The sequence below is a fragment of the Miscanthus floridulus genome, chromosome 15 (assembly GCF_019320115.1).
Source record: "Miscanthus floridulus cultivar M001 chromosome 15, ASM1932011v1, whole genome shotgun sequence".
Taxonomy (NCBI): Eukaryota; Viridiplantae; Streptophyta; class Magnoliopsida; order Poales; family Poaceae; genus Miscanthus; species Miscanthus floridulus.
In genome coordinates this window covers 51,059,380-51,131,468 of record NC_089594.1, presented here as the reverse complement: position 1 = coordinate 51,131,468, position 72,089 = coordinate 51,059,380, and the positions used below count along the sequence as shown (strand labels likewise).

At 43.4% G+C, this 72,089-nt stretch overlaps 1 protein-coding gene across 1 annotated transcript; it reads right to left on the bottom strand.

The window, feature by feature from the left end:
* Positions 1–37,150: 37,150 nt before the first annotated feature.
* On the bottom strand, positions 37,151–53,501 carry LOC136509534 (E3 ubiquitin-protein ligase UPL1-like). Its single transcript, XM_066504301.1, is given in 18 exon segments — positions 37,151–37,648; positions 37,758–37,864; positions 38,005–38,144; positions 38,230–38,455; positions 38,533–38,613; positions 38,714–38,860; positions 38,945–40,055; positions 40,357–40,628; positions 40,706–40,962; positions 41,081–41,288; positions 41,379–41,672; positions 41,750–42,825; positions 42,996–47,127; positions 47,130–49,499; positions 49,612–49,815; positions 49,901–49,996; positions 53,010–53,160; positions 53,339–53,501. Coding segments are annotated over 17 exon segments (10,944 nt in total). The 5' UTR covers positions 53,130–53,160; positions 53,339–53,501; the 3' UTR covers positions 37,151–37,545.
* Positions 53,502–72,089: the final 18,588 nt, after the last annotated feature.

The following is a 72,089-nucleotide window of genomic DNA, read 5'->3' as shown; positions in this document are numbered from 1 at the left end:
CCTCTAACCTCATCGGAGCACGAGCCCTACTGGTGTGTTTCCGCTGCCACGCGAACATGCACGTGGCCATGCTTCGCTAGCGCCCCCACTAACCCTAGATCACCCTTGGTAGTTCCACCTGAGCACCATCAGGCCGTGGCCGCCATCGCCTGGCCCAGCTATGGCTAGGAATAGCCAGTGCATCACCGCACAGTGCCACCATGCTGCCATTATCTCCGTTGAGCCTGCCCTGGTGCTCCACTGACCCAACCCCCTCCACCAATCGATGCGGCTCGGCGAGGGTTTTCCAACGGCGAAGAATCTACCGTCGGTGACCTCACCGACGGCGAAGCTAATGCTGGTCAAACCACTCCCCTGCCACTATGTGTCTATCGCGTGGGGCCCGTTGACCTCTGGGTCCCTCGTGTCAGCGGCTTAGGTTTAGGTTTTAATTGTAATTCTTTTCAAGAATGTTGTTTGAACTTTGGGAAAAAATCATATCAATTCATTGAAAAATCAAAAATGTAAATGAGGACATTTTGGAATCCTTGTGAGCAGATCTACCTGATAGTGTAATAATATGATTGTGTCAAGTGGAAAGTTTCATTGTTTTTATTATCTCTTTTATTTACAGTTTTCAAAGGGAAATTCATAACCCAAGCTATAGTGCTCCTTTCGATCTAAAAATTTTATGGGAGGCTATTCAGAAGCTATGAGTATTGGTGTAGAAATCTCATGATTTTTTTAGTGCTATATGTTGATTTAGTGATTTCTTTTGATTAAATGCTATCTTTTTAGGGAATTTATTGTGGTCAAAGTATGTAAGATATAATTGTGAAACTTTTTACACAATGTTCTTGTGTTATGATGAAGCTAAGAAAAATATGAAATCTGTTGCTTGACACTTTTCACTGAGATTTCTTATTTATGTTATTATTAACCCTGCTAGATTGTCATTTTTGCATAGGATGTTCTACTTGTTCAAATGTTATGAAATTTATACAGTAGACTACTGGGGGCGTGTAGAAGCTGTTGTAATTTTTGTAGAATAAACTATGCAATTTTGGTATATGTTTATTATTTTATCTAATTATCTAAATAAATTAATAAAGACGTGAAAACAATTTATTTAGGAATGGCCACTATGTTTTCTAGTACTCATTTGATGTATGTTAACTGTTGGTAATATTGGTGGGGCTCAAAGTACCATTCTTGTATGTAGTGAAATATTATTTTTCCTAAAATTCACTTATAGTGACTTTTCTGGACAGATTCTTGAGTTAAGCAAATTATATGGTGAATGTGATGTTTGCTAGGAATCTTGTCTATAACAAAGTTGTAGATAACTCACTTATCTAGCCTGTGTTAAATTTTCATGGCATTTGGCCAAATAGTTTGTGAGTTATGACTGTTCAAAGTTGGTCTTCAGAACTAGTTGTTCTCTGAAATTTCTGGACAAGATTTGAGAAATGTGACTGTTTGACCCTATCAACTTGGGAATTATGCAGAGATGATTAAAGTTGAATTGTAGCTAACTTCATAAGCTGTCCAGATTGTCTTGTTGCATGTCTTTTGGGTCGGCATAACTTCAGTTATGAATTAAACTAGCACCTACTTTCTGCAGCCCTAAATCTATTGGATGCAGTGAATGACTTGATTGCTTTATATGAGTTGATGTGATGATTTAGATGCTTAGGCTGATTAAGATAAATTGTTAGTTGTAGGTGCTAGACCTTTTACTGAAGATGAACAACTTTATCTTAAGTTGTTAAAGCTTGGTGAGTATGTAGTTCTTGTTTTCAAGAAGAGATATGCACCTACTCAGTAAAATAAATGTTAATCTTGTATCATCATGTCATTCATGTGTCCATCTATACATGGTTGTACATGTCATCATCACCTTCCATCTCTTTTGCATTCAAGACTCTCATGTTGTGCATATGCATGCAATAGGTGTTCCAGGGGAGTCACTCTTCTGGAATTCGAACAAGGACTTCCGGAGGAGCAGCTGCAAGTTCAGGAGCAAGAGGTGCAGGCCCTAGAAGGAGAGTCAACGAAGAAGAACTGCTTGAGTGCCCAGATCACCAACCTTCCTCTTTTATGAAAGGCAAGCCCCAGAGCATTCTTAGTCTCCTATTTTTTTAAAAAAATGTCACTTTGAGTATCTTTATATGTTTGATGCATTAAGTTATAGGAGTTGGATGCAAATACTTGTTGCATATCTATCTTTTCCTTGTCCAGTAAATGTACCCTGAATCCTATTTAGGTCTAGGAGTGAATCAATGCTTAGCCATGCTTAGACCAGTAAAGTCGGGTGATTTCCTATCACCTGCAAGATAGGATGATATCTGGTCATGGTTGGGTATATTTGCTATCGTGGAAATAACCATGTGTTAATAATGAATGGAGACCGGGCGGGAGGTCGATAGAGAAGCAACAAGCCATGGAGGTCTTGGGTGTGGATCTATCCCCATCTGTGTTAGTTAAGGACCGATTCACTGTACGTCCTCATGTCATATTGAACACATGCCTATCACTTAGTTGGCTAGATAACTCATTCTGACCGCAAAGCCAAGTAGCTCAACTCAGGACAGAAGCGATGAAGTGAAAGTGCGCACTCTGGTGGAAGTAAGGATGTGCGGGGAGCCATTAGCGTAAGTCCAAGGGCAAATTGACGTCCTGGTAGAGTGGATTCCCTAAGAGTGCAGCACTGCTCGGGCCCACGAATTTTGTTCCGAAGCTATACCAAAGGTGACCCGAGGTAATACTTGATTAGGTTGCTTGGGTGTGTGTTAGGAATAATTTCCTAGCTGGGTAGGAATCGATTCGAGTCACCATCTCTCCCAGATAGTGAGAACTTGGCTGAGTAGCGGCAATGTATAAAAACTTAATTGAACTTGATGGTTATAATGATGATGATGATGTTACAATGTTACACTAGATATGGTTACTAATATGTGGATCCTAATCAAGTGCTTGCTTTAGTACAGGTGCTAATCTAGTTGACAGGTTCAATATTGGTAACTTGCTATTTAACTCAAAACTTAAATTATGCTCTTGTATCATTAAAGCTTTTATGCAAAATGGTTGTCAAGCGAGATCCACCGATAAGGACTTGCATACTCCTTGGTGTCATTTATTTTTGGTTTATGATGGGTAAGTCCCGCTGAGTACATTCTCATACTCAGGGTTTATTCCCTCTCGTTGCAGATGACGTGCTTTATAATGGTTACTACAAGTATTGTCTCTACCCTGCTGGTGATGAAGACTAGATCATGGGCATGATCTCATATGTTATCTTATCATGATGCTTTTGCTAGATATGACTATGGAACTGGCTTGTATTTGAACTAAATGTGTGTGAGGGCTTCCAACTACTTTGCTTCCGCTATTTGTGAACTCGTGTTGTAATAACTATGTGAGCTCTGATGTACATGAGATACTTGTGAAATGGATGTAACATGTGGCTCGTTATGTTGAATCATGTACGATCTTGGTTGTATGCGAGTTACTTTGAAATCCTTTGTGGTTTCAACGGACTATAGGGTTTATATGGGTTCAAGTTTGATGGTTTGATCACTATAGTGATTGCTTTTGTACATGTGCTCTTATAAATTGGTCGGTTATGTTACATGAACCAAGTGGTCCGACCTATTGATCGGTGGAGAAAGCAGCGGTGGAGCTTGCTAGAGACATCGACCTTAGGTGAAGTGTACACACTTAGGCTTGTTGGTGAAGTTAGATGATCATCATCTGGTGTCAGGATCAAAGAATTACAACAATCACCAAATCAGGATAATCAACTCCTAGCATAGCTGAGCACACAGCTATCCCCAGCTTAGATGAAAACCAGTAAGAAGGAATAACAGTACATTCACCACAAGGTGAAGTGTACACACTTAGTCCCTGAGGCTGATGTAAGATAGAGAAATATCTTGTAGCAGGATCAAGAATTAAGTGTGAAGGACGAAGTCCCCGTGCTTAGCACTGGTAGTAAAATTCGATAACACTGAGAAGTAAAACATGGAGAACACAGAAAGTACTTAGCACCAGGGTTGTTGCAATAGATGTACTTATCAAGGCTCCTAACATGCCACCTAGGATTAGCACCCTGATCTGGATAGCATGGAGCACCTTGATAGCCCATATGACTTGCAGCGTCAACAAAATGTAGTGATCCAAAAGATGAATCAACAGTCGAGACGTAGCAAAATCCGATCGCCTGGGGAGTCTCTAGCTCAGCTGGCGATGCTTGCATGAAGAATCCAAACACCAAAGGGTCCCTAGCCTAGCATGCAGGCCCCTAGTATCATAGATAATGAAGGGATGGACAATCCAACCAGTTGGATGGTGAAGAATTCAGCGCCGAGCAGCCCAAACAACTGGTTGGCGGCGAAGTGACGTCGAGTAGATGTGAACACCAAATAGTTTGACCAACTGGTTGGCGATGAAGACATGAACCTATGGTCCGACTAGTTGATCGATGGAGAAATCTGAAGGCCAGGTGGTGCGACCATCTACACGATAATCCTACAATACAATTGTGTAGGATGGATAACATAATATATGAATGCAGTGATGAAGAAAGCAGAGCCGAGTTTATCATGAGTGATATATCGGTGAACTTTATATCCTCCAGAGCAAATTATGTTTATTTGGAGTTTGTTCATATTTGTAAAAAGAATGAAATCCCCATGCTTAGCACTGGACATTGGAGTAAAATTTGGAGAGTGCTTAGCACTATACTATGGTGAACATTGGAGAACATGGAGAACATTGGAGAACAGTGACGAAATATGGAGAACAGTGGCGAAATATGGAGACCATGGTGAAATTTGGAGACCATGGCGAAATTTGGAGATCATGGTGAAATATGGAGACCGTGGCGATATATGGAGACCATGGCGAATATTGGAGACTATGGCAAAATTTGGAGACCGTGGCAAGTTTTGGAGATCGTGGCGAAATTGGAGAACATGGAGAGATTTGGAGAACATGGAGAGTGCTTCGCACTATACCGACGAGACGTGTGGGGCACTCTATCCCAAGATTCTTATGCACTGCCTAGGAATATGGGCATCACCGAGGAGCCACTACCACCTGCTCATGACGTCTACTACTCATGCATGTCTAGAATAACATGAATGAAAACATGACTAGTCGACACAGCGTGGCTTGCTTATGACTCAAGCGGCTCACTTAGCAGCTCGCTTGGTGACTCAGTGGCACGGTCGCACGGCGGCTCTAGCGGCTTGGCGGCATAGTGGCTCAAGCGGCTTGGTGGCTCAGAGGCATGGTGGCTCGGTGGCACGGCAGCACGGTGGCTCAGCGACACAGCGGCTCGAGTAGCATGGCGGCACAACGGCTCAAGTGTCTCGGTGGTTTAGCGGCATGGTGGCTTCACAGAGTCGTAGGCAAACGAGCATAATTGGAGCTCTGCGGAGTTCACATAGAGAGCCAAAGCCCTTAAGCGTGTCTGACTAAGGCGAGGGCGTAGTCCGATTTGAATGGTGATAGTATGCGTCATCTTAAAGATGTTTAGCATGGAGAAAAACAAAAGATAATTGGAGGAAAAGTATGGAGAAAACATCATGGAGAAAATCATTATTGAAATGCATAAATACATAACGGGTACATATCTTAGTAAGACATCTCAAGGATAGAAATGCCTGAGGTGTTCGATGTGCTAGTAGTTAGGGATGTCTACGCCATCTTGATCGTAGAGTCTATAGGATCCTAGTCGGGATCGCCTGCTACTCTGCTAGGACCTTTGGTGATGCAAGCTTCCATTCTGGCAGAGAGATCCATTGCATCAGCGATGGTGAGTCCTTCTCTTTTGTAGTTGTAGGCGGTGGAGATATTGGCACATAGGGTGAGAAAGCTCTATTCCGACGGGATCTTCAACACTAGGTAGACTTAATGAGGCACGGCCATGAACTTGGCGAGAGCAGGTCAGCCAAGGATGGTGTGGTAGGTGGTGTCAAAATCTACCACGAAGAAGTTCACATACTCAGTACGGATGTGGTCAGCGGTGCCAAACTGGACTAGCAAGGTGATCTGCCCCAAAGGTTGGGGCGCTCTGCTAGGTACAATCCCCTAGAATGGAGAATCAATAGGGACAAGATTGTCCTTTGTGAGGCCTAACTCAGTTAGGGCTCTAGTGAAGAGGAGATTGAGGGCACTCCCACCATCGATGAGGACCTTCTTGAACTGCATGTTGAGGATGGTGGGATCCAGCACGAGTGGGAAATGCCCTAGGTATGGGATATCCATCCACTAGTTTTCCCTACTGAAGGTGATAGGGTACTCCGACTAGTCCAGATATTTAGGATTAGTGACTATGCCGTATTGGGTGATTGACATGACCTGCCGAGCGGTGAGCTTCTACTAGCGTTTGCTCTTGGAGGCGGTGTACCCTCCGAAGATTAGGGTGATGGTATTGTTGGCCTCTTGGGCAGTGGGTCATGCGTCTATAGGACACTCCTCCCCTTTGTCGTCGTCTGACTTGTCGTCCTTGTGCATTCATTGTTTCTACTCCTCATCATGGAAAGCTTTGGCCATGCCATGGCAATGCCGCATGGTGTGCTTATTGTTCTTGTGAATTAAGCATGGACCGTATAGGAATTCTTCGAAGGTAGCATTGAAATTTCACTTAGCGCATGGCTGCTCTACATTATCGATGGAGTTTTCCAGTCGGTGATGACATGGCTATGTAGCCCTTGATCCCTCTAGCCGATCATTATGATGGCATTCGCGATCATTGTAGCACCTATCGTGATCTTCATAACACCATTCTTTGTGGTGATCATCATCATGACATGGGTGGCAGTCCAAGCGGGAAGCACGAGCAACGTCATCCTTTAACTGCCAACTAGCTTCTTCAGAATCTGCATTTGAGTTTGCAATCTTGAGGAGTTTGCTGATTGTTTATGGCCTCTTGCGGTAGAGTTTGGAGCGTAGTTCCTGATGGTGATGGAGTCCTCGTGTGAAAGCGGAGATGGCCACACTATCTAGCCAATTCGTGGGTGGCCACATCCAATTCTGGATGTTGTTGACCTAGGCTAGAGCTACTTTGAGCAGTGCTTAAATCTTGAGTATCTCTGGTGTTTGTGGGAGTCTAGCCAACTCATGGGTGGCCACATCTAGATTGGCACTCGGTGTCTGCTCCACTCGATAATTGTCCACCATGAGGAACTCTTCTTGGAGATTATGGGCACAAGGTGGCAGGCCACCTCTAGCGGCTTGGGCAGCATGTTATGCTTCTTCATTATGATGTCATTAGTAATCAGTGTTCCTACCTTCGCGCTCATGGCACCAAACATTGGTCTCTCCATCGACAGCAACACTATCATGGCTAACCATGAAAAGCTCTCTCCCAAAACCTAGAGGGAAAGATGGGTAGCTATTGGTAGAGCCCTCAGAGTACGGCTCAGGACTTTCCTCTAGGATGGTGTGGAGCATTTCATCCAAAAGATCTATTCAGATTTGCACCGTGTTTACCATTGGCACAGGCTGGTCGGCCTCAGGGAGGTCAATCTGGTAGAGGTCATTGACGTAGTTGTGCTTGGTGTGGTCGGTGAAAAGATGGTGCATGACATCCTAATAGATCGGACCTACACCCACCATCCCAAAAGGATAGGGCCTCGACATGCTCTCCGTTGGGGCGGGGAGCGGTCGGTGTTGAACCGTATGCCCTTCTGGAGTTGTCGTGATCACCAAATCTTCATCTTGCCACCTTGGATGATGTGCACGAGCAAGGCACTCGGCATTAGTGGCATGGTGAACTTGGAGTGTAGGAAATTCGTCGCTCATTCTATATTGATGTAAGACCAAATCTGTGAGGAGCTGACATTCCTCTAAGCAGTCTGTGATCCGATCGATAGATGTGATCAGATTATCATTGTTGATGGATCTCCTAACCCAGCGGTGAGGCACCAGGATCAGAGATGTCATTGTAGATGTTGGCATGATTAGTGTAGGGTGATACTGCACCACTTCCATAATCTCCCCATTGCCGTCGGGGTCGATGACCCAAGTCACGGATCCGACCGTGAAGATCTGGCCAGGCTTGGGAAAAAACCATGGAATTTAGGAAGTTGACCATCTGGTTGGCCATCAAATCAGCACACACACCCCCTACCTGGCATGCCACTATCAATGAAATCTAGTCGGCAGTCTACCGAGGGGTATACCCACAGTAGTAGATGATCGGTGGAGGTGCGCGTAATAGGAACCGGATGGTGACACAAGGCACAGAGATAGTGATTTAGACAGGTTCAGGCCGTCTGATCGACATAATACCCTACATCCTATATCTTTGTTGGATTGTATTGAATATGAGATGAATTCGAGGGGGGTCCCTACCTACCTTATATAGTCTAGGGGATGGGTTACAAGTCGGTTAGATCTCGATCTATTCAGGTATATGGTAAGTATTTACAAGGAATACTATATCTATCATATCTAAACAGATATTTCTCTATCTTCAAGATTCCTTCCTAAAACCGTTTGATGCATGTCGATCAGTGTCTTGCATCACACGCCTTCTTCTTATGGGTTTGACCACCCCTAGTGCTACGGCCCATGTCCGTTGTTGTGGGTATCTAGGGTTATACCCCCCACATGCACTCACCAGGCGAGTTTGACCTCAACAGCACTGTCATGACTTTGATGCCTGCTTCATCGTCATCACCACATCCTTTGGATGCGTAGTCACCTTGATTCCCTACCGAGGAAGGGACGTACAAGAGATTGGTGATAGTTCGACAGTCGAAGGGAGGGATGCGGTAGAAGGTGAGGGAACGGAGGCGTCGAAATTTGGATTTAGAACGATTCTTGATGTAATAATTGAAGTCTTGCTTATGACACAATGTCTATTTTATGGTTCTATAATAAGTTGTACATGTTGAACCCTTTTTATCACTATGTTGCCACGTAGGCATCGAAATTTGGATTTAAAATTATTCTTGATGAAATAATTGAAGTCTTTCTTATGACACAATGTTTATTTTATGGTTCTATAATAAGTTGTACATGTTTAACCATTTTTATCACTATGTTGCCACTATAAATTAAACCTAACATCTAAGTGCGATATGAGCGACATCTATCTAGTCTGATTACCTCATTGCAACTCAAGTTGTTCCTCTTAAGAGAGAACTATAGGGTCGAACAACCCCATTGAAAGTCAAGGAGTCATCCAAACATGAAATCCAAACATGAACTTTTTTTGTGCGCAATCAAATCTTGCATGCGCATTTAGAAAAGAGTAATAGATATTGTTCGGCCCATTACAATCGCATAGCATCAAACTTTCTTGTGTGTGCATTCAGAAAAGAGTAATACACATTGTGTTGACGATTAACATTTACAATTCCTAAATCAGGTGGAAGCATTCAGAACAGAAATATGCGAAGTTACTAAGTTACCTATGGTGTTTCATAACAGGGAAGGAAGCTTCCCTAAAACCAAACTCCCTTTTGAGAGGGAAGGTAGGATCTGGCCCATCACCTCCTAATAACCTCATCCGAGCATGTTGGCCGCACAAGCCAATTGCATCGAAGCACAAGAAGCAAACACCATGAAAGACAAAGAGAAGCACATAAGTTGCTCTTTGAATTAAAGTAACAAACTAGCCTTTCATTAAGATTGGAATGACCCTAGATACAATATACGACTCAAAAAAAGCAACGAGGATGATGTCTCCCGCATGTGTGGCTACCACAATGGCCTCCGCGATAGTGGTAAAATCACCAGTGAGCTCCTCCTCCTCATCGGTGCCAACTAGAAAGCTAGGTTCAAGTAGGCGGAGATCATGGCCAGAACAAAGCTACATCATGGCTAGGGCTAAGGCAGCCCTATGGCACACTCCACTAATGCCCATCATCCTAACCCTGAGCTGGCATGGCCCACAGATAGTCCTCAAGCAGGACACCCCCTATGTTCACCTTGTTGACGGCGATGAGGGCCACTTCTCAAAGAGCAGCCAACTCCTCCTCTAGGGCTGACAACACTAAAACAATCAAAACAAGGCCATGGACATTTGGTAGTGTTTCTCGATGAAGGAAACCTTACCGATTGTCCTGGCTTGAGCATCTACAGCTGCCGCCTGGGCCTTAGTAGTCTCCTGCTCTGAGGCGGCAAGGGTAGTCTAGACGGCATCGAGGCAGAGCGAGAGCTGACTAACCTTGCTCCTAGGGTCAGAGCATGGGTCGTGAGCCACATCCCGATTAAGGAGGGGCTCGTGGACTTCTCGATAGCTGAGGGAGAAGACCCCTTTGGTTCCACATGGCGTGTGTCTAGAGAGCAGGCGGCACCGGATAACCGCCTGACCTCTAGCGTCATGGTGTGATAAATGGCCCTAAAAAGATTAAGGAGATCATAATAGAATGACTCTGGCAACTAAGAACAAGATCGCCTTACCCAAGGCACCGCAAATGGGAGTGGAGACATGGCAGAGGCCTACTCCCCTCTAGAGGGTTCTCCACTAGGCACTTCCCATGGTCCATCACCCCTGCTTGAAGATGTGATTCGCTCGAGGCAGGAGAGAAGGCAAAAGAGTACCATTGGAAGATATAGAAGAGTGGTTACCTCACTCTTACTACTCTTGTAGATTTATGGCTAAACTAGGCACACTGGGCTCTCCGAGTTTCATGCAAATTTAATATAGATTTAATTACGGTGGATTTACAAGCAACAGGTTGCAGGTGCAATCAGAAAAAGAGTAATAGATATTGTTCAACACATTACAATCACATTGTATCTGACTTTCTCACATGTGCATTCAGAAAAGAGTAGTACACATTGTGCCAATGATTAACATTTATACAATGCCTAATGCAGGTGAAAGCATTCAATAATTGTCTGGCATGTTACAATCACATAGATTCAGACTTTTTCGTGTGTGCATTTAGAAAAGATTAATACACATTGTGCCAACGATTAACATTTACAATGCCTGACACAGGTGCAATCATTTACAATAGAAATACACTAATAAGTTACTAAGTTACCTATGGTATTTTATATGTTTCATGGATCAGTTGGAGGCCATTGTGCATTTCATTATCGATGGCAAGCAGATCCAGCGTCAGGAGCCACATCCACTCCTGGCACTAGGCCACGGCCTCCTCCTTTGTTGGTTACGCATTGAACAACCAGCGGCATAGCCTGTTGGTCCATTTCTCCATGAAGCGCTTTAGGGCCTTCTTATCATTGACTCTAGCGACACGACACTAATGGCAATGAACTGGGACACCAAGCGCGGTACAATGAGCTTGTTGACGAATGACGTCCACCGATCGGTCCCACCGAAAGCGAGCTCACACTACAGTACCATCTTGTCATCGCAGTCTGCCATGAAGAACCACCTGCATAGAGCACCTTGCTAATCTTTTCTAGGGAACTCACCCTGTAGGATGTCAAGCATTTGCTGGGGCAAAATCTCGGATGCCCAACTCATCAGGTGGTCAACCTGCATGTCCATAGGTACCATTCCTCCTAGCGGTGGCTTGTTGCAGACATTTCAAGTCCACGCTTTAGGTAAGGAATGGTGACACCATCAACAAACCCATTCCAAATGTTAGGCCAAGCCGCTTGCTTCCATGGCAGCACAATGTTGTATTTTTTGCACGTTTTCACCAGTACACTTCAATAGGAACTTCTGGACCGCAGTTAGCACCTTGGTGAGCATCGGCTATAGCAAGTCCTAGTCGATGGTCGACATCCATGGTTACAGAAATATGTTAACTGGAACAATCTCCCAAGAAGTGTTGTACATATCGGTAGCGCCGAATAGTCACGACAACACTACATCATGCAGGAATTTACTATCATGTGGGAACTCTGGCAGTAGGTTGTGCAAGAACTGTACCAATTGTTCCTTCTATGAGAACCTAATGGGTGTCCACGTCTCCTTCAACCATTTCATAATGGGGTCGACCACCTGTCCAATGAGTAGCTCAACATACGATGAGGAGGCAGACCCATCATCCAAGAGTATGTACTTGAGCTTGTTCACCGCCTCCATCTTCCTATTTAGCTGCTCCTACAGATCATACCACGTCAACTGCTTGAATGTCTCATGCACGATAGGGACCAACATCTTGCACGTTGTGTCCGGTAGGGACATCTCCTTGTAATAGGAGGGATACTCAGTTAGCAACTTCATGAACACTAATAACCGTATCCAAGATGACCTCGGTGTGGCTCTCCTGTGGGCTTGGAGGTTGCATGACCTCGTCATCATGAGGACTCAAATCGCTTGCACCCTCATCATCATATGAGGTTGAGTCATTGGAGGGATTCTTGGCTACAGGGATGATGTAGGAGGCATTGGCGTGATTGGTGCCGAGACCCAAGTACCTATGGCTTAGTCGCACCTAGATGAGGTTGGCGTCCCCTTGGTGGTGTAGTTCGAGGCTATGGCTAGCACTATAGCCCATGCATTCCATTATCCTGGGGAACTGCTAAGTTCTTCACAGCGATTGTCGTCGGCACCGTCAGACATGGTGACGCTCAATACATGTCTAGTGGAGCGGAATGGCCAGACCACGATGCTAGGCCCTCAAAGACAAATGGCACGGGTCACCTATAATTAACTACAGTAATGGGCATGGCATCCTCATCGGCAACCGTGGTGCCATCAGCATCGACAACCATGGTACCACCAGCATCGGCAACTGCTACGCCATTAGCATCAACAACCGTGATGCTAGGGACAGTGCTAGTGTTGTGCTCTTCTAGCGCCGTATGCTGGATGTTGCCACCGGTGAGCTCATTAGAGGCCATGGGAAGCGGCGATAGTCATGTGGATGGATGTCACAACAAAGTGGGCAACGAAAGAAGTTGTGCACTACTAACTTTTTTCACTTAAGTACGATAATGTGTTGCGGAAGTTCCAAACACTAGATGGAGGATGATCAATAACTGTTGCATCAATGCGGTTGAATTGAGATTAGGCCATGTCCGTTGCATCGCCAAGGGCATGGTAACCATCAAAGTTCACCCTAAGACAGTTCGACCCTATGAAGTATAGATGCTCTGGATCACTATGATCGATGAACAATGAAATACTATGCTGGCAACTATCAGGGGCTATCCATCTAGTCCATAGAACCCAACTATCAGGGGCTAACAACTAGTTCTAGTCTATAAAATCCAACAATTAGTTCACTTTTTTTAGCCATGGCTAACTAGTCATAGTCCATCCAAACAAGTCCTAAGATAGTCCAATACTAGGAAATCTTGACAGGCCTAGATAATAGTTTTGATGAAATAATAAAATACAGATCGTGTCAACTCTTGCACCGAGTTCACCGCAACCATCTATCATTCGTCTTGCGCACCTCCACCTTGAGCTTAGCTTCATCGTACTCCTGCTCCTCCTCCCATTCCTCATCCTCCTCATTGCTATAGGTGGCCTCGCGGAATCATGTAGAAGAAGCAGGTGTCACCGACATTGAGGTGGTTGCTTGCATAGAACTCGTCCCACCCATACTTGAACGACATGCGCACTTTGTTGTTCATGTGGGTCCTCTCCAAGGGCACGAACTAGGACTGACCAGCCATCTATAGCTCAATGGCTTGCTCCTACTAGTAGCCATGAGCTACCTCGAAGTCCACTGGCACATTCTTTGCCTTGCACAAAATAAGATTGATGAGAAAGATGACACTGGTAACTTGCAACATCAGTACGTTCTATGTCTCGCGCGAGTGCTCACCAGATACTTTGCTTTGAGGTGGTACTTCTTCAGGATCATTGCAAAACTCCTCAGCTCCGTGATATGTAGGGAGAGCTGACTACTGTCGGCCTTGAAGTTGTGTGGGTACTGCTTGCGGCAGGTGGTAAGGTTGAAGACATTGATGTTAATATGTGACCGGCCATCATACCGCAATACAAGAGAGAACCTATCTTAGAGGTCGAGGGTGTGGGCGAAGTGCTTCTATCCCTAGTGGAGGTACAAGTGACCGCCATCGAGGAACACCTCCACCTTCCATCAGGCCAGGCTCTGCTCATCGTCTAGACAAAGTTTGAGTTTTTGGTGACCTCTGATGGCCTGAGCCATTGCAGCCGGTAGTTTCTGTGTGCACAATGATCAACATAGCCCGATAGAGGGACAAGTTCATTCCCAAAAGCAAACCCCAGCAGATCGGATTCAGCACACACAAAACAGACACTTACTAATGTTTCTGCATACAATCCAGGAAGAAGGATCTTCATGCACTCCAGGTCACTCTGGCTCGGTCCTGCCATGTCTTCTTGTAGCCCCGCCATGCCAACTAGGGAACTTGATAGTCTTGAGGAATCCTTGCTGGTATGTCTCTGTTCTCGTTCTTCTCTCATGGGGAGGGGCTTTCTTTTTCTATGTTTTTGGTGTTGTCACAAACACAAGGAGTGCACATAGTGTTGGGGCATTAGTGGAGGAGCTAACATGTAGTAAAAACCAACGCCGAGACTGATGCCGTCCCATTGGCGTAAATGGAGGAGACATGCTCTATTTTCATCAGTGCACGCTTGGGAACATCAGTACTCCTGCATTTCCGATCGAACATGCCTTTTGCGGTACGACTAGTTGAGGTTCCCGAGGGAGTGCTATAGCATCCGAGGGGTGAAAAGACCTATCACCACTGCACTAGGCTTTCAAGTCTCAACCGTGCCATGGTGGTCAATTCACTCTTGTCTAGCTTTCATCCTGTATCCACTTCGCTCTCGGCAACCGCGCAAAGTTTCTTTGAGAGGAGCAAGTCTCAGCAAGCAAAAAGTCCTGCCACCGTATTTGAATGTGTCGGATAGTATTCTTGTGGTACGCATTTGTGCAAACATTTCCGTTCACAAAGGAACATTTACCTATCATTGAACACGTGATAGTCCGAACATTGTAAATCTGACTAGGCCGGACACATCTCACTCTTGCCAACAGAGCAATGGTTGCTTTGTGCTTCGGTTTGGTGAACCAAATGCGTATCAGTATTGGTAGTAGTTGTCATGAGTCGCTCTGATCATGCTCAAAATGAGTGTCTTTGATCCATCGTGAACCCAACGTCTTATTTGCATGTGTCTGATAAAAATTATTGAACTTGCAATAGCCATGCAGCGAGGAGTTCATCTGAACAAGTCTTGGCTCGATCTAATGCACAACAGAGGAGGCATAGATGTTGCATTTTTACTGCACACGCCAGAAAGTTCGTCGTTGTCCATTTGAACTTTCATCGGATAGTAAGTGTACCCATCTCTAACTAGCCGCTGCATGTCTCTGCAAAACCAACCAAGAGAAATTTCTTACGAAAATAACTCCTCTTCACTCTTCTGTCTGCCCCTCAACTGTTGTGACTACTTGGATAGGACTGAAAAGACCTATCACAACCGCACTAGGCTTTCAAGTCTCAACCGTGTCATGGTAGGTCAAAATCTCTTAAATTTTCACTCCTATCCAACTTTCATCCTGCATTCACTTTGCTCTCAGCAACCGAGCAAGGTTTCTTTGATAGGAGCAAGCCTGGCCTAATGTAGAACAGATGAGCCATAGGTGTTGAAAATTCTACTACACACACACAAGAAAGTCCTGCCGCCTGTATATTTGAACGCATCAGATAGTATACGTGTCCATGTCATACATTATGAAAAACGAGTGAATGTAGTCGATCACAAACTATGAAATTTGAGCAAATGTACTCCCGGCCCCATGTCATACATTATGAAAAACGTTACTTTCTTTTAGGAATTAAATTAAAAGCCAAGCAGAACATGGTACATGTGTCACACTTGATTTTCATAAACAAAACCATGTGCACTCACATGTATGCCAGGATCTGTTTCATCTTACATGTGACGACAAAATAGTAATATATAGCAGTGTTTATTACAAAAATATACATATTACAAAATGATCAAACGGTCTAAAACAAAAATTACATCAGAGTTCGAGCGAAGCATGGTCTCCATCCCCGCAGGCAGCCGTCTGGGGGTACACCAGCCTAGCAACGACATGTCTTTAGGAAAACATCGTCTTCTAAGACTCTGTCTTCTAGTCTCAACAGCTGGGTGGGGTAGCAGGGGGGACAAAGAGAAGGGTGAGTACATCGAAATGTACTCCGCAAGTGTAGGAAAATATGACATGAGGCTTAAAGACAAGGTTAGGCTTATACTGGTTGACACAAGCACTTAAGCAACAACTCCTATAACCTTAAACCTTAAGCACCTATTTATCTAGGTGAAACCTTCATCTCCTCAGAGAACTGAACCAACACTTGGATTCCATCCAAGTGCCCAATTAAACCACCCATTCCCTTACCAAGGGAGTCCAACCATCCACAAAGAGCCACTAATCACCAAGAAGTCCAGGCCGCTCTTGACCGTGAGCACGACTGATATATCAGTTTTACACTCTGCAGAAGTTGCATACTTTCACCACAAGTCGTGATTCCCATATGCCATGGACCCGTCGATCCATTGACCCACTTCCAAGGTGAGTCGGCTGGGTCTCACTACAAGGCCTTTACAAAGCTCCTCCAAGCTCAGTTTAGCACCTTCACTAAAGATTCTCCCTCGTACATAAGTCAACGACCCCAGGGGACCCCTCTTGTGCCACTGAAACCACCCCGATGCCAACAAAACTTGGAGAAAACTAATTATTTGGCCAGGTCCAGCCCATCCAGACCTCATGGTTGCACTGTTAAGCCAGGTTACATGTTTCGAGAACCGGTCCTTAAGATCCAGGTAGGATACTAGCACAAACCCAATCCTCCAACATCAGGTGCCATACCATGGCATAAACCCACCTCAACCAAACGGTCCATCCTGCCAGATTTTTCTACTCACCATGTTACTAAAAACATTACCATCCCACATGTTGCATAGCTCATTAGTCAAAATTAATATTAACCCAAACCAACCGAGACTGCAAGCTAAGCATGACTCTACCCATCAAAAACCCTGGTTTCAAGGATGATATATCACAAAGTCTAGTAAACCCTAACATGGAATTCAATTTAAGACTCTGCATGCAACTAAAGATCTATCTACACTAACTCAAAATAAAATAAATATAGGTGCAAGATGGTCAAGGACACTTGCCTTCGAACTGGGCTTGTTCAGAGATATCGTACTCCTCGTCTTGAAGGTTCTCAAACTCGGCACTTTCTGTAGGCAAACAACAAACATGGCCCATGAAACAATTAAGAACAGTACACCATACTTAAAAGAAAAACTAGACTTTGCACTCACTTCTACAAACTCGTCATCGTTTGAATTTTTAATGAAATAAAAAGCAAGTAGACTTTTTCTTCTCAAGTCAGAAAGAATTAGAAATGGCATGACGAACAGTGGGTGAATTTTAGAAGGGTCAAGGGCTGGATGGCTTTTGTGTAGCAGAACGTGAACTTTGCATCAGTGATATGTTATTGAAAGGAGATATATCGAATAACAGGACTGGGATTTCTTTATGAAGACAAAAGACAAGCTGTATATATAAGATGTTAGTATGCTGTAAGCGGACATAATCAAGGTGCTAAACCATGCAACACAGATTATGCAGATGTGCGTACAGGTTTATATATGCTTGCATGTGAGTTCCGTCAGCATGCATGAATTTGGTCTGAGAAAAATTAATAAACTAATTGGTGATTGGAGGTATGAAGCGGGCTGGAAAACTAAAAGGTTGAGATGGAGATAAGCTTCTCACCTTGCGTCGCTAAACAGCAGAGAAGCGAGGCAAACAAAATGATTGTAACACGACGATCTTGTTGCCGACGGAAACGGGTGTTCAGATGTACTGCTGATGATCCATATATAGTGCACGACGCAGAATGATCACGCCGATCATGAATAAATTCAAAAGGAAAAAGGATCAGTATGCTGCTGCGGTAGGAGATGATGGGGATATATTAAGAGGAAATCCTCACCGGACTAGCAGCTAGAAGACCGATAAAACGGCAACTCAAGGGGCTCTGATGAACGCCAACGGCGGCGTCTGCACTGGAACTCAGAGAATGACGACGCATATGCCAGCAGAGAGAAGGGCTCTCGGAAGCAGCTAGCAGCGTGAGATGGAGGAGGGACAGGGCACTTTATAGGCTCCGCAACGCAGCTGAGAGGACGTTCAGGCGGTGGAATTGAAGGCCACTGCTAGAAGGGCGTCAGATTCATGACCACAAAAGAAACGCCATTTGCGTTACTGCCAAGAGCTGATGGAATAATTGAACGAAGGAAGAAAGTGGACAATCAATTTTGTTCTTCTGGTGGAAGTCGGTGCTTCTTGCATGCTTGGAGATATCACGTGCAATGAATAAGGCCAAAAGTAAAGAAAGAAAGGAGATTATGTTGGAATTATTATTGGCAAGATAGGACCAAAGTCTCAACGTGGTGAGATGGATAAAGATTAGAATAAGGACATATTTGACTTGAGATTAAAAAAAGATTTAAATTTTTATTTAAACAAAACTTATATTTTATTTTGGAAATAGTAATAAATCTTTTCATAACCTAATCGGGATTCTTAATAAATCATTTTCCACACATTAAAAATCAATGCACTCAGCATGTAATGCAACAAAATTTTATAACCTATGTCAGGATTAGTTTAATTTATAAAATATTATTTTCCTCCACTATAAGTTTGGTCTTAACTTAAGATTAATTCTAGCAAATTTTAGAGAATTTGGAAAATTCAAAATTAGGGTGTTACAACACGTGACCACGCCCCTACTACTAGTAATAATAATATTGGATGAAATGACGAGTGAGTATAGTCGATCACAAACTATGAAATTTTGCTATGCATGCCAGAAAGTCTGTCGGCCACACAATTGATGTCGTCTGACCAAGATTAACGCTGCCTCATCAGCGTAAATGGAGGAGACGTGCTCTATTTTTGTAGCCGCCGGTGTAATACGGTTGTGATTCCCGAGGGAGCACGACGTCACCCACCTCCGGGAAAGATAAATATTCATGGAGTATCTTGCCTTAGAAGCCTTAGTGTCCCTGTGTATAAATAAATCTTTACGGAGTATCTTGCCTTAGAAGCCCGAGCGTCCCTGTGTATACATAAAGCCTTGGCCTCGCTCCAATTCATATTATTTACCATTCCACCATCCATTGCGGAAAAGCCCTCTCCTCGCCACCCACCTCCGCCACCCCATCGGTTGCATGAAGGCCGTCGGTGGCCCAGCTGCACTCCCCGCTTCCTCTAGTGGTTTGGCGGAAGCGGGGCCGATGGCTCACCCTGGGTTGGTGTCAGCGGAGGCGGCGTCGACATCCAACCCATGTAGATCGGCATTCCCGCCGCTGAGACTCACGCCATCTCCTAGGCTGCTGCTCTCCCCATCACCCTCGATGACAACGCTGACGCCACCGGCACCGGTGGTTCGCTTGCCTGTAGGGCCCGGTGCGGTCCCGCTCGTCGTCGCCGGTTCTGCTAGCCATCGCCGGATCCCCTCCCTGCGTGGGCGGGTCACATGCACAATCGCGGCCCCCCTCGCCATCCGTTGAGGTCGAGGCCGACGATCAGGATGAGCCTAAGGTCAACGATGAGGCTGACATCTTGGTCGAGGCCGAGGCCATGGCTGACATCTTGGCTGAGGCCAAGTCTGATGGCTCTCTAGGCTATGTCACGACGGCCTCGGAGGATGATCATCTGCACGGCTACTCAACGCCTATTCTCTGAGGCCTGAATATGTTCTTGCACGTCATCCCGTATGGTGTTCTGGTGTGCCCCGTCTGCACCAACCGTAAGGCCCGTGATTGGAGCAGGGCCGACGCTAGGGTGCATGTGCTGGCGAGGGCACACGCCCCCCTAGACGGTACCTACACCAAAGACAAGAATGTTGCCTGCCATCACTAGCTTGGCAAGGAGCCAGGGCTAGATGGCCTGAAGGGATCGTCCGACCACGCCGATTTGCCGTGGCGGGGAGGTTTGCTGGCTTCAACCAAGGCTGGTTTACCTTGCAGGTATTGGATTTTGTTCGCACCTATTGGCACACTTATTGCATGACTTGCGTAGAGGTGTAGGATGGCACTCCTCATTAGTAGTATCAAGTCATGTCAACATATGTAGTTAGGACTAGTTTGTTGCCAGGTGCCGTTAGAATTAGTATGAAGTCATGTTAATCATCTGTAGTTAGAAATAGTATGTCTAGGTAGTAGTTGGATGATTTTGAGTAGTGGGATGGCACTACTCTCCTCTTATTATTATAGCAGATAAAGGCATGGTTATGTAGGCTGAACTCGCATCGTTGCTATAATCCACATATATGAAGTCTGGTTTGTCGCTATCTTTCTATCTAGTGGCACTGATATCATCTTATTATGCATGTAATGTGCTCATTTGTGCAAACATTTTGGTTCACAAAGTATCGCTTACCATTATCTTTGTGCACACGTGATGGTCCGAGCATTGTAAACCTAAACGGGTCAGAAATATCTCAATCCAACCATGCAAGGGTTGCTTTGTGCCTTGGTTTGGTGAACCAAACATGTATCAGTAGTGGTAGTAGTAGTCATCAGTGGCTTTGATCTATGTTGAACCCAACTCATCACTTCAATTTCGGCAATCGCGCAAGGTTTCTTTGAGAGGAGCAAGCCTAGCCTAAATGCAGAACAGAGTAGTCGTAGGTGTTGAAATTCTACTGCGCACGTATCTGTGGTGAACCCAACTCGTCTTGTTTGGATGTATCTGATAAAATTTGTTAAACTTGCAACAACCATGCCACAAGGAGTTCATCTAAACAAATCTCGCCTAGACAGAATGTCCGACGGACATACATTTGGTATCGTCGTGCCATCTCATTGGTTGGGTACGCCATTACTCCTGTATCTCTAGTCGCACATGCCTTCCCCAGTGTAATACGGTTGTGATTCCTGAGATAGTGTGATGGCACCCGAGGTGATGCGTAGTGGTTTGGAAAAAAGAAATCTTTATCTCGCTCCAATTCCCATTGTTACACTCCACCTTGCATTGTGCAAAAGCCCTTGCCTCGCCTCACAAAGTCCCCACCTCCGCCTCCCTGTCGGTTTCCATGAAGGCCGTCCCCAAGAATCGCTATAGGTCCACATCGAGGAAGGGTGGACCGGCTCTAGTCCTTACTTCCTCTAGTGGTTCAGCAGAGTTGGGGCCGATGGCGCACCCCGGGTTGCTGTCAGTGGAGGTTGCGCCGACGTCTAGTCATGGGAGATTAGTGTTCCCATCATGCTACCGAAGGTCGTCTCCTAGGCTACCATTGCTCGCCCCGTCGCCCTCGACAACGATGTTGATGCCACCGGCACCGGTGGTTCGCTCACCACCACCGGCCTCAGTGCGGTCCCGCTCACCTAGTGGTGTTGTTGGCAGTTCTTATCGACAATATCCTACCACCAACTTAATTCCAAAAAGGAGAAAACTAACATGTTTTACACGCATATGCCTTTGCTATTGACATAGTTCCACTTATATTGCAAGACTCCTATTTTGCACCACTTATACTTGGATACAATGGAATTATAGTCAAAATGCGCCTTCAGATAAAGCATAAAATAGAATCCGCGCAAAGGAATAAGGAGAAGCCCACCTTCACGACAAAACCTGGGCTGAGCATCAACGTGGGAGGGGCCCAGGCCTAGCCCCCAGCCCACCTGGCAAAGGTGGTGGCCAGGCGAGCTAGCCAGGGTGTGGTGGAATGGCCCATCCTTTGCAGGCGGTTGCATGGCAGCATGCTGAGGCGGTATAGGGTAGTTTCCTAATTTACTAGGGCTGAACTGACCTCCATGCTTGTATAAAAAGAGGGGTGGAGCTCTCTTCAAACACACCACACAAGAGCCTCTCTCCCTCCACACTTGTATTCTTTTTACTCTTTTTAGTAGTTTAGTTGGAGTTAGGCAAGAAGCTTCATTGGAGAGCTTGAACCTTGGAGTATTCTTGGTATGACTAATATGAAGATTTCTCTTATGTTCTTGCTCTCATATTATCAATATAGCTATGCTTATGAATTAGAGCTAAGTTCTTATGTTATTCATTTAGCATATAGAACTTTATGCTTAATCTTTCATAAATACATGTTTAGACCAAGACCTAAATTAAGGTAGTAGGTTCTACTTTAAGATTAGTTTTGGTCATTATATTCTTGCAGGTTCATCATCTGTCCTCATGGTGAATGCTCTAGTAAGAGGACTCTAGATACAGACAGAAGTTCCTGGCCACCGCTAGAGTAGCAGCCAATAGCGTAGAGGTGGTGTCTATGTTAGAAGTTACCTTCGTTTGCCTCGTATCCTCTAGCTGAGGGGTAGGCGGTAGGTGGTGATAGCCCTGTCCGTCCTTTGTAATCCCCCATGTTTGGATATGGTGTAGAGCCGTAGGCCAGTATTGCCTAGCAAACCAAGCCTAAGCCAGTGCCCGAAGTGAGTTTATAGTGACCAAAGCTATCTTATTGTAGGATCGCTACCCTTAGATATTCATGTATTTGTATGATCTGCTCATCTTAGCATAGCTATACAAGATAAGCCTGCTCCTATTTAGGTATATTCTTTTATTCTTTATTCTTTCTTTTATCTTTGTCCTTGAGATTGGCTTGAGTGTGTGTGTGTGTCACACTATCCAATATTTATCTTGGCTTGCCCCTGTTATGTACTTTGGTCTATTATACAGTCATGTTATCTTGACTATGTCCCTACTAGAGTCTTTTACACCATGCCTTCCTATGGGAAAATATAAATGAATGATACTCGAATACTTCCGTGCGAAATGCTACAACGATATGGTCGTGCGCTTGCAAAATATTTCTACATGTGTTCAGAAATATCATCAAGGCATTTCTGATGCCATTGCAAGGAAACACAAATCCTAGTGATGACGCTATGAAATACTAATAGCTGGATTCGCTCGCCACCGCCGTATCTGCTCCCGGTGGGAGTGGGTCTCCTCCATCGTTGCGGTCCCCCTCGCCGTCCGCCGAGGCCGTGGGCGAGTCCAATGGCTCTCCGGGATACATCACGATGGACTCCAATGATGATCATCTACATGGCTACCCAATGCCTGGTGATGACACTAAGAAATACTAACAGCTAGATCCGCTCGTCACCGCCGTATCTGCTCCCGGCAGGGAAGTGGGTCTCCTCCATCGTTGCGGTCCCCCTCACCGTCCATCGAGGCCGTGGGCAAGTCTGATGGCCCTCTGAGATACATCACAATGGACTCCAATGATGATCGTCTACATGGCTACCCAACGCCTAGTGATCACGCTAAGAAATACTAACAGCTAGATCCGTTCGCCACCGCCGTATCTGCTCCCTGGTGGGAGTGGGTCTCCTCCATCATTGCGGTCCCCCTCACCGTCCGCCGAGGCCATGGGCGAGTCTGATGGCTCTGCCAAGATACATCACGATGGACTCCAATGATGATCATCTACAAGGCTACCCAACGCCTATCCTCATGGGCCTGAATCTATTCATCTGTGCTAGCCCGTTTGGTGGCATGGTGTGCCCTGTCTACCCCAACCGACGCCAGGGCACATGTCATGGCAAAGGCACGCGGCCTCTGAGATGGCTACTACACCAAGGACAAGAACATTGCCCGCCATCGCGCCCTGGTGAGGAACCAACGCTGGATGGACTGAAGGGATCGTCTAGTCGCGCCAGGTTTGCCATGGCGGAGAGGCCTAGTATGCTGCCTCATGTGAAGTCATGTTAATCATCTATAGTTAGAACTAGTATGTCTAGGTAATAGCTAGATGCCTTTGAGTAGTGGGATGGCACTGCTCTCCTCTTATGGTTAGATGGCACTACGCATTTGTGTAAACATTTTGGTTCAAAAAGTAATGTTTACCACTATCTTCGTGCGCACTTGATGGTCTGAGCATCGTCCATCTGACCGGGCCAGACACTTCTCACTCTTGTCAACCGTGCAAGGATACCTTTTTGCCTTGGTTTGGTGAACAAAAAATGTATCAGTAGTGGTAGAAGTCATGAGTGGCTTTGATCTATGGTGAGCCCAACTCATAGTCTTCGATAAAATTTGTTGAATTTGTAAGAACCACTGAAGCGAGGTGTTCATCTGAACAAGTGTTGCCTCGATCTAACGCACAACAGAGGAGGCATAGCTGTTGCATTTTTTACTACACACTGCTAGAAAGTCCGCCACTATCCATTTGATCTCTCATCGGATAATAAAAAGTGTAGCCATCTCTAGCTAGCTTCTTGCATGCCTATGCCAAACCAACCAAGAGAAACTGCTTACTAAAGCAACTCCTCTTCATTCTTTAGTCTCCCCTCGACTATTGTGACTATGTTTTTGGATTGAAATAACTATAGAGGCTTTCCTCCTACATTCAATTCGCTAATGGCAATCGCGCAAGGGTTGCTTTGTGCCTCGGTTTGGTAAACCAGACATGCATCAGTATACGTACTTGGCATGTTGGTCGAACTGATTAATGATCTCGCCATAGTGGTTGAAGCATGCTATATGAAAGGAATGCTTTATGTCAATGGCTTATGCAGTGTATATGAACCTATAAAAAGTACTAGTTGCAATTTAAAGGAATAGTCATGTACACAACAGAAAGTCTGCATAGTGCAGTACTGACCCTAGTGGATAAATCCTATGTGTCCGCTGAAGCACAAGTTTATAATAACTAAGCATACCAAACATCTTTAGAATACAAAGCCAGAAATCCAAAGCAAAGTGCAGCTTTAGAATACATGTTTTCCTAATGATTATACATGAAATCTCCTACAAGTCATCATCACCTCCAAACATGTGATCTCTGCCACCACAGTTACTATCGTCACTACAATACTGGTTTGCAGTATCATCTTCATGCTCATCTTCATCCTCGCTACCTTCAAGTATGCCAACTGCTTACCTCTTATCTCTTAGAAGGTCTTCTAAATTGGCTTCAATGACAGTGCCTTCTCCATCATGACTAGCTTCGTGCATAACCTCATCACCATCACCTAGCAGGACTTCATGCTCATTGTTAGAACAGTGATCATCTTGGTGCACTACATGCTCTATTTCATTCACGTCATACATATCCCTATGTTTGAACTTCTACATGACCCGCTAATCTTTGCCAAGGAGGTGTCCTATAGATAAAAAATCTTCATTGCCTATTTCACAAGAATAAAAGGGTCATCCTTGTTCCAAAATGATTTAATGTTGATGGATTTGAAATGTCCATCATCGTCAATGCCTGTAGACTTCAGTAGTGCCATCTAGATTGTACCAGTCATAGCGTAGAAGAACCATCGTCCTATGGCTTTGTACGCTAGAGTTATACATCAATTGAATAACTTCCCTAAGGACACCATGAAATTCCACTGATCGTCCATCATGTGTGATGGCGGTCATGACACCACCGTTCTATGTACATCGGGATTTCTCATGGTCAATAGTGCTATACCTGACTCCATTAATACTACAAGCTGCATAGACCCAGACTCGGGTATCAGGACCACATCACAGTGCATACAAACCTTCACTGACCTATGTTGGTTTCTCTCTACTGCAGCTCCTCGATCTGCACACAAACATGAAACCACCGTCACCACTAAGTTGTTGTATAATTCTAACAATGATCGGCCTAACAGAACTAAAATATGCTAATCACGTACATGAGACTTAAACCACTGCTGGAAACTCTGCCTGCTAGCCTACTATCAACATCATCACTTGCCCCTTGTTCCTCTAAAATTTGTCTTTATATTTGTAGCACATATAAGCATTATTATTGGTAACATTTTGTACATATACAGGAAACAACAAATCAGCATATAAAAATCATACTTATTGCACATATGGTCCAACCTCGTCGTAGTTATTAAGCACATACCAAGCTAGCTTATTGATTTTGGCTTTATCCTTGATGTCCTTTACCCTAATCTGGCCAATGGGCTTGACACCATGCATCAAAATAGAGGTCACACTAGGTGCTGGCCCATTAAGTGACATATTGTCGTCCCGGTTATATCTTGTTTTAACATCGTCCATGAACCTCTCCCAAAATGCCAATGTCTCATTTTCTAAGTAAGCCTGTACAATTGATCCTTTAGGCCTGGCCATGTTCCTTAATAAATTCTTCAACGTGCCTAGTCGCCATTCTATTGGGTACATCCATCCATACTGTATGGGCCCTCTAAGAAGTGCCTCATCAGGTAGATGGACAGCCAAGTGTACCATAGCATTGAAAAAGGCTAGTGGAAAAATCTTCTCAAGTTTGCATAATATGATTGGGATGTCCCGTTTCAGCTTCTCCATGACTTCTTTCCTCTGAGTTTTCAGCTTGCCATCTACCTTGGTACCATCTACACTTATGGATTTTGCTAGGTTGGCTGCATAACCATCTGGAAATTTGACAACTTTAAGGAACTTGCAAAATTCTACTATGTGTTTTTCCATCATAACATAGTGAGCTTCTAGGAATTTAAGCGAGGTGCCTTGTTGCATGTCGTGATATTGAGGCCTTATGTTCATATCATGCAAATCTAGCCTAGCGTTCGTTGTGTCCTTTGTCTTGCCCTCCACTCTTAGCAATTTCCAAAGAATGTTTTCACATATGTTCTTCTCAATGTGCATAACATCAAGATTATGTGGCAGCAACAGGTCCCATTCTAATACGGCAGCCCACACCAAACAAATTTTTTATTATAAATGACTTGGCTCTTCTCCACGCTTTCGTTTCCTTTTTCTACCGTGCTTACCTGGGCAGACATCTTTCACCTTCTCGAGTACCTCAAGGACCTCCTATAGCAAGACCGTGTCAAAAGGGACTTGCACCAGTAGCTTGCGCATACCCAAAACATGGTGGTTGTTCTTCAGCATGAGGTACATTTTCTAAACAACCAACTGCACCTGATCCTTGATGAGGAAGAAGAATATCCAGAAATGATGGTTGAAGATGACGATTGGGAGGAAGAAGTGGAGCTAGAGGATGAGGATGATGCTATCTCTGACCTCGACAGCGAGCACATTGAAGAATAGAGCCATTTAGTGACTCGTTTGAAGCGCTAGTTGTATCCCGGCTATTTGTGTAATGGACTTGTAGTTTGAATTTCAATACTCGTGACATGACTTCAATGTAATATTGGCACTTTGCTTATTGTGTCATTATGGGATGAACTTTAATGAAATTCTAGTTATGTTTTACTGGTGAAATATGACATGCATGTTAACGCGTTGCGAGCATGATAAGTGATCAAATTGGTGATGTCATGTTCTGAGAATGAATTATTATGACTCTATTTTATTGTATGAATTTAAGATTCTCTCTAGTAATTTTAGTTAGGCATGATTACACAATTCATCTGCAATCTCTTAACATCAACTAATAATCACTTATTGTTGCAATTTTGTAGATAACTCGCACTCGCGCTGGGGCAGGCACCTAGCCAGGGTGGCAATGATGGTGATTTACCACCACCGCTGTCACCTTCTGTGAATGAGTTCTCGCAATTTCTAGGAAATCAGAGAGCTATGGAAGAGACACCATGCCTCATTGCGTAGAATACCGCTCAGCCCAAAAGCAACATCAAGGGCCTAAACCAAATTAGTATAGCTCATTCAAAGATTTCCAAGACACCAAGCCTCCGATCTTCAAAGAGGCTGAAGAACCGCTCTAGGTGGATGAATGGCTAAACACAATCGAGCAAAAGTTTCGCCTGTTGAGGGTTACTGAGCATCTGAAGGCAGAATATGTGTCCCATCAATTGTAGGGACCGGTAGGGATTTGGTGGACCAATTTCCTATCTTCTCTACCTGCAAATGCATAGGTCACATGGGAATAGTTCAAGACAGCCTTAATGGGACATCACATTCCCCTAGGGTCTGATGCGTATGAAAGCAGCTGAGTTCATGAGACACCCACAAGGGACTAGACCCTTACCGAGTACATGCATGCCTTCAACAATCTGTCCCAATATACCCTAGGGTTCATCAATACATAGGAAAAGAAGATAGAAAGCTTCAAGAGAGGCCTTGGCACCAAACTGATGAAGACCATGGCCTAACTCAAGGTGTGCTACATACAATGAGTTTGTCAGCGATGCCTTAAGCCAAGAGAATCAGAATAACTTACACACAGCAACAAAGGGCCGCAAGAGAGTAGCTAAGGCAGGTGCCTTAGGATCATCTCAGTCTAGAGCTCTAGTGGTAGCTAGGCCATAGTTTCATCCACTAGCTGCCTAAGTTTAGGCCACCCCTGCTGAAAGCATAGGCCAGTCACCCTAGAAGATGTTTCATAGGGCATTCACCATTGCCATACCCAAGGGTAACGTAGGCCAAGGAAGCTCAGTAGGACCAAGGAACAATGAGCCATGCTTCAACTACAATCAGTTGGGACATTGGGCCAAGGAGTGCCCCATCCCAAGAAGAATGGCAATCAAAACCTAGGGTAATCAGAAACAGGCCAATCCGAAAGCATGTCCTGGATACATGCATTATATAGCCATGGAATAAATTCCCACAGGAGAAGTTGTGACCGTTGGTATGTTCCTTGTTAACAAACATCCCACCATTGTTTTATTTTATTCTAGAGCTTCTCATTCATTTATGAGCCAAGCATTTGCATCTAAGTATGATCAGAAGATAATTAAGGTAGATAAGGGTGGTTATAGTACAAGTTTAGCTGGGGCCACTATTTCTACTAATCAATTAGTGAGAGATATGCTCATCTCTATACAAGAAAGGGAGTACACTACGGATCTTATAATATTTCTAGGACTAGCAATAGATGTGATTTTAGGCATGAATTGGATGAGGGGTCATGGAGTTCTCATTGACACACCACTCGAACAATTATGTTGAGAGAACCAAAGGGGAGTAATGCTTTTCTAGTACCACTTCCCTAGAGTTTTGATCTTCAAAACTTGTCTTGTGCTATTCAAGCCACTACCCTATGCGATATTCGTATAGTCTATGAATATCCTGATGTATTTCTAGATGAGTTGCTAGGTTTACCGCCTGATAGGGATGTGGAATTTAAGATCGAGTTAGTGTCGGGTATAGCACCTATCTCGAGAAGACCCTATAGGATGCCACCAAATGAGTTAGCCTAAACTTAAAATTAGTTACTGGAACTTTTGGACAAATGTCTCATTTGACCCAGTTCATCTCCATGGGGTTGTCTAGCTTTATTTGTAAAGAAGAAGGACAAATCCTTGAGAATGTGTGTGGATTATAGGTCGCTTAATGTTGTAACCATTAAGAACAAGTATCCTTTGCCCCGTATCGATATTTTGTTTGATCAACTAGCAAAAGCAAAGGTATTCTCTAAGATTTACTTGAGATCCGGCTATCATCAGATTAAGATCAGGCCAGAGGATATACCTAAAATAGCTTTCTCCACTAGGTATGGCTTGTACGAGTATTTGGTCATGTCTTTTGGACTGACAAATGCTCTTGCCTACTTCATGTACTTGATGAATTCGGTATTCATGCCTAAGCTCGACAAGTTCATGGTCATGTTTATCGATGATATCTTGATTTACTCAGAGAATGAGGCAGATCATGTAGAGCATCTGAGGATCATCTTATCTAGATTGGGGGAGCATAAATTATATGCCAAATTTAGCAAGTGTGAATTCTTATTGAGGAAAGTACCTTTCTTTGGTCATATCTCATCTGAAGAAGGAATTTTTGTAGACCCATCTAAAGTATAAGAGGTCATGGATTGGAAGGCCCCCTTTGGTTCATGAAGTTTGGAGTTTTCTTGGACTAGCAGGCTACTATCGTCGTTTCATTCCTGATTTTTCTAAGATAGCTAAGCCCATGGCCAGACTACTCTAGAAGGATGAAAAGTTCAATTGGACTCCAGAGTGTGAAGGTGCTTTCACACTTTGCGAACCATGCTAACTACTAGCTCCTAGTTTAGCACAACCCGACATTAAAAAGCCTTTTAATGTGTTCTATGATGCATCAGGTATAGGTTTAGGTTGTGTGCTCATGCAAGAAGGAAGAGTTATTGCCTATGCTTCTCGACAATTGAGAAAGCATGAAGTCAAATAGCCTACACATGATTTAGAGCTCGCATCAGTTGTTCACGCATTAAATATATGGAGATATTATTTGTTGGGAAACATATGTCACATATACATCGACCACAAAAGTCTAAATATATCTTCACTCCACCTGAGCTTAATATGAGACAATGTAGGTGGTTAGAGCTGATCAAGGACGATAATTTGGAAGTGCACTACCATTCAGGAAAAGCTAATGTTGTCGCAGATGCACTTAGTCGGAAATCTCATTGTAACACCTTAGGAGCCTATGGGGGTATGGCCCCCAAGACATGGGCTGCGCCCCTAGGGGTGGCCCAGCCCACAAGGTTAAGGCATGCACGGCGCTGCTCGGCGTGCACCGCAAGACATTGTATAGTACCAAATAGGCTACTTTACTTATAACCCTACCTCCTCCAGAGTATATAAGGAGAGGTAGGGGTCCCCTAGCGGATAGAATCTACCAGATCGGATCTACATATAGATCAATACAATACACCAAAGATACAGGACATAGGGTATTACATCGATCCGATGGCCCGAACCTATCTAAATCATTGTCTCTGCGCCTTGTGTCACCATCTGGTTCCTGATTACGTGCACCCTTACCGACAAATCTACTATCGCGGGATACCCCTCGGTGGACTGCCGATGATATTCTATCGACAGAGCGTTATTGGAGGATGGATTTAATTTGTTACATCCTATTGTGCTACATAATATCATCATTAGTTGCTCACTTGAGAGCAAGATCATAGAACTATAACAGACAGATGTAGGTGTATTTTACATTAAGAGAAAGATGAAAGAATAGGAAACCAAATATTTTAGGTTGGATGAAAGCGGTGTGCTATGGTTTGAGGACCGACTTGTGGTGCTAAAAGACCGAGAACTTAGAAATCAAATTTTAGATAAAGCTCATTCATCCAAGTTGTCTATCCATCCAGACAGTAGCAAAATGTATCAAGATTTGAAAAGCCATTTTTGGTGGACCAAGATGAAGAAAGAGATCACTGCCTATGTCCTTAGGTGTGATAATTGAAGTAGAGTCAACGGCCATTCATTTGAAATATGCTGGATTACTTCAGCCATTGCCTATTCCAAGCTGAAAATGGGAGGAGATAAGTATGGACTTTCTTATAGGCCTCCCGTAGACACAACAAGGTCACGATTCTATATGGGTCATTATAGATCACCTCACAAAGTCAGCACATTTTGTACCGATTAACACAAGGTATCACGCTAGGAGGTATGCTGAGCTATATGTTTCTCAAGTTGTTAGGTTACATGGAGTACCAAGGACTAGGCCGTAGTTTATAGCTCTTTTTGGAACACTTGCACTAGGCTTTGGGAACTAAACTAATCAGAAATTCAGCATACCATCCACAAACTTCTGGATAGACTGAGCGAGTGAACCAAATCTCAGAAGATATGTTGAGAGCTTATGTTATCTCCTCCAAGGGTTCATGGGAAAAATGGCTACCTTTAGCTGAGTTTTTCTATAACAACAGTTATCAAGAGAGCATCAAGATGGCTCCTTTTGAGTCCTTGTATGGCTGGAGATGTAGAACTCCTTTGAATTGGATTGAGCCTAGAGAAAGAAGATACTATGGCGTATACTTTGTTACAGAAGCTAAAGAAAAAGTACGCATTATCCAACAACATATGAAAGCCGCTCAGTAGAGACAAAAGACTTATGCTGATAAAAGGAGAAGAGCACTAGCCTTTGAAGTGGAAGACTATATGTACTTAAAAGTTTCACCCATGAAAGGAGTGTAGAGATTTGGAGTAAAAAAGGAAGCTTGCACCTAGATATGTAGGGTCATACCAGATTATTGAACAAAGGGAAATGTTGCCTACAAGATACAACTTCCCCTAGAGATGAGTACTATATTCAATGTCTTCCATGTTTCTCAGCTAAAAAGATGCCTCCATGTACCTGATCAAGCTATTGCTCCCACCAACATTAAGCTCCAATCAGATTTGACTTATGAAGAGAAACCAATCTGAGTGCTAGAAGAAATGAAAAGAGTAACCTGGAGTAAGGCCATTAAGTTCTATAAGGTGGTGTGGAATAACCATAGTGAACAAGATGCCACTTGGAAATAGGAGGATTATTTACATGAGGTTTATCCCACTTTTTATGAAAAATGGTAGGTCTTGCTAATCTCGGCACAAGATTTCTATAAGGGGGAGGGGTTCTAACACCCCAATATTAAGCATTGCATTTGGCATTTGCATTTCATGAGCACAAGCATCATCCAAGCATTCATGAGCATGAGCATATGAAGTTTCATTTCATTCACCTTCTCTTCATCACATGTGATGTTGCTCATATACTTAATTATGCTTGTGATCATATGTGACCAATGTATGAGATAGTTGTGAGGTCACCAAAATACCTTAGACACATCAATAATGATATTTGGAACAATGTTTATATTCATGACTTAAGTCAATTTTGCTTCTAAGTGTTGGTTTACTTTGAAATGCCATTTTCATGATGCTAGTTTGACTAAAGTTGAACAGCTGTTTAGAGAGCTTGCATGGCTGTGTGACCTAAATAAAAGTTGTAGTTCTTATCATTGGTAACATACTTTATTTAAGTGTCATGAGCGGAATCAGTGTCTAACATGGTCAAATAGAGCTCAGAAGTATCAACAAAATGTTGTTTTGTGTAGAATGCTGATTTCAGTTTCAACGTAGCCCACTTTAGAGCTTTGTAGTTTGAAACCATGGTGATTTAGACAAAAATCCTTTAATCAATCTTGTAGTACTCGTGTAGCCCTACACTTTATTAATGAAGTTTTCACCAACTCACCATGGATTAGGAGCTTTGATCTCTTGAACTTGCTTCATCGGTCGGGTTCAGTGGTGTCTGAACCGACGCTGCGTGCACACATCGTGGCCGACCGGCGTCAGGCCGTAGCCACCACATGGAGGCTGTCCACCAACGTCGGGCCCACATGTTAGGCCTGGGTGAGCAGCAAAATGGCAGCGACGCTCACTCCCTCCTCACTCGCTCTCACTCGCCTCGCTCTACCTCTCTCTCGCTCTCGCCATGCCTAAGCAAAACCGTAGCGCCACCATTGTTCGATTCCTCACACCCATAGCTTCGTCGCACCCTGCTCCACCTAGCTGACTCACCCTTGCGGCCATCTAAGCTTAGGTTAGGTTGTAGTTCACGTCGCCGTTGCCACAGCCATCACTGGAGCACCGCCAAGCTTGCACTCGCCATGGCCATGCTCCACCAAGCAGTCTCACGTTAGGGTTAGCATATGGTCATGTCTAGCTCACGCCGCTAGCAGTCGACTTAATGCTAGCTTGTCGGTGCTAGAATGTGGCTGCTCACTGCCGCACTCTCACCGCCGCCATGCCATGCATATGGCCAAGCTTCACCGCCGCTCCACCATCGCCCTAACCTAACCCTAGGTCTCCGCTAGATCCCAGTAGAAGTGTAGTTGAGCCCGTCCAATCTTGCTGTGGCTAGAGATGGCTGGTGTGCCGCTGTGCAGCACTACCGTCTGCCATGGCTATCATCAAGCTAGCTCCGATGAGCCTCTGAGCCTAATCGAGGACACCCGTAGATGCGGAATGAGTTGGGGAACACGATGGTGATGACGCTACCACCGGTGACCACGTCGTCGGTGAGCTTTTCACTGGGTCAAGCCGGTGCTCTACTTTGTCTCAATGGCGCATGGGGCTAAGTTGATCGTGGGTCCCTGCTGTCAGCCATCAGTGGGTGTATAGACAGGGTGCACCTAGCTATAGCGCCCGGTTGGAAATTTAATTTTCTTTATTTATTTTTCACAGATTTTGTTACAAGCTTCAAAAATATATATCTAGAGCTAGGAGTATCCAAATGGGGTGAACCAAATTTTGTTAGATTCATCATGAAGTGTACTATTTGATAAAAATATGAAATCTACTGGTTATGGTATTTTTCTAGGAGAATTAAATTGAGCAAGATAAGTGCTTTTAAAATAGTTTATATCTTGTAAAATGCATAACTTGAGCTAGGAATGTGATAAAATTGTGATTCCAATTTTGCTAGTCTTAGGTTGACATGCTTTAGCTAGGAAAAATACTAAACCTATAGTAGGCATACTTAAGTATGGTCTTGCTATTTAATCTTGATTAATTGCTAGATTGTAGTGAAATTAAATGGGATAAAAATACATAGCATATGATCTTGCAAATTTTTACATAGTATTCCTATGCTAGAAGGAAAGTAAGAAAAATATTAAATCTATCGATTGACACTTTTCACTAGGCTAAACTATTTTTGCTAAAATAAGCATATGTAACTTGTCATTTTATTAGAGGTGGCTATACTTATCCAAATGGCATGAAACTTGTATACTAGACTATTGGGGTCATTTATAGGCTACTGTAATGTTATTAGAATTTATTGAGCAATAGAAATATTTATCCTTTAAATCACCTTATTATATGAGGAAATTAATAAATGATTATAAATAAATTAGTTATGCTTAACCATGATGTTTTATGTGGTGTTTGTGATGCATATAATCTGTGGATGCTATTAGTTGGGCTTCAAAATAATTGGTTATAGGCAGCTAGTTAATTTTTGCTTTATAATTCAACTAGATAGCTGCATGTATAGTTTTTGTTGTGGTGATAATTTCACGATGATAATGACCATTTCTATTAAGCTTAGTAATAACAAAGTTGTAGATAACTTACTCATCTACCTTGTGTTAAATTTTTATAGTCACAGGCCTAATGTTTTAAGAATTATAGCTGTTAGAAGACTGCTATCAGAAATGCTTGCTCTCTAGATAGATCTGAAAGATTGAATTGTTTCACCTAGATAACTGCTTAATTATGTCGCACCCAATTTTGCATAGCAAAATCTAGTACTCATATATGTGCGCCCAGGATGTTCCAAACACACATATACCATCAAATTATAATAATATCAAAGTAAAGTACTTTATTACATCGCATATCTCATCATACTGTTATCACATAGTCTTGCTCATTGGCAACAATATTACACAAAGCGGAAAAACTAGCCCAAGCTGCCACAGGGACTCCAACTGGTGAACATCAATCTAGTAGTCCTAGACATCCTCTGGAAACTCTTCATATATATTATCTATTACCCATCCAGGATTTTTATTGAATGTAAAACAAGTGTAAGCTCACCATGCTTAGCAAGTATATCAAAGGGATCTATGAGGCTCAAAGGCTAGACACAATTTGACTGCAGTTCACAATTTTAGTTGTTCAAGTTTTAGCATCCTAAATCACTACTTTAGTGAATAATCCCAACCCAATTGGTAGTAATGAATAATCAAGATTATATCAATTTCTCAACCATCCATAGTAACCAGTAATCATGAAGGATCCAGATCACTCGTACCCATGAGCACAACCTGTTATAATAGGTTAAATATTTCTATAAAAATTGTACAACTTTACCCACCGAGGCATGATTTCCAATGTTGGGGTATGCAAAGCCCACAACACCTCTACCTAGGAAGTGTGGTAGGGTTTCACTATGTAACCCTTCGCTACTCGCACTAACAAGTAGTAGCTACTAAGGTTTCAGTCGTCTAGCCATATGTGGCCCTCCTCTAGGAGTGGCACTCGTGGTCGTGGCACGGTACACACCTTAGTAGAAAAATAAACATACCAACTAGTGCCCCCCTCTTGCCCTTACAGAAAGCTACAGACGAGCTAGTATAATCTAGGTAACAGGTTAAAGTCAGAGCCATATGACACTCGGGGTTGTACGAAACCTCCTGGATGGCCGCTTCAGGATTAAGTCCTTATGGAGAGGCACTAGAGCACTCAACACCATACTCTAGCCCCCTAATTATTGCTAAAAAGCTCTATTTTATCATAGTGCATAATACCTTTAGTCAAGTTTAATAATTATTTTATGTTGAGTGCTGCAACATCTATCCAAAATGCATCCCAAACCATAGGTATCAAGGATATATGGTACAAGTAATAATCTAGGTAAAGTCCTTAAAGGTAATTCAAATTTAGACACATGCATGTAAATGAATTGTAGAGTTCATAGGTATAAGGGGCCTTTGCTACACTTGCCTTCCTCAAAGTTTTCTTCTGGGTACTGATGATCTCCCAACTGGTCCTCTGAAGCATCAAACTGATCACCCTCTAAACGTGTTCCAATTCACGAATCAAGCATCCAATCCAATCATTACATGCATACAAATAGACTTCTATTAGAATAGTACACCTAAACAGTAAAAACTTAGATTGAAAAGCTTATAAAACTAATCTACCTACTGCTATGAACACATGAGCGAAAGAATCACCCAAATCAAACTTAAAACACAAAAGTTATGCATAAAACAAGTTTCAATGGCATTTCTGTAAATAAATTGAACTCAAATTTGAATTTAAACTAATAAAATCTAAATTTAAATGAATTATGGACGGCGCGCACTATTTCCTAAAACTATAGGGACTAAAATGAATAAAAATAGGACTTAAAAGTAATTCTTTTGAACTGTATTGGACCACGGGTTGATTCATCGAAAACCCGAGGGCTAAACTGCAAAATCACCCCGCTGAGTGCGGGTTGACCCGCATGGCTGCTGACTGGACGCCACACGGCTACGCGTGAGTGGTGCGGTGCACCATTTGTGTGCATGAACCAGTGACGTGGACGCTGTGGATCGAGTCCACGGTGGACCGATATGACCCTGAAGGGGTATGTTTTAATCTCGGCTATCCCAAGTAGATCCACGACAAGGAATGAATGGTAGAACCCCCACCGCCTGCACTGTCTCCAGTGAGCCCGCCATGGTAACCGTGTACATCCCGTTGCAATACACGGATATGTTTGCTAGCGAGCCCGCCATGGTAACCATGTAACGTGTACATCCCATTGCAATACACGAATATGTTTGCTAGTATATAAAATAAAGTGTTAATATTTATAGTATATAATTAATATTATTAGATAGATCATTGAATATATTTTTTAATAATAAACTCATTTAGAGATATAAATATTAATAATATTTTCTATAAATCTAGTCTAGCCAAACTATTTAAAATTTGATCAGCACAAACCAAGACTGTTATAAACGACGACGGAATGAAGGAACAGACGTGTAGGGGATGGACAGGATGGGTAGAGGGCAAGAGAGACGAAAGAGAGAATTTTTCGCTGCATAATATTAGAAATAAATAGGGCTTCTCAATTTACAGTAGTTTTAACAGATTAGGCGGATATAATATTGCAGCGTAAGATGACTTGCATTTGACATACTGTTTGGTTACAACTTACACCAGTCTATGAACGAAAGGCAGGGAAAAAACTTCGGAGCAACGTCCAATGTAACGCAAAAACTACGAACGGGGCCACGACCGAAAGAAGCTAAAAAAAAAGTAACGAATATTATGAACACAAAATAGTCGCTATCTCTCAACAGTACCTCTCCCACGGACATTCTTCTATCCTGGACATGTTCTCCCCGGCCATTCCACTCATCACACGTAGAGTTCAGAATGTGGCAAGGATCAGCACACACGTGCTGCTCGCCTACTGCAATTCTCAGTATCTGTATAGATCTCACGGCTGGGCACGGACAAACGAGTATGACTGATTAGCCAAATCCGAAACCTTCATTTGCTTCGTGGATTGCCAACAGTAACCTCTCCTGGAGCTGCTCTTTGGATGTGTACTCAGGCAAGTCTAGTTGGTTAAAGCTGAATTCAGCAAAGATGGCCTGGTGTCAGTCAGTAAACTGGACAAATAATGGTGACTGCAAAATCTTTCACGGTAAGTGAAACGAAGCAAAATAAGCAGATAGGTTACCAAGTATGAGCTGAAGGCAGATGGTTCGTGCTGCCGTAGGCCTTGTGTATCTGAAACCTTTGTGGCCCAGAGATCCCTTGAAGTGCACTAAAACCTTCCAACGGTACCTACAGATAAACTCAAATGGTAAGCACAACACATGGTGTGGCACCATAGATTCCAATGTGGCAGTTAATAAACTGTAAGCTTGCTAGAAGTGGAGACTGGAATGACAATCCAGAAACTGAATCAGTACTGCAAGGAATACCTTTGAAGTGCCAGTGACGAACTGGAGGAACCGAGCTTTGTCTTCCTCGCTGAACCCCTGAACGATTTCCCAGAACCACTGGATGACTGGAGAGGCTATGCTGTAGCCAGAATATTCTGTATTTGCTTTCAAATCGTCCACTAAAAGCAATATAGGTAAAACAGGTCAATTAGATGGATACATAACTAGACTAACAACCCTAAACCATATATTTGCAACACTTACAGTCAATATCTGGAAGACCACTAATCAGAAGTTCAAGCTCTTTGTCGTTAAAGATAGATATCAGCTTCCGTGGAATTAGTTCATTAAACCCTTCCAGGAAGGCATTAATCTGAGGCCTGATTGCAGTGGTCAATCGATGCTCTGCTACACGGTCGACATATTCATGCTTATTCTCCTCAGTAACCCTGATGTTACGCCCTCCAGGAATCAACTCACAATCAGTGACCTGCAAAGATAACTTAGGACTTAGATTATAGAAAAGATTAAGACCACAAATCCTTGTGACACAAGCACAGCAAATACCTCTGCCTTCTCGTACAATATCAGTTTCTCTTCGTCTGCATCCACGCTAAAGGTGAGATCCAAAACATCACTTATGTCATTCTACAAACAGAACATCGAGAAGGTTACATCTGAATGATCAATTGTCGACAAAATTACAAGGAACATGCCGCATAACTTGTGTAAGTAGAGTAAAGCATACCTCAAGCATCCATTTCAAATTCTTGTAGTACGCAGGATCGATGGCTTCAATGTCATGGTATGTAACCTTGACTCCAAGTATGTGTTTGTAGAAAGATCTAGTAAAATGGGCATCTAAAAGCTGACCATCGAAGAGAGCTTTGCCAACCTGGTGTAATGTAAACTTCAGAAACTAGAATAATACTAAAATTATGTAATATACAAGCACATAAATAGGAGCACCAGAACTCACCACTCGTCCAACAAATTTGAAGTATGAGAGGTGCTCAGTTTGATACACAGAATTAGGATTCGGTTGAAACGTCAAATCATTCCCGACTGTCGTAAACAGAAGGGCACCCTTGTCAAAAATGACTCGTGATAGCGACTGGTACCACTCCCTTGTCAGCCCACCAGCATCAATTCCTTCTTCTCCTTGAAAATGAACAGTGAGTCTACCCTTCAATTCCTGAGGAGAGCGCATCCTAAGCTGATTGTAGGAGTCCTCAAGAATATATGCTCGACGCACAGAAATTCTAACAGGACTATGATGATGATGATCATACTGGTGCTTGATTTTAGACCGGAAATATGCACGTTTATTGTCAAAATCAATCAGGCGAGGAATTTTCAACATCAGTGAGAATGACTTTTCCAACAATCCAGGGTTTTGACGGATGAATGCATTCAGCAATCTTCTGTGCTTCTCTGAGAATTTCACAAAAGCATTTTGCTTCTCATCAAGACTGGCTTGACAAGCAGATGATCTCTGTCCACCACTAGATGTTGAAGCATCTTCCATGTCAGAAGTTGAAGCCTCTTGTACAGCATCAGGTTGCCCAGGACGCAACTTCTCACATGTCACGAAAAATGATTCTATATATGGCAATATGTTTTGAGTTCCGGCAGGCAATGGAGGTGCTACTCCTGTTGTTAATGTAGCTGCACTTGCAGAAGCAGGACTAAGATTTGATGCATACTCTGAAGAGGTTTCTATCTTGCTTATGCAGTTGCTCAATTCCAACCACAAAGCATCCAGTGCTGTGTTAATTTCAGAAATCTGGGAAACTGCATCTGAATGGTCCTTTTCAGCAGGCTGTTCTGGATCCTTTCTCTCTTGAAGAGTAGTGACAAGAGAGCTCAAAGCCTGCACAACTCTAAGAATTGCAGTACCATTGGCTGATGAAGAGCTAAGAAGAGCCTTTTCAGAATTCTCGTACAAACGAAGCTCCTTCATTGCACAAAGTGTCAAGTTTTGCATTGAACGTGCAAGCTCGTTTATGAAATGGCAACAGAAGAAAGGGGCCAGAGCCACAATCTTTTTCAACACTTCACCTACAAGGAGATAAGCGCTGTCCGACAATCTGAAAATGACAAAAGGGCCATCCACCATCAAATTAGGTAATAAAAAAGAATACAGCGAAACAAAAAACTGATGTAAGATAATTTGATACAGTATAAAACAGAACAAAAGAACAGAGCATTGTTCTCATATTTTTTCCTTGAACCACAAAGAAAGTAGAGCAGTTTTATAACAGCCAAAAAGGTTATGAAAGTAGAATGATCCAATAAAAAAAGGTACACCAGAGGCAGATTACGAATTAGCAGACAAGAAAATAATAATTAACTGTACAAATCACTGAAGAAAATCATCCACACACATACCCATCATGCGCAAGCAATGAACATAGCAATCTAAGCTCTGGTTGGGGAAGACTTTGCAAAACAGCTTGCAAGTTACTTTTGTTGTCAACAGCAGGGGCTTTGCTACCATCCTCTGGATTCGACTTTGATCCATATGATTCAGAAATGGAGTTATCTTTACCAACTTGCACTGCATTCTCAGGTGTAGATGGCTTCTCAGATGATGCTTCTAGCTTAGCTTGATTAATTTCATTCTCAGCACTATGCATGACAACTTCAAGAAGGTTTAGTAACTGCACATGTTACAAAATGATAAGAAAAATGCGAGCCAAAATGTTAAATGAAATACGCAAAAGAAAAGATAGCTCACCTGTTCAAGATGAGCTACACTTCTCATATAAAGTGGCTGATTCAACAGAGTTAACAGAAGAACAAGCGCAAAGGCTTTCCGTTCTTCACCATCTTCTAGGAGAACAGCCTTGCCACGCCGATGATCATGTGCATCGGGGCGACATCTTGATGGGCAAGGGAACTCAAGAAAGAGCAAGAGTTTAGCAACACTTGGATGGCTTCTTGCCAAGTTTGTCACCGTTTCGAGCACACGACGTGAGACTAATGGAGGAACACCTATTTAATGCAACAAAGAAAATCCATGCATTAAAATACATTGCAAATTAAAAGACCAGAAAACTAGGCAATGTAACCTGCTAAAAGGAATGAAGAAAGATGAAAAACACTTAATTACCATCTGAAGATTGAGGACGTGAATATGTGATATTTGCATGGCATCCATACAACCTAAAGGGTGGCTCAGGTGCATCTATTGATTTCTTTGAAAATCCCTGCAGATCAAGCATAAGCATGTCCACCAGAATTTGAACCAAGGCCTGTCTGCTATCCCGATGAGTACAAAGGTTCACAAGAAGCCTCTGCAGCTGACCCTTGTATAGAGGCTGTAAATAATAATGGGAGAGGCAATTACATTAAGTATTCCCGGCATTCCATAAAAAAAACAGAGCGCATAGAAGAAACAGTACTATTACCTGAACAACTCGAAGTAACCGAATAAGAGCTTTAAGGGCATCTTCATCAACAAGAGGAGCACCTTCAGTCTCAATTGGCTTGCTAGTTGATCTAGAGGGATCACCTGTGTTTCTATCAAGTCCTGCTGCCATTATGTCACGTCGGGAGGACTCACCTCTCCTGTTCCTGGAGTTCATACCAAAAAGGGAGCTACTGTGATACCGATGAGCAAATCTCTCCCTTAACATGTTGGCCTCAGCAACTAGTGCAGGCGTGAGTGTAGCTAGTAGAGTGTCAGGAGATGTCAAAAGCACCTGCAATTAGAACAAAATATGTAAAGAGAACATAATAAAACAGTCTGAAATGGGATAGGAATTGAAAACAGCTATACCTCTTCCCGAATTTCTGAAGGGAATGTTGCAATAATTGAAACAGCATCCATTTCAACTGGCTGTCCTTCTAATTCTTGTGATTGTTGTTGTATCCTTTGAGTACGTTGTTGAGCTAGCACCTCCTCTCTTATATCAGGGGGAAGTGCAGCAAGAAATTCAGGATCAATATCACCATCATTCTGAGGTTGGTCATTAGAAGTCTGAGTTACTTGATTTTGACGTGAAGAAAGAACTTCAGCTCGCAAGTCCTCAGGAAGAGCCTCCAAAAATGTAGGATCAATTGAGTCAACACCTACCGCTCTGATAGGCTCCTGATTCCCCTCACTAGCATTCTGGTCAGGTTCTTGGTCTGGATTTTGAGGAACCTCACTAACACTCTCCAGAGACATATCTCTACTGCTTACTGGCACAGCATTTCCAGACAGCCTCCGTGATCGAGCAGCTGCTTGAATATCACCCAAAGGTAATCGTTCTGAGGCCCCTGAAGTTCCATGCCGGTCACCATCATCATGCCCTTCAACACTTCCTATTTCAACCTCTAAACTTCTGAGGCTCTCCCCTAAAGTAGCACCACTGCCACTGCTTGCTTGGCTCACTGCTTCAACATCACGTGCTATAGCGTCACTACGTTCATACTGCATCTCTGTAGCATGCTCACTTGCATTGGACACATCTCTTTGAAGTGCATCACTGTCAGGAGGTGCAGGTCTAGCACTTTCTGACAGATCTACAGGATTCACTGTATTTTCACAGTTCTCATTTTGCTGAGCTGGTGCTACTTCCCTTGCCTCAGCAACTGATCCACGGTTGGGCTGGTCATTTTCTTGAGTACCACCAACAGGAGTTCTCTGGCCATCAGGTTGTTGAGTGGGCCGCCTCAAATGAGAGATCAGCAATTCTTCAATGCCTTCAGGTACTGCAGGGGCAGCAGATCCAGTGCGTTGTGGACCGTCATCTAGCCACATATTAAAGCGGTGTCCATTACGTCCACTTCGCAAGCTGCGGAATATAGCATCCAAACGGGAGGAGCTACTTTCATGGTTTCGATCAGAGAAAGCCATCTCAACAAGATTCTCTGAAGAAATAATAATAATATGAATCAATCGTGTATGCAAGACATGACACTATCTACATACTACTACCAGTATCAGGCTAGGAGGATTAGGCAAATAACAATAGCAGGTTCTTGACAAATGAAAAAAGCAATTTGGGATGGACGTAGGTTGTAATGGAGGTAAGAGATACCTGGTTGCCCTTGATGTGAAAAATTCAATGTTGAAGAAGGCTCTTCAAGAAGTGGATGATCAAGAACACCATGATCACTAGCCCTGCCAAGAAGATTGTATATGGAGGTACTTCGGCCTTGCCTTCTTGTACCAAAAATGTCCAGAGGCATCACACGCAGTGTATCCCCAGACAAATTGTTGCTCCCACCAAAAACTTCAATGTGGTCAAACACATTAATGCCATTAATCCCCTCCTCCAAGCGAAGGATGACTCCTTCCTCATCCTCATCTTCATCATCATCTTCTTCAAGCAAATCCTCGTCAAATTCTTCTTCATCCATTTCACGGTCTTCCTGATCTGTGTCAGGATGAGACATCTGATGGGCATCATCTTCCTCCAGATTGTTATTCTCCTCATCTTCGTCTTCATCATCTTCATCAACCTCCTCACCATCCTCTGCAGACATATCTTCATCAGTGTCCTCGTCATCATCAGCCATATCATCCTCTCTATTGTGCGGAATTTCAAATCTGATTTCCATTGTAGATTCATTACCAGTTCCATCTTCAGCCATCTCATGCATAAAATCATGTTCACCATCACGAGCAAAGCCACCATCCATATCACGATCATGATCCATCTCATCTGCCACTGAATCTGAACTTTGTGAAGTTTGGACAGCATTAAACGTTTGTCTGTGATCAGTAACCATCTCTGTGTGCTGAGAAGTCATGTCCAGAGCCTGGAATCTATTAGATGATGAATTCACATTGTTGCTGTCAGAAGCAATCTTTGACGAGTTCTCTCCTTTTGCATTATCTGCTGAATGAACATGTTCCTTACTGACGAGTTCCAGGGCCTTAACAATAGCAGTAACAATCTTTGCAGAATCAGGGTGATCCAAATCAAGAACTTGAAGCATTGTCGATAATGAATGAACAAGACCAACTTCAACAAATGCAACTGTGGATTCTGCTGACAGCGAGGAGCCAGTTGGTGATCGCGCTGACAGAATATCATTCAGCAAATCAACATACACATTCATCCTTGGTACTGGGGCTTTGTAATCTGCAGACGAGTCGGTAAAATCAAGAAATATACTGCAGATTTCAGAGAAAATCCTTTTTCGGGCCTCTGCAGAACGAATAGATGAAGCCACCAAGAACTGATTAGCCCTTGTTGCCAATTTATACATCCAATCTCCATCACTTTTTCTCTCTTTCTTTTGCCTTGTAGCATGAGGAAGGAAATGCTGCAGGATATGGTTAAAGATTCCACCACTAATTAGACCGGCACTTGTTCGATTTGGACCTTGCATGTTGCTCAGATCAGCATCATGACGAAGAACAACTTGAATGGATGATGCGTAAGTTAACAATACATCTGTCAGCAACTTAAGGAAAAATGCAGTTTTGGCAAGGGATGCAGTAGACTCTTGGATAGCATGCTTGCTCTCTTCAGGTGGGACAGACACAGCTTTCCCTTTACCTTTTGCAGAAGTGCAGTCAATATCCATGTCTGAAGATAAGGCAGTACCAGAGACAACATCAGCATGATCCTCTGGACGAGGTTGCGGAACAAAGGACATCACCAGATCTAAGAGATGCTCTATAACAGTGACAAAACTTTGTGGTGGCTTGCGGTGAGATTTCACATTTCTTGAATTCAAATCAGAATGTTTCCCCTGAGCATTTGCAGGAGATCCTGCAGCTGTGTCCCCAGAAACTACCTTAGTGACTGCACCTGTTGCTTTATCTTTATCAACTGACTTGTCCTTATCTTTCTCCTTGCTCCTTTCTTTCTCACGGTCCTTTAACAGAACAACATATGGTCTATCTCCAACCATCTCAATCTGGCACACAGACTGGGCAGCTTTCATAAATATCACTGGGTCCCTATACACGACAAACGCCAAATTCTGGACAAAATTGCGTGGGGTAACCCTGGGATTTGCATGTCGATTAGCAGCTGTGACAAGACTGTGACGTATCTCTAATTCCATTGCTTGCTGAAGGGTGTGAGGGTCCTCCAAAATATGACGAATTATTGTAGAAGCCACATTGTTGAACCCAGAAAACAAGCTACTTGTCGGCAATGATAGCAGTGCATTCAGACCACCAGACTCAAGAAAACATATAGCAGCTGCATGGACTTTTGTCAGTGTTGCAGAGAGCTGAAGAATAGCATGCATGGAAGCTGACGGCAACTGTTTTTCTATGCACTTGAAACAGATCTTCAAAAGTTGATACTGGTCCTCCATGTCTAGTAACCCAACACTAGACAAGGATTCTGAATCTTTTTTCTTGCTGTCATCAATCACAAGTGATGTTTTTATATTTGAGTTATCCCTTTTCAGGACATCTAGCTCTGTAACATCTGGCAACTTTGGTTCCAACTGGAGCATCTGATCAACAGAAAGGAAACAGGAAATTACCCAATTAGGAACCTCATTCATGCCACTTTCCCTAGGTTCCAACTCCCAGCTGCAAAGCAGATCCAAAGCAACCTTCACATATCCTGCCTTTGAGGCGACTTCACGGGCAGCAGTATCTCCATTGAGAATCAAAGCAAGAACATGTAAAAGAGCAGACAATGCAGTATCATTTGAAGGCTCAGATGCCACCACACATTGTTTCAGATTATCAATCAAATATGTAAGCACCTTTACTCGGTTTTGGCCATCATTCTGTGAGCTGATAGTAACAAGCATATCCCTGACAGGGAAAGCTAATGTTTCCTTTGTCTTAAGTAGCTGAAGACATGAATGTAACATCTCGTCTATAGGAGGCAGCTGAACCATTACTTCTTCCAGCTCAAGATCATTGGACCTACTATCTCCCTCTTGTGCAGGTGTATCAGAATTCCCAAGAGACATTGCAAGCGCCCGAGCAAGTTCATCCTCCTCGTCTTGCGGTTCCTCGGGGTGTGAGAATAACCAATCAGTTGCTATTTCAACACTGTTTGTTCCAACTTGTCTTAATGCTTCTTCAGCCCTAGCACGAGAAAAACCCATCTCTACAATCAGTGAAATTGCACTCTCATCAGGAGGTGGACCAGCTAAACGAGCACCACCATTGCCAACAGTGTTTTTCACTTCCACCCCAGAGCAAACATGCCTCATGATGGACATGACTGAACTAATCAACTCAATGTTGCATTCTGGAAACTGGGGATGGGCCCAGATGGGAAGAACTGTCTTCAACACCTTTGACTGAAGTAACTTCATGAACCTCTCAGCATCTTGAGGAAACCTTACAGATCCATTAAAAATAGGCTGCTCAAGTAATTGCCTAGTTGATGAAGAGAGAATAAAAGATGAGGTCACAAGATGATCCATAATTGCCCCATAGCTGGTGAGGGGACCATAGATCCATGAAGAATCCATCTCCTTTCCATCCTTTCCAGTTTTACTATCTGTCTCCATAGGTGAAGACGGTGGCCTGCTCATTGTGAAGAGCAACTCACTGGTGGCCTGAAATGTGGTCAGGATGGCCTGAATGACACCACGGCAATAAAATGAATTCGCCATAATTGGATTACAGGATTCTGGCCGGTCTAATAATATCCCATCAACAAATTCAACTGCCTTTCCAAGATATCTGCATTTTGTGGTAACAGTCATCTCCCTCTCAGAACTTACCGAATGTCCTTCAAAGTTGAGGTGCTCCAACACAATAGAAGCAATATTGTTAGCAACAGATATAACAGATGGGGATAGGTTTACAGGACTATTCTCCCGACGAGATGTAAGAAGCATTGCTTTACCAAGCTCCATAAAAAGATGGTTAATATGGTAGGAGAGAGATCTCATCATGTCAAAGCACGAGGAATGCTCAGATTTTTTCTTGTCCCCTTCTGATCTTGTGCTGGCATTTGCATCAGATGAACTGGAAGACTGGTCCTGGGAACTTGAGGGCAAACCCAGGCTAGAATATCTATCAGAACCAACTCTCTGAGAGTCACTAGCTGCACGGCCAATGTCTCGATACATATTAATAAGATCAGACACTTGAGAATCTATGTTCCACCCAGAACCCCTTCGCCTTAAAATTGGATCAAGATATTGCCTGAAAGAAGTGTATCTGCTATCACCAATGTCGCTGGCAGACAAGTCAGGCTGCTGGGCTTCAGATGTGGAAGAAGATGAACTGTTTCAGCGTCGATCTTGTTTTCTTCAAAAAGCGAAATTTTCCAAAGCACTTCCCGGTGAACTCGCCCAATATCTTCCAGGATCTCCCTGCTGGCATCGCCAAATTCTGAGAGCAAAGCATTCATCCAGCGATTGTCTTTTGAGGCAGCTAGGAATAGCAAAAATTCAACAACAAACAAAGATGGGATCGCTCCTTTTTCAATCTTGGTCATCTCAAATGGGTTGGAAACTTTATCCAGTTCCCCCAATGCACTCTTCAAATGCTCCATTAAAGACGAGCAAAATGCACGTGCAAGTGGAGTAGAGTGATGCTGAGTAAATCCCTTGAACACCATCGTGCTATGCAAAGCAATAGGCATCCCTCCAGATGACTGTGTAACGCTAGGCCTCAACAAGAGTGTCAAAAGAGCATGTAGACCTCCCTTTTCTACAAATAACCGGCAGGTTTCAGAGTTTTCCATTGTCCGGTGTACCAATACCATCACATGGAAAATGCTCAGATGAGAAAACTGTTCATTATTACTGCCAGCCACACTGGAGTCCATAGCACTTACCAAATCACGACCTTCAATATCAGTGTCCATATCTGTTTTTTCTTCCAAGATGGCTGTTTCATTGTTTCTATCTTCCTGAGATGAACTTAGTTTATTGATTACTTCAATAATGATGTCAACACCAATACTTCTCAGGGATTGCACATGACGAAGAAGCTCTTCCACTGCATTAGCTAGAAGGACCACGCCCTCATTCATTGGTATCAAGTATTTCCTGCTAGTGAAGGTATCTACAAGAAATCGTAGTGCTGAAGTTTCCCTGACAGCCTCAAGTCCTTGGTTATTGAGGCATATTGCACCCAGGCCATTAGGAACACAGATAAGGGCTTTACAAGATGGTATTACCCCAGCAGTCACTGATGACAGAAAAGCATCTGGAAGACCAAGTTCCTTCAAAGCAGGAAAGCATGTAGGATCTTTATGGATTATTTCGCTCATAACAGTAACTGATGAAAAATAAATGTCACCCCCAAACTTTTCTACATTCTGAAATACAAGGGAAAGTGAGACAGGTAATGAATTATCTTGGGAGCTTTGAGAACGAGCAGGATTCCCAGGGGAATAAGTAGCAGACCCCAAAGCCTTGAGCAAAGCTTTAATCAATCGCTTCTGGGAGTACAGGTGGTCCTCTTCTGATTTAACTGCATTAGTAACCATTGAATTATGAACATCAGCTGTACCAATAACACGCTGCACTTCTAAATGTAACCTCTGAGACAAAAGCTCTACACCACCCAAGTCTTTGAACAGAGAAACAGCAGGGCTGCTGTACTCCATAAGCTTTTGGAGAGTCTTCACTGCCAAGCAGACAAGATGCATATGAGAAGGATCATTATCTCGCAGAAGAGGCAAGAGAGGAGGAACCATCCCTGAGCCTCTAACGGTTGTCCCTGAACTTGATGAAGACAGTACATGGAGCAGAAAAAACTGAAGAAGGGCATCGACAATTAGAGGAGCTGAGGTATCATTCGGGCTATTGAGTGAGAATATTGCTTTCTGCAAGACACTGAGCAAGACCATACGATTTCCACCAGCAGAGATGATACTTGAGCCACTCAATATCCTAGCACGCTCATGAGATGATGCATATGCTGCCAGCTGTGCTCCCAGTGCTAGCATAGCCAGTGCACGAATGGGCCCAGGAACAGAATCTTCTGACCGAACAAGCCTGATTAACTCGTTTATGTATTCTGGTTCATTTGTAAAGAAGTATGTGAGTTCATCGTGAGCATCACTTGATTGCACAAGAACAATGAATGAAAGGAGACTTATGCGGCTATAGATCCTACAAGTCCGTGCGGAGTTGAAGGCACGGGCATATCTTATCCTTGTAAGCAATGCAAACCTGTGCTCTGGGGGCACATTGAACTTGTCCACACATTGCTTCAGTATGCTCAAGTCATCCTCCTTCTGAAGATGCATGTCTGGAATATGTATCACACACAAATTAGATGACTTGCCCTTGTCATTAGTTTGGTCAGGATACTGTGCAGGACCCAAATTATACTCAAAATGAAGAGTTGAACCAAGACGATGCTGTGTGCCACCATATTTGTTCTCCAAGTCTACTGGGAACAAGGAAAGGCCCCCCTGCTGGTTTCCTTCATTTGCCACAACACAAGAATATATGCCTAGACCTTCCTCCTTGCTGCCCCATCCTTGGGCCAATGATAGAAGATGGGTGTTTATAGATCCGCAGCTAATTAGCTTTCCATTCATATGCAACTTTGAAGGATTTATTTTGACCAAGGCAACAAGAGTTTCCAAAGCTGCTACAACTATCTCAGGGTCTGACGATGCCAGGAGAAGCTTAAGATGCTGACAAAGAAACGGAAAAGAATTTACACAAACTAAACAAAAAAAGTATGGATGGTTATATTACACATATTATAAAGAACAGAAACAGGTAACAGCAAAAACAAAAGCTCACCTCAAGACCAGTAAAAGAACTTCTGTTCTGGCAGTTCTCCAAAACAATCTGCATAACTCTTAAAATTTTCAAGATGGCATTCTTTGGCATAGGGTCAGCCTCAGTCATATCATCAGATAAAAGAAGATCCTTCCGAGAAGAAATGTATGTCTTGAAATATGTGTCAAAATGAATAAATAAAGGCTTCCAATGGTGGAAATTTCCCTGTTTCCAAGTACGTAAAGTAAGCTACAAACACGAAGGAAGCAAGTGAAAAACATAAGATGGGTTGTCCTTTTGAAAAGTTCACCTTATTGAACTCCCAACAGAAGCCTGATAGTGGTATGGCAATGTCATGTAGTGGAATATTGATGACTCGATCAATAAATGCTTTGACGTTTGCAGGCTGCAATGCAAACACATGCAGGATAATTCATCATCAAAGAGTTGTTTTCACAGGTGCACCAAGGATAACGAATGTGGAACCAAAAGAGGAACGCTCCCCAAATAATTGGTAAAAGTAAGTAGAATTTTGCAGTAAAAAGCAAGTTCCATCAACAACAGTTACAAATCAGGTTTAGTACCAACTATAATATGCTATCCACGTCTCACAACTATGCACGGTGATGTTTCAGAATAGGTATCCAAATCACATGCATAAACCACATTGGCCACAAATCACCTTGAAGAACATGTGGCAACAAACTGATCATTGTCACCAGGAAACCAGAAGTAGATGTGACAGTGTTATAGAGCCACCAAACTGGGAGTAAAAATATCAAATCGTGATATGTTTTACAATTGTTCCACAAATTTATCAGAACTACTGGCATCGACCAAGTTCATAGAGACCTCAACCATAATATTGCACTGTACGGCATCTGCTATGACTCAAAATTATTGGGCTGGATAAATAATTGACTAAGACCGATAAAGAATGCTAAATGCCCAAAGAAGAACAGACCCATAACACAAAGTGAGAAAGGAAACTAAAACTCATTAAACCTAGAAAAGCAGCAACTGAAGGACATAGGCAGATAGAGAGCCAACTAAATCAGAAAGTAAAACCTATGACTGACACTATAGCATCATTACAACAGAACACCCTTGAGGACAAACGACTTCACAAAAGAACTAAGGCCATGTTTGGAGCCACTTCTTAGGGGATTCTGGTTGAAAAAAGCGAACTAACTCCCCCAAACAGCATGCTTCTGAACATGCTTCTTCTGCCCGCAATTCTTCCCCCAACACCTTTTGCACACGAGCGGAAGCCGCTGGCTGCGAGTGTTGGGGAAAATCCCACCGATTGTGAAGTTTCATGTTCCAATATTGCGCATGAACTTGATAGAATTTCCATTATTGCCATCACATAAAAGGCTTACCACACCTTTCCCCTACCATTCACTCCAATTGCTCACACTAGGCCGCTCGCAGGGGTGCCGCATCTCCCTGGCGACTCCATTAGTGTTCGCACCGCCAAGTTGCCCCACATCGCCAGCCACAGCTTGACCTATGCTGTTGCACCCAGCTTCAGATTCGCCATCCCCACCGGCTAAGGAAATGCCAGCACCACTTCCATCGGCATATGATCCCTCACTGGTGACCGGTGGCTGCCTATCGTGAACCTCCAGATCCGGCGACTCCGTCCAGCCCTCAACAAGTGAGATCGGCCAGCGACGCCCACAACCGCGACTTTGCCGCATCCCGTTCAGCTTTCAAGGTATATGTTCTTGCTTTTCTCACGTCTCCATTGAACATCCTCTCACATAGGTGTCGTTCTCCTTTGAAAAAAGATGATGGCAGTGTTCCAAAAGGCGGCACACGGCACGGTCAGTTGCGAGTCGTGACTTATGCAGCCAAGCTGGGAGCAGCGCGAATTGATAAGGTGGGAGGGGAGGTTAGGGATAAGGTTTACTCTTCAAACTTGGGCCTGGGCCTGTTTTCATGGGCCTTTCTATATAAGCCTTGGCCCACTGGTCTCCTTTTCTTCTTTTATTTTCGATTAGACTTTTAGAGGTAAATATGCATGGGTATAAAATGCCTTGTAAACACCTAGGCGCACCTAGGCTCATCTAAGCTCTAGGAGAGGGTCACCGCCTAGAGATCACCTAGCGCCTTTTGTAACCTTGGATGCCGGTGATGCTTGATGAACCATCTAATGATTGGATCTGTGCATTATTGGATTTGTGGTTTGGAAATAAGCTTACACACTGATGTATTCATATGCATATATTTCTCCTCTCCGTCCTACTGTGTGCTACTAATATCAGAAAGACATAAAATGATTTGTTGCAGTATAAAATTGCAGATGGAAAACCGCAAAGCAATGTGGGATGCAGGCCAAGACAATATTTTCATAGATATTTGCCTAGAAGAAGTAGTTGCCCGTAATATTGGATTTGGGAGATGTCCGAATACAGTTGGGTTCTCTAACCTGGAGGCCAAATTCAATGCACGCATAAACAAGAACTATTGTCGCCTGCATTTAAAAACTAAATGGAACTCCTTGGGATACAACTATGGAAATGGAAGAGAATGAATTTGAATGTCTTTGGCCTCAAGAGAGATCCTACAAGTGGTAGTACTTGTTGGTGATGATTGGTGCGATGAGTAAGAAACAGTATGATCTATTCCAGTTCTAACATCTTGCATAAGTATATGAAGCTATTGACATGTGAATTTGTTGTGTTTTTTAGGTGCTACCAACTTATTTTAAGTATTGACACACAGCTTGCAAATGAAAAAAAAAAGCTACAATTGTTATTTGATGGCTTAATTCGATTTTTTTATCCCTTCAAATCTGAAATTTTCTTGTGAACTTATTGATATCAGATTTGGTATGTAATAATATCACGTGAGTGACAATTCAAATTAATTCATGTCGTATTGGTATGCAAAATTATACTGTTTTCACTTTAAAGTAAAAAAAAACTTATAGGATTATTGGTCCAAATGTAGAAAAAAAAAGGTCAATAAATGGTTTAGCCGCTTATTTATCAACCAAACAAATCATCATCAGCACTAGGGGCATTCATGTCATTACACACACATGACAGACAATTTATTCAGGATAATCAGTGTTGCCAAAAACATAGATTCAAACTGATTCTCTAGACAGCCAGAAAAGCTCTACAAGAAAAAGTTGTTCCAAACAGGGCCTAAAGCAATAGAGATTCTACCATCACCACCTAGCCACAAACATGGCACCTCTTCAAACAGCACTAACTACCAACCCTAACAGAGATCACAAGCGAGCCCACAACAGATAAACTAAACCCTAACCTGAGATACCAATAGACGATTAGTTTTATCTAAAACCACGAAAGGCAAGTCGCCCGTTACAATCAAAACCCTAGAACAAAGGACGGCAAGCAAAGCAGCCCGGATGCGGGGGACAGGGAAGGGAACAGGGGACTCACCGGCTCAGACTCGACCTTGATCGCAGGTGAGACGGCGCGGCTCCCGGCAAGGATCTGCTGCAGGCGCAGCGGGAAGCTGGCTCTATGTGCGGCCATCGCCGCCGCCGCCGCCGCTGCCATCTCCGATCGGAACCCCTTACCTGCTCGTCATCTGCAAAGAAAAACAAAAACAACCACCAAAACCCATCAGCGAAAATAGGATAAGAATCCCCAATAAAAATCCCGCGAAAACCCTAGACCGCCAGGTCCGATCGCCGACCGCCCGGGTCGGGGAGCGCTGGCGGCGTGGCGGCCGGCGAAGGGGGCGGGAAAGCTGTGCGCGCGCGTACCTCAAGGGTTTTGGGCTGGCGGGGCACACACATCGGCCGCGGAGGAGGCCGGCGGAGGAGCAAAGGGGTGGGGATTCAGAGGCGGCGACGTGAATGAGAGAGGGGAGAGGGTTGTGATTGTTGTTTGGGGGTGAAGAGGAAAAGGAAACTTAGAGAGTTGGGTCGCTTCGCTTTTTTTTTTCTGAGGAAGGGAAAGGATGCGGACTTGGCGCAGTAGGGGCATGTTTGGTTGGAGGCCTGGGCATCTTGCCTGGCAAAAACTAATGCCTGGAAGTTGCCTGGAAAGTTGATATTTTTTGCCTGGCCAGGCAAGTATAAAGAAGATGTGTTTGGTTGGTGCCATGGACCTGAGAAGCTATATGATGATTAAATAATATGAGGATAATGTAACTTTAACACTTATGATTAAATAATATAAGGATAAATAAAATTTTTAAATAAGAAATAAGATATATAAATAATCATAATCTAGATTGCAAAATAAACTTTAATTTGATGAACAATAAAAAATCTTTTCCACGCGTTGGTGAACAGTAATATGGTTATAATTTTTTTGCAGCAACTTGCACATTATTTGTGGGCACTAAAAAATAGGACATAAGTTAATTATTAGTACAAAATATGCACAGTAGCTAATTAACTTGAATTAACTTTGATGCTTTACATAGCCAGGCAGGTTTGCTGGTGCCAGGCGCTCGTTTTTGGAGGCCTGGGACTGCCCTCCGATGCCTGGACCAGGCAGGTGGCCAGGTCTGCATCCAAATGAATCCCAGGCAAGACACAGGCAGCCATCCACCCAGGCAGATGGACTCCAGGGCACCATCCAAACATCCCCTAGGTCACGGGCACGGCGCGTGACGGACGAGGAACTACGAGTTCTGTTTGGCTGCGGCTGACCGAGGAAACACGGGTTTGGTGTACACGCAGGCCCAGTAGTGGGAAATCGAAAACAAGTTATTAGACTGACTCGGCAAAACGGCGACCCATTCCAGCATTTAGATCGTGCACAGCAAATGGGTCATCGACCCAAAAACTTCGTTTTCCAACAGCGAAGGCAAAGGAGGAGCCTCCCGAGGTCCGCCCGTCTCCCTCTCCGTCGAGGTCCGCTCGTCTCCCTCCCCGCCTCTCTGCATGCGCCGCCCGCCCCCTCCCCGCTGACGAGCTTGCCGGAGAAGAGGGAGCCGCCGCAATCGAGCTCGCCGGGGAAGAGGGCGTGGGCCAGATCCGGCCCGAGCACGCGGGCAAGCTCGGGCGATCGCACGGGGGAGCTTCGGCCCACCGCTGCGCGGGTGACCTCCGCCGGCCGCCGCGCGGGCGAGCACGTGGGGGAGCGCCGGCACTGCTGCCGCGCGGCCAACCTCCGGCCCACCGCCAAGCAGGCAAGCGCGCGTGGGGGAGCGCCGGCCCGCTGCCTTGAGGGCCAACTCCGCCACATGAAGGCACAGGAGGGGCTCGCTGGGGAAGAAGACCCGGGGCAGTCCTGCCTCCCTGCACCGGCCGCTCCACCTCGACGACGAGGAGGAGGAGAGCACGTCGCCGTCGTTGTTGGCTCCACCCCGACACCTGGGCCCACCACTACCGGCGCAAGAGGATTTGCGTCGTAGGGAAGAGACAACGCATCTTTGAGTTCCGGCTGAGCTCGTACCAAAAATGGGTGTTCGGTTTGCATACTCCGTTGGAGATTGTTTTTTTTTTACCCAAAACACTGTGCGCTACCCAAAATGGGTTTGGGTTCCGCTTTGGCTGCTCCATTGGAGACAGTCTTACCATCAGATTTTGGCCCCTATATGCACCCCCCCCCTTCCCCAAAATGCTGCACCCCTACAGCTCAGCTTAGAGCAGCCAGCCCAATTAACTTGAGCCCATCGCAGGAAGATGAATCGCGCAACACGTCTACTTCGCTGGTTTCCCTCAAGGCTCGCGTCCGTCGTGACGATCTTTCTTCCTGTCCGTGGGCAGTGCGACTCTGAAATTCTGAATTGCCGATCGGCAATCGCCATTGGCCGTCGCCGTGCCCAGGCTTTGGAGCACGCCTGCCGTCTGCGCCTCTGCAATCTGGGCATCCGCGAGCTCCGGCCGCTCCCTCTTGCCGGTTCTGGTCACTGAGTGATGAGTGCTTGAGTTTGCAACGTTGCTGCCTGCTGAAGTTCTGAAAGCTCAAAGTTGTTGTCTCCTGTCTGGCCAGTCTACAGACTACAGTCCAGTGTCAAGGCATCAAGGATTCGATCTTTCAACGTATGTAAGTACAACTCCGTCACTACGAAGTAGTATTTTAGGTTTGTAGCAGTAATCTTGTAGATATTGAAAGGATAAGATGTCAAAGAGAGAGGTGAATTAGACTAATTCTAATTTTTTTTTGCAATAATTAAATCTTACGGTTAGCCCACTTCACCCCTTGTGCTACAAAGTGTTTTTAATTTTCTACCGTATAAAAAGTCTTGCAACCTAAGTTCCAATCCTACTTTAGCATGATAATTCTATGAATGTAAAGACAAGAATTGAATTGCTCAAAGTAAATACTCAAAGTGAAGAGAGAAGGAGGAACGCGGCGATGTTTTGCCGAGGTATCATAGAGTCGTCACTCCCCACCAGTTCTTATTGGAGCACCCGCGTAAGGGTGTAGCTCCCACTTGATCCGTGTAAGGATCAAGTGCTCTCTATAGGTTGATTCTTTGACACTCCGTCACGGTGAATCACCTACAACCGCTCACAACTTGAGTTGGGTCATCCACAAGCTCCGCCGGATGATAATCAAGCTTCCAATCACCACTAAGCCGTCTAGATGATGGCGATCACCAAGAGTAACAAGCACGGACTCTCACTTGACCACGACAAGTCTAATAAGAAGGGTGGATGCACACTTTGCTACTTTTGCTTTCACTAATGAGGTATCTCTTTTGGATTCTCAAATCACAATCACCTCACTAGGACCTTGCTCTTCTTGGCACTCTCAAGAGTGTTTCTTAGCTATTGGAATGAGCAAAAGTACCACCTCACGAATGGAGGAAGTATTTATACATCCCATTTAAAAATGAACCGTTATGTGTCTCTGCGAAGTGATCGGACGGACGCTCCGGTCAGTTCTCCCCGAAACCGAGTGTTTAAGTTGTGACCGGATGCTGGCCAGCGTCCAGTTGATCCGACCGGAGCATTCGGTCACCTCGAGTTATGCCTAGTGAAGGGGTACAACGACTCTATTTCGTGGGGGCTTCTATTTAAGCCCTATGGCCGGCTCAAGCTCACTCTCTTGGCCATTTACATTGACACAGCAACCTTATGAGCTTAGCCAAATCCCTCCCACTCATCTCCATCATTGATTCATCATCTTTGTGAGATTAGGAGAGAATTCAAGTGTATTGCTGGAGTGTTTACATCTAGAGGCACTTGGTGTTCGTGTTTCGCTGCAGGATTCGCTTGTTACTCTTGGTGGTTGCCACCACCTAGACGGCTTAGAGCAGCGAGGATTGTCAAGTGGAGGGTGGTGATTGTCTCCAGCTCCGATCGTGGTAATTGTGAGGGATTCTTGACCTTTCCCCGGCGGAGAGCCAAAATGTACTTTAGTGAATTGCCCGTGGTTTATATGATCATCATCTTGTGTTGGTTGTGTGGCACCCTATTGAGGGTTTGGCATGTGATGCCAATTAGTGCGTGAACCTCCAAGTGAGTGAATCGCCACAACAAGGAGTAGCTTACCAGCTAGCAAGTGAACCTCGGTAAAAAAATCATTGTGTTCATCATTTAATTTCTAGGTGATTGGTCTTCATTGGTATTCATTCTTGTGATTGATTGGCCCCTTCCCCAACACGGCGGTATAAACAAATTGCTCACTCTCTTTACTTTACCGCAAACTAGTTATCAAGCTCTTTAGTGTAGCTAGTTGTGAGAGTTTGTTAGTTTGGTTAGTGTAGCTCTTTAGCTAGCTTTTGAGAGCACACTAACTTAGTGTAGTGACATAGTTTTATGTGGATAGAAACTACATAAGCTAAAATTGTGGTAGGTGGCTTGCTATTTTAGTAGGCTAGCGCAACACTTGCTTCGCCTTATAATTATCTAACCGATTTATTAAGTGTTATTGTAGAAATTTTTAATAGGCTATTCACCCCCCTCTAGCCATTAGAACCTTTCACTTAGGACATGTAGATATGGCGGAGTCGGCTGCCCTGTCAACTCACTAAAGGTAGCACCAAGGCTCCTAGAGATTATAGTATCTAGCATAAGCAACGAGGAAGTCTGAGCTGGTGTGAAACTCGTCTAAAAAGGTGTGAACTGTGGGGCTAGCTGATGAGGACATCGCCAAGATAGAGTCGAGGACGACTCCAATTCGAGAAGGGGAGGATGATGAGGACATCGCCATGCTGGACACATCGACGCCATGGTCTTCCCCAAGTTGCAATTCGTTTCCATCTCAGCTACCACGTCGTCCTCGGATTCAGCAGACACGTCGTCACTGTTTCGGTCATAACTTCCTCATACGACATCGAAACGGGCCGTTCTTGGATGCGTTGGAAAGGGGACAACGATGCCGTCGTTTTGGATCTGGTCCCAGCTCTAGAAGGTCCGTGGATCATTCTGTGTGACCACGGCAAGGTGCCGCATCACCTATTTGGGCCAACTTGGCCATGTATCGTGTCGGGCCTTAAGCCCAAGTTGTGGGCGCCCAACCCCTAGCCGTCCCCAACCCTAGGTCGAGTCTTAGACTATAAACACAGCCGCCACCGCTGCTACACAATTGGGTTTTGTTTAGAGTTTAGTTTTCCATCGAGAAACTGAATCGTTCATTGTAACTATGGTGACAAATCCTTTTACAGTGATCCAGGGCCCCCCTTCTTGATCTCCTCCACTGTGTCGATTAGTCCTTTGGAACCGAGTTCTTGAATCCTCTATTGATATCCATGTCATTCATATTTGTAATTTCAGATTGCGTGTTTTACCTTCTTGCTTGTGCTCTTCGATTCGCTTGCAGGAAAAGCCTTCTTGGCGAGGTCAATCAAGTTGTGCTTGGTTGATAACCAATGGAGCAGTGGTGTAATAGTTACAGGGTTCGAATTGTGTCTGATTTGAAGCTGGATCGCCAACATCAAGATCTCCACAAATCGAACTTACCGGCTACCTCTCGGAAGATCGGGCCTGTACTCATCACTAGCACTAGAGAGGCAAACCACTAGGACACCTACTCTATAGGTGAAACAAACTGAGTAGCAGTCTGTCCCTGACTCTAAAGCTCACTAGGCTGTGCAACTGGAGTCTGTGAAGTGGTGGCAGGCTGACCAAGCTGAGGTGTATGTTGTGGCGGTTGAGCTCCAATAGCAGAGATGACATGCTGCATAAATCTGAGTAATTGTTGTTGCATGAGGAGCTGCTGCTGATGCATGGCCTGCTGCTACTGCTGTATGGCCTACTGCTTCTATTGGATCACCTGTTGCTGCCGCTGAAACTCATCTTGTCTGACCTAAAACTGTGCAAACATAGTAGTGGTCTCCTAGGCCTGGCGAGCCTGATCCTGCCTCATCCGCTCAAGTATAGCAAGGAGAGCAGGGTCTGTCTGCGGTGCAGGTGGAGCTGAACTGGAGCTACCAGCCTCATGGTCATATCGTCGTGGAGGCATCTGAGGGATGTCGTGGTAGTCATCATCAGTACTGTCACTGGGTCGCTCTCGACCATCCCCTCTTGCTGAGCATCAAGTTGCTCCTCCTCTGTAGCTACTATACCCCTAATAGTCTCATCCTACTGAGCTACAATCTCAAGCACCTCTAGGCGATGGCATGACTGGCTAGGTGCACTCAGCCTGCTGTGATGGTGCATCTGAGTCATGTTATAGGCAAGAAATTCTGTAGTAACACCACTGTACTCTACTAGCATCTTAGGTGGCCTCACTGTAACTACTCTGTGAATCAAGAATATAATCCAATGAGCATAGGGCAACTGTCGGTGACCTCTGAACCCCTCTACAATAGTATCCTCCATCTCTGATAGAAGAAGATCTCAAATATCAAATACAGTCTGCTGCATTAGAGAGTTCAGAAGTCACAACTGAATGCGAGTCAATCCCTTACGATATTCCATCCTTGGAAGCAGTGTCCTCCTCATGATTGCATCAAGCACTCTAGCTATAGGAGTGAGGTCACTGTGTGTCCTGCTCAACCCTTCGCCGAATGGCTCTATGAAGCAATGACGAACCAAATCAGTAGGAGGCACCATACCACCATGAGGACATCTAGGAGGCGCTGTTTGTCCATATCAAACCTTATGTAGCTAGATGGGTTGCTCCTGAAGCCTGAGAATCTCCCTGACCCTAAATGATGAGGACATAACTCCTTCGGATGTACCCGCTGATCCTCCAACCGTCATGCAAGGTCCAATGACCCGAGCTCGAATGCATCAACTCAATTTAGAGGTGAGCTCGTTCTTAAGCGATCCTTTTCATACTTTTGAGAATAAACTACTACCTAATGATATTATCTTGCTTAGGAACATTGAAGAGGGTCATGAGGGACTTAGAGGAAGAGGTGGAGGCATTGATGACCAGCAAGGACGTTCAACAGAAACTAGAGGCCCAGTCCAATATGATTTCGAGTCTGCCTCGGCCTCCACGACTAGTCTGTCTTAAACTAGTCACCCAGGACGCATCCGAACTCCGTTTTTGACGATCCACATATGGCTAGAAAGCTAATTTTGTAAGAAAGCCAATTCAAGTGATCTCACATCAAAAAGCCTTCAGAATCAACAAGAATCATTGAAACAAGTTAGAGTCCAGAATCTACCAGGGTGCTATGACACCGTCTTTTGGTCCGTTGGACCGTGTATCGTGTTTGGGCCCATTAGGGGCCGTGTCTAGGGTAGCCGACGACACTAAGACCTTTATAATCATATGCCACCACCATCATTAGGTTTTGAATTTTGCTTAGATTAATCTATCAAGAACAGTTTCGCCGTTCATCGGTTTGTGAGACCCCAACTTTGTGATATTAATCATTCATATGTAATTTGGTTGCTTTCTTTCTTGTTCTTGCTTCTATTCTTCGTTGTGTAGGCAGGGATTAGCCTTCTTAGCGAGGTCAACCGAATCTGTGTCTCGGTTGATAATCAGAGGAGTTGTGATGCTAAGATTGCAGGGTTCGATCTTTCGATCTGAAGCTGGATCAGTGTGTCATTCTCCGCCACAATGATAGTTACCTATACCTGACGGAAGATCGAGATCCCTATTCCTATTAAGTGGTAATCAGAGCTAAGGTATACTGTCAGGTTCACAATTATCCCCTAGTTTTGAGTGTTTTAGATTCGTCCGATAGTCCAGTGCCATGTTTTTTTTCTGTCCTAGAACCTTCCGCGCCATAGTTTTTGCATATTTCGGTTTCAGAGTCCGTCGTATTGAGTTTGTGTCCTGGTCGAGGTCTTGTTGCTGGTTAGGTCATGTTAGAGTCTAGTTTGTGTGTTTCTCCCATCGTTTCCATCAAATCCTTGCTGCTGTGACCAATTTTACGTACATTGTTCCCGTTTTGTCCTCTAATTCGGAGCCAATTCTTAAAACTAGTCTAGTTTTTACATACGAACTCGGATTTTGACGTTCCATATATCAAAATCGATTAGAAAAAATTTTTTGGATCCATCCATCCCTCGCTTTGTTGGGTTCAGAAAATTTTAATTTGGACAAAAACTGGTCACAAGATCCTCTTTTCGGGGTCACAAGTTTTTTGTTGATTTTGAGCACATCTTCTGAAATTTCCATAGGCCACGTCTTTCACTTGTTTAAGCTCATATTTTTTATGGTTACTTTTTTTGTGCTCCTAAGTAAAGGAAAAATATCAAAAAATAAAAAGAAAAAGTCAAAATTTCTCAAAAAACAATGACAACCCAAAAAAATAGAAAAAAGAGGGATAAAAGAGGAACAATATCTAGAGGAGCACATAGAGAAGGCCAAAGTGAGCTGTGTTAGTGTGTGCTATCTTGTTCCTTATTTGTGTTGTTGTTGCTATCCACCATACTTGTTTTTCACACCTCTGTCACCTTGTTATCCACCATACTTGTTTGTTACACACCTAGTACTTGGAACATTTTAGACCAACAACGAGAACAAGTACTTTGGACTATAATTCAGCATTACTTTTTGTTACTAACTTATGTGTCAGATATATATATTATTCTTTGTGTGCCTTCCAAGCTCCACAAACTCTTCAGATCAGTACAGAAAAAGGCCCTTACAATCTTGGTACCACTGCCTCACAGGTATCACAAACCAGCTGCCGGTTGTACCATCCACTACTTGCATTGGTAAGTACTTTGTAAGAGCTTAGTAAGATGCTTCCACTTGCTGTGAAAAGTGACACTACTACAACCACATAGTCATTTGGTAGGGATAACTTTCACCATTTATTCCTGTTTTTATGTTTACAATGGCAGGAGATGATTAGACTGAAGATAACAATCCTAAGGGTTTCAACGGATGTGTCAGCTAAGAGCAACTACAAGCTGTTGTAGAGGATGCCCAAAAAAAGGATGAATGAGGCTGTCACTGACGCACTCATTGAACTCAACATTGGCAACATCATGGAGATCTTGGACAAATGAATTTCCACGCTAACCGACAAGGTTACTGAGCTAGAAACCTTGGTGGTGGTCAACAACAATGACGTCTCCGGCAGCAACACCGATGGTCTCTTGCCAGAAGATACGGTGCATGATGCTGCTAGAAACATAGATCGAGCAGCCTTCCGACAAGTAAGATTACGACGACATCTTCGCCGTAACACGACAGATATGGGTGGTGTCCACCACCATCAAGGTAATAATCACCGTGTGCCCGATAATCCTTATGCTAAGATTAAGTTCATAATACCATCTTTTTCGGGTCATTATAATGCTGAGGGATATCTTGATTGGGAGATGATAGTAGAACAAAAGTTTAGCGCTCACCTTGTGCCTGAGCATCATAGAGTTCGACAAGCTGCTAGTGAGTTTAAGGATTTTGCCATTATTTGGTGGATTGGGCTAGCTACATAGGGTGCTTTACCTGGTTCATGGGAATAACTTAAGGTAGCTATGCGTGATCATTTTGTACCTCTTTCTTATCATAGAGACTTGCATAAGAAATTGATGCATTTAGAACAAGGAGATAAATCTGTATAGGATTACTATGGTGAGCTCCAAAAGGGATTGATGCGTTGTAGTGTTGTCAAGGGGAACAAAGATTCCATTTGTCGTTTTTATTCGGGTTTGAGGCGTGAGATTCAGGACATTGTTGATTATAAAGAATTTAACATTGTCAACCAGTTGTTTTAGTTTGCTATGCTTGCAGAAAAGGAATTGCAGGGGCATGAACAGCAGAGCAAGAGCAAGGTTAGCACCACATACATGCCACGCTCGGCACCATCTTCGGGGATGACCAAGCCAACCACTTTTTGGGTGCCTCCACTAGCGAGCAAGCGACCAATAGCCTCTGGAGTTACCACTACACCTAAGACACCTCCTACACGACCTTCAGATTTAGGTAAAAATTCTTTGCAGGCGCCTACCAAGAGTGCCTCATCCATTGCATCGATGGGACGCACTTCGAACATTCAGTGCCACCGCTGTCATGGCATTGGCCATGTGTAGAAGGACTGCCCAAGTCAGCAGGCATATATTGCTACAGAAGATGGTTACATCAGTACCTCTAACATTGAGGATGGAGAAGACCAAGATACAGATTAGGAGGATGGCGAAGTCCTTGGTAACGAGGCCACGGCGTCCTATAGGAGCATCATTGTACAGTGGGTGCTTAGCTCACAACTACAGCAACCTGAGAAGCCACAACGCCATAACTTGTTCTAGATTTTCTTCGTCATCAGCAACCATTGAGCACGTGTCATTATTGATGGAGGTAGCTGCAATAATTTGGTGAGTTCTGATTTGGTCAAGAAGCTTGGCTTGACCATATGCCCGCACCCATGTCCAAACCATATTTAGTGGCTAAATGATTCTAGAAAAGTAAAGGTAACATAAACTTGCAGAGTTTCATTTTCTATTAGTTCTTATGCTGATTCTGTTGATTGTGATGTGGTACCTATGTAAGCCTGTTCACTCTTATTGGGTCATCCTTAGGAACATGATAATGATACTACACACCATGGTAGAAGTAATAAATACACCTTTGCGCATAAAGGAAAGAAAATTACTTTGGTACCTTTGACCCCTGCTCAAATTGTATAAGCTAATAGAGAATGCGCTGCTAGTTTGAATGATGTTTAATCTGAAAATCAGCAAGTTGCTCATTCTATTCTCCCACCTAAAAAGGATAAGTCTACATCTATTTCTAAGGCTAAGGGGATTAAATTGAAGAGCGTTGTTATGCTTGCAACAAAATATGACTTTGCAGAAATTTCTGATGATGATATTTGCTATGCTTTGGTATGCAAATGAGCTATATTCTCGCTTGATGATATTGTTAGCTCGGTGCCTCCTGCTGTCACTAACCTTTTGCAGGAGTATGAGAATATTTCTCTAGCTGAGATACCCCCAAGGCTATCACCTATGAGAGGGATAGAGCATCAAATCGATTTGATTCTGAGAGCAACCTTGCCCAACTGTGCTGCCTATCGAACCAATCCCAAGGAGACTAAGGAAATTCCATGGCAAGTCCAAGACCTTTTGGACCATTGGTATGTACGTGAAAGCCATAGTCCTTGTGCCGTTCCTGTACTTTTGGTTCCTAAGAAAGATGGAACTTGGCGTATGTGTGTTGATTGTAGAGCCATCAATAATATTACTATTTGGTATCGTCATCCTATTCCTAGGCTAGACGTCATGCTTGATGAGTTGTGTGGTTCTATAATTTTCACCAAGATTGACTTGCGAAGTGGCTACCATTAAATTAGAATGAAACTTGGAGATGAATGGAAAACTATGTTTAAAACCAAATTCGGGTTGTATGAGTGGTTAGTAATGCCTTTCGGTTTAACAAATGCACCTAGCACTTTCATGCGCTTAATGAATGAGGTTTTAAGAGCTTTTATTGGTCGTTTTGTGATAGTTTACTTTGATGATATATTGATTTACAACAAGTCTTTTGATGAACATATGGATCACTTATGTGTTGTTTTAATGCTTTACATGATGCACGTTTATTTGGTAACCTTGAGAAGTGCATCTTTTACATGGATCGAGTTTCTTTTCTTGGCTATGTTGTAACTCTACAGGGATTTGAGGTGGATGAGATGAAAATAGAAGCCATAAAGAGCTGGCCAGTTCCCCAAACCGTCACATAGGTGAGGAGTTTTCTTGGTCTTGCAGGATTCTACCGCTGCTTCGTCAAAGATTTCAACACCATTGCTGCCCCGTTGTATGAGTTGACAAAGAAAGGGGTAGTGTTTCATTGGGGAAAGGCACACGAGGAGTCCTTTGACACTTTGAAGGACAAGCTCACACACGCACCATTGTACAACTTCTAAATTTTTGTAAGACTTTTGAGCTAGAATGTGATGCTAGTGGAGTTGGCATTGGGGGTGTTTTGATGCAAGATGGTAAACCCATTGCTTACTTTAGTAAAAAATTGCATGGTCCTATTTTAATTATTCCACGTATGATAAGGAATTATATGCACTTGTCCGTTCTTTAGAGACGTGGCGTCATTATTTGTGACCTAAAAAATTGTTATTCATTCTGATCTTGAATCACTTAAGTATCTTCGCTCTCAACATAATCTAAATCGTAGGCATGCTAAATGGGTTGAATTTATTGAATTTTTTCCTTATATTATCAAACACAAGAAAGGTAAGGATAATGTGATTGCTGATGCTTTGTCTAGACAATATACATTGATGTCCCAACTTGATTGTTGGATTTTTGGGCTTGAATCAGTAAAAGAACAATATGCGCTTGATCCTAATTTTAAGGATGTGTTGCTAAATTGTAGAAAAGGATGTACATGAAATAAGTTTATGATCAATGATGGATTTTTATTTAGAGCCAACCACCTATGCATTCTAGCTGGCTCCATTCGTCTTTTGTTGTTGTAGGAGGCATATGGAGGTAGATTGATGGAATATTTTGGAGCCAAGAAGACAGAGGAGGTGCTGTCCACACATTTCTTTTGGCCTAGGATGAGGCGAGATGTAGAACGGTACGTGGCTCGGTGCACCACATGTCAAAAAGCTAAGTCGCGGTTGAACCCACATGGTTTGTATATGCCTCTTCCTATTCCTTCTACTCCTTGAGCTGATATATCTATGAATTTTATGTTGGGTTTGCCAAGAACTAAGAGGAGGAGAGATAGTATTTTTGTGGTGGTTGATCGTTTTTCTAAGATGGCACATTTTATTCCTTGTCATAAGAGCAATGATGCTGTTCATATTGCTGACATTTTCTTTCAAGAAATCATTCGCTTGCATAGTATGCCTTCTACTACTGTTTTAGATCGTGATGCAAAATTCTTGAGTCATTTTTGGCGCACTTTGTGGAATAAATTGGGGACCAAGCTACTGTTTTCTACAACATGTCATCCCCAAACTAATGGGTAAACTGAGGTAGTGAATCAAACATTATCCACCATGTTGAGAGCAATTTTGAAGCGCAATTTGAAAATGTGGGAAGAGTGTTTGCCATATGTGGAGTTTGCATATAACAGGGCAGAATATTCCACCACCAAGGTAAGTCCTTTTCAGGTAGTGTATGGTTTTAACCCTCGTGCTCCTATTGATCTTTTGCCTTTATCTACCACTAAGAGAACACATAGTGATGCTAGAGAGCGTGTTGAATTCATTCGTAAGTTGAACGAAACCACTAAAGAAAATATTGAAAGAATGAATGAAAAGTATAGAATTATTGGTAGTAAAGGTAGAAAAGAAATTAAACTTGAATCAGGTGATTTGGTTTGGTTACATTTGAGAAAAGATGGATTTCCTGAGCTGCATAAGTCTAAATTAATGCCAAGAGCAGCGGATCCTTATAAGATAATTGAGAAAATAAATGATAATTCCTATAAACTTGAGTTGCCACCCGAATTCGGGGTTGGTCCCACCTTTAACATCGCAGATTTGAAGCCTTATTTGGGAGAAGAAGATGAGCTTGAGTCGAGGATGACTTAGTTTCAAGAGTGAAAGGTCCTAATATGGCTAGAGGGGGGGGGTGAATAGCCTATTTAAATGTCTACAAATTGACTAGAGCAATTTGATTAGTATGACAAATAGCGTAATGCAAACTTGCTCTAGCTCTACAAGGGTTGCAAGCCACCTATCCAACAATTCTAGTTCCAATGATTACTTAGGCACACAAACTTGCTATATAATTACTCACTAAGAGCTCTCAATCTTGCTACTCTAAAGAGCTCAACTAGATGAATGTAAATATTAAAGCAAGCTCTCAATTCTAATTACACTAAAGAGCTTGTATCAACTAGTTTGCAAGAATATAAATAAGTGAGTAGGGTGATTATATCAACGTGTAGGGGATGAACCAATCACAAGATGAATATATAGCCAATCACCGGGAGAATGCCAAAGACAAGAGATAATCAATTTTCTCCTGAGGTTCATGTGCTTGCCAACACGCTACGTCCCCGTTGTGTCGACCAACGCTTGGTGGTTCGGCGGCTAAGAGGTGTTTCACAAACCTCGTCCACATGATAGGACACCGCAAGAACCGACCCACAAGTGAGGTAACTCAATGACACGAGTAATTCACTAGAGTTACCTTTCGGCGCTCCACCGGGGAAGATACAACTCCCCTCACAATCACCAGAGACGGCCATGAATAATCACCAACTCGTGCCAATCCTCCACCGCTGCACCAAGCCGTCTAGGTGGTGGCAACCACCAAGAGTAACAAGCGAAATCCGCAGCGCAACACGAATGCCAAGTGCCTCTAGATGCAATCACTCAAGCAATGCACTTGGATTCTCTCCCAATCTCACAAAGATAATGAATCAATGATGGAGATGAGTGGGAGTGCTTTGGCTAAGCTCACATGGTTGCTATGTTAATGAAAATGTGCAAGAGTTCGAGCTTCAGCCGGCCATGGGGCTTAAATAGAAGCCCCTATGGAATAGAGCCATTATACCCCTTCACTAGGCAAAACACGCTCTGACCGGACGCTCCGGTCATACTGACCGGACCCTGGACTCAGCGTTCGGTCCACTGATTTATGCCACGTGTCATTCTCCATTCAATAGGAACCACCCGATCGCAACGGCTAATTAGTGACCGGACGCTCTGGCTAAACTGATCGGACGCTGAAGCCCTAGCGTCCGATCGTTTCTAGTAAGCTCCCCGAGGCGTATTTCTTCGACCGGACGCATCCGATCCACCTTGACCGGACATAGACCAACATCTGGTGTAATACCCTAGGTACTGTGTAGACCCATCAATTTGACTGGACGTAGCCTTTTAGCGTCTGGTCGCTGCGTGACCCAGCGTCCGGTCAGTAGACCGACGCCAGCATCATTTCGACCAACTCCATTTCAATTCTAACTTCTTCACCCTTGCTCAAATGTGCCAACCACCAAGTGTATCACCTTGTGCACATGTGTTAGCAAATTTTTATAAACATTTTCAAGGGTGTTAGTACTTCACTAGATCCTAAATGCATATGCAATGAATTAGAGCATCTAGTGGCACTTTGATAACCGCATTTTGATACGAGTTTCACTTCTCTTAATAGTATGGCTATGTATCCTAAATGTGATCACACTCACTAAGTGTCTTGATCACTAAAACAAAATGGCTCCTACATTTTATACCTTTGCCTTGAGCTTTTTGTTTTTCTCTTTCTTCTTTTCCAAGTTTAAGCATTTGACCATCACCATGCCATCACCATTGTCATAATCTTCACCATTGCTTCATCACTTGGTGTAGTGCTACCTATCTCATAATCATCTTGATAAACTAGGTTAGCACTTAGGGTTTCATCAATTAACTAAAACCAAACTAAAGCTTTCAATCTCCCCCTTTTTGGTAATTGATGACAACCCTTATACAAAGATATTAATTAAAGTACATTTGAATCCATGTTGCTTGCCCAAGCATATTTACCATGTGTAAAGGATATGGGCAAGTTTCATGAACTCCATATGATAGCAATTGCTCCCCCTACCTATGTGCTAAGAGTTTGAATTGAAGCTTTGCACATATGATTAGATAGGAAATATAGGAGTCAATTTCTACCAAATGATGCTAAGGTATAAGAGATGGACCTTTGAAGCGTGATACCAATCGGAGTGCACCAATATACCATCCTTAGCACCATTAGTAACTAGACATATACAAGAACTAGAATACCCTGTGAGATCATCATTATATGCAAGGGTCTAGTTTCCATAGAATGAACATAAGTCTAGTTACTTAGCCTATGCATGCAACTTTTTCATTTCAACATTCAAACCTACAACTAGCATCCACCACACAAAGCATGAATATTTTGAAATTAAAACTTATGCCATACAAGCAAACATATGTAATGCTCATTCAAATGCACCAAACAAGTTTATGAGCTTGCTCCCCCTATTTGTATGCTCAAAATTTTAATTGATTCCCTTCTTTTGTCATATATTATCTCTCCCCCTTTGTTTCACTATCTTTGTACACTATTTCTCCCCTTTGTCATCAATGACCACAAAGGTTTAAAGTATAGATAGGGTAGGATTATTAATGTCAACAATTTGCACAAAAGGTAGATATGTTGGGGTGAGACCATGTGAAATGAGGATCATTTTTCTAATTTGGTTCAATCTAGATTACTTGCAAAAGATATTTAACTCGGTTTGATCTAAGGACAAGCTTCTTCACACCTCCAAATAAGGGTTATCTTGTACCATGTTGAGTTAAACACTTATAGCTCATTTTCTAAATCAAACACTAGGTTTACAAGCCCACAAACATGTCATATGCTACCACTAGATCATTTCAAACATACAAGCAATAGTGGTACCATACAAGCATCAAATTCATTTGATTTTCATGAATGAGCCTAGGACATGATAGAGATGACTAGATGCACTAAACAAGTCCTTAGCAATGGATGAATGATATGTTAATCAACTTTACCTTGCTTGGCTCAAAGGAGAGGCATGTCATATAGTGAGGGTGCATCAACACATATTGGAGAAGTCAAGTATGTTCAATTCATTCCTTAACTTGCAAAACCTCTTATCATCAAGTGGCTTGGTGAATATGTCAGCAAGTTGATCTTCGGTGCCCACACCCTCTATGCAAATATCCCCTTTTTGTTGGTGATCTCTTATGAAATGATGACAAACATCTATATGCTTTGTTCTTGAGTGTTGAACCGGGTTGTTGGTGAGCTTTACGGCACTTTCATTGTCACATAATAATGGCACTTGCTTGAACTTGATTCCAAAGTCACTCAAGGTAGCCTTCATCCAAAGTAATTGAGCACAACAACTATCGACCGAAATGTACTCTGCTTCGGCGGTTGAAAGTGCTACACTATTTTGCTTCTTTGATGACCAAGATACAAGTGACCTTCCCAATAGTTGACATGTGCCCGATGTGCTCTTTCTCTCAACTTTGCATCCCGCATAATTGAAATCCGAATATCCAATCAACTCAAATCTTGCTCCTTTGGGATACCATAATCCAACATGTTGTGTATGCTTCAAATACCTCAATATTCTCTTAGTTGCCTTCAAATGACTTTCTCTTAGTGAGGCTTGAAATCTAGCACACATGCATACACTAAACATCACATTTGGCCTTGATGTAGTCACATAGAGTAGACTTCCAATCATAGACCAATACATCTTTTGATCCACCATGTTGCCACTAGTATCACTATCCAAGCTTCCACTTGTCCCCATTGGTGTACTAATAGCTTTACTATCATCCATTCCAAACTTCTTGAGCATGTCCTTGATATACTTGCCTTGACTCACAAATATGCCATTCTTCATTTGCTTGATTTGAAGACCAAGGAAGTAACTAAGCTCTCCAATCATGGACATCTCAAACTCACTTGCCATCATCTTACCAAACTCCTCACAAAATTCTTAATTTGTTGACCCAAAGATGATATCATCAACATAGATTTGCATTACAAATAAGTCATTTCCAAGCTTCTTGGTGAAGAGAGTGGTGTCAACCTTTCCCATCTTGAATCCCTTAGAGAGTAGGAAATCCCTCAATCTCTCATACCATGCTCTAGGTGCTTGCTTCAATCCATACAAAGTCTTTCTCAACTTGTAGACATGGTTGGGTTTCTTCTCATCTTCAAAACCGGAAGGTTGCTCAACATACACAAGCTCATTTATGTACCCATTTAGAAATGCACTTTTCACATCCATTTGGTACAACTTGATGTTGTGGGCACAAGCATAAGCTAGCAAGATCCTAATTGCTTCTAATCTTGCAACCGGGGCATATGTTTCTCTAAAGTCAAGACCTTCAACTTGAGTGTAACCTTGAGCCACTAATCTTGCTTTGTTCCTTATTACTATCCTATCTTGATCTTGCTTGTTCTGAAAGACCCACTTAGTTCCAATCACAATATGATCTTTAGGCCTCTCAACTAAATCCCATACTTGGTTTCTTGTGAAGCTGTTTAGCTCTTCATGCATAGCATTGATCCAATCTGATGAGAACATCAACATCAACGATACATCCATGTCGACACGAGTACCAGTTTCTGGTCCTATTACTTGCGCCCGTGCTCGTCACATTAATCATCAAGTAAGTTCACTCTTGAGTTCCTATCCATCATATTTAGACCATGGAGACGCGTGCACTCTTGTTTTGGTTAGGAACCAGGGAGAGGACCGAAAGGGACAAGGATTCACGGAGGCTGAATTCAGACTCTAGGACAGCTCTAACTTGTGATGGTCACCACAGTCGCATACAGACTCAGATTGGGGCATTCAAGTACTTCATGGAATCCTTATGAAGTCTATTTTCATATGGATCTAGAATCAAGTCCATATCTATTTTGAAGCGGCCACAATGACTGAATTACTACTGAGAGCTTATCTATCCAAAGGTGCTGCGTCACCTTAGTTTGGTCCAATGGGCTGTGTATCAAGTTGGGTCCATTAGGGACACGTCCTAGGGTTGGAGAATGACCCCAACACCCCCCTGGTCATCCTTCCACCTTCATAAAATCCTTAGCCACCACCAAGAATAGTCGGGTTTTGTTTAGATCAAGTTTAGCTCTCGCTACTTGCTTGTAAGCGCGCGTGCTAGATCAGCCGCCCGTCTTCTTGTCTTCGGAACCCCACCTTAATTGAGATTGAGTTTGAAACTTTCATCTACATCTAGTAATTCAGTACTTGCTATACTTGTTTTTGCTAGTTCTTCGATTGCTTGCAGGACGAGTGCCCTAGTGGTCGGGTGACACGCTCCACAAGATCGCGACAGCCATTAGAGGTGGTGTATCGGTTGCTAAGGCATAGCTTGGAAGGCTGTAGTCGGGCCATGAACGTCGTCTCCACCCATCAATCGAGTTATCCCACACCTCTCATTGAAAGATTAGAAACAAACCCTAGCGGGTTCATATCAGTTGGTAATCAGAGCAAGGTTTATCGGTGAGAGTCTTCCAATCCTTTCGTTGTTCTAATTTTTCCTATAGTCTAGAAAAGCAAAAAAAAATATAGTAGATTAGTTTTACCCGTGATCCTATAAACCCTTTGAGCCTTTGCTAGCACTGCTTAGTTAGGGCTTGTTGAGTTGTCGGCTACATCGGTTGTGTCAAGTTGCTGGTCTTAGTTTTTGTCCTTTAGAGTTTCGAGTTCTTGTCATGTTCTAGTCATAGCCATGTGCTAACATATAAACCTTCT